At 45.2% G+C, this 54,948-nt stretch overlaps 16 protein-coding genes across 17 annotated transcripts; 9 read left to right on the top strand and 7 right to left on the bottom strand.

The window, feature by feature from the left end:
- The first annotated feature begins 5,293 nt into the window (after positions 1-5,293).
- LOC9630181 lies at positions 5,294-6,155 on the top strand. Its single transcript, XM_024666260.1, has 4 exons — positions 5,294-5,446; positions 5,508-5,625; positions 5,726-5,929; positions 5,985-6,155. Exons 1-4 carry the CDS (start codon positions 5,294-5,296, stop codon positions 6,062-6,064), a joined length of 555 nt encoding a protein of 184 aa, XP_024522028.1. The 3' UTR covers positions 6,065-6,155.
- Positions 6,156-6,509: 354 nt separating this feature from the next.
- LOC9630179 (5-formyltetrahydrofolate cyclo-ligase-like protein COG0212) lies at positions 6,510-8,321 on the top strand. The gene is made up of 9 exons (XM_002992593.2): positions 6,510-6,621; positions 6,669-7,056; positions 7,129-7,219; positions 7,277-7,387; positions 7,439-7,554; positions 7,615-7,690; positions 7,741-7,866; positions 7,922-8,241; positions 8,298-8,321. The coding sequence occupies exons 2-8, from the start codon at positions 6,685-6,687 to the stop codon at positions 8,086-8,088; spliced, it is 1,059 nt and encodes a 352-aa protein (XP_002992639.2). The 5' UTR covers positions 6,510-6,621; positions 6,669-6,684; the 3' UTR covers positions 8,089-8,241; positions 8,298-8,321.
- On the top strand, positions 8,125-9,193 carry LOC112343178 (momilactone A synthase-like). Its single transcript, XM_024666257.1, has 2 exons — positions 8,125-8,241; positions 8,298-9,193. Exons 1-2 carry the CDS (start codon positions 8,231-8,233, stop codon positions 9,130-9,132), a joined length of 846 nt encoding a protein of 281 aa, XP_024522025.1. The 5' UTR covers positions 8,125-8,230; the 3' UTR covers positions 9,133-9,193.
- A 55-nt stretch (positions 9,194-9,248) lies between these two features.
- Positions 9,249-11,325, top strand: LOC112343179 (momilactone A synthase-like). Its single transcript, XM_024666258.1, has 4 exons — positions 9,249-9,348; positions 9,842-9,986; positions 10,042-10,359; positions 10,416-11,325. Exons 3-4 carry the CDS (start codon positions 10,349-10,351, stop codon positions 11,245-11,247), a joined length of 843 nt encoding a protein of 280 aa, XP_024522026.1. The 5' UTR covers positions 9,249-9,348; positions 9,842-9,986; positions 10,042-10,348; the 3' UTR covers positions 11,248-11,325.
- Positions 11,326-11,402: 77 nt separating this feature from the next.
- Positions 11,403-13,676, top strand: LOC9630178 (pyrrolidone-carboxylate peptidase). 2 transcript variants are annotated; one of them, XM_024666259.1, is made up of 6 exons: positions 11,404-11,479; positions 11,994-12,479; positions 12,561-12,887; positions 12,993-13,097; positions 13,168-13,215; positions 13,296-13,676. In XM_024666259.1, exons 3-6 carry the CDS (start codon positions 12,585-12,587, stop codon positions 13,536-13,538), a joined length of 699 nt encoding a protein of 232 aa, XP_024522027.1. In that variant the 5' UTR covers positions 11,404-11,479; positions 11,994-12,479; positions 12,561-12,584; the 3' UTR covers positions 13,539-13,676. The 2 variants fall into 2 exon arrangements, with proteins under 2 accessions (XP_002992638.1, XP_024522027.1); XM_002992592.2 differs by having other exon boundaries at positions 11,403-11,479; positions 11,994-12,887.
- Positions 13,677-14,071: 395 nt separating this feature from the next.
- Positions 14,072-15,378, top strand: LOC9630152 (delta-like protein C). The gene is made up of 6 exons (XM_024666287.1): positions 14,072-14,451; positions 14,504-14,644; positions 14,719-14,802; positions 14,871-14,999; positions 15,061-15,168; positions 15,228-15,378. Exons 1-6 carry the CDS (start codon positions 14,382-14,384, stop codon positions 15,296-15,298), a joined length of 603 nt encoding a protein of 200 aa, XP_024522055.1. The 5' UTR covers positions 14,072-14,381; the 3' UTR covers positions 15,299-15,378.
- Positions 15,301-16,291, bottom strand: LOC112343195 (actin cytoskeleton-regulatory complex protein PAN1-like). The gene is made up of 2 exons (XM_024666288.1): positions 16,153-16,291; positions 15,301-15,704 (listed from the first exon to the last, which is right to left on the bottom strand). Exons 1-2 carry the CDS (start codon positions 16,225-16,227, stop codon positions 15,375-15,377), a joined length of 405 nt encoding a protein of 134 aa, XP_024522056.1. The 5' UTR covers positions 16,228-16,291; the 3' UTR covers positions 15,301-15,374.
- Positions 16,292-16,714: 423 nt separating this feature from the next.
- Positions 16,715-19,061, bottom strand: LOC9630151 (LEC14B protein). The gene is made up of 10 exons (XM_024666264.1): positions 18,941-19,061; positions 18,357-18,769; positions 18,144-18,263; positions 18,010-18,093; positions 17,779-17,952; positions 17,648-17,725; positions 17,428-17,600; positions 17,196-17,366; positions 17,084-17,144; positions 16,715-17,025 (listed from the first exon to the last, which is right to left on the bottom strand). Exons 2-10 carry the CDS (start codon positions 18,759-18,761, stop codon positions 16,876-16,878), a joined length of 1,416 nt encoding a protein of 471 aa, XP_024522032.1. The 5' UTR covers positions 18,762-18,769; positions 18,941-19,061; the 3' UTR covers positions 16,715-16,875.
- A 5-nt stretch (positions 19,062-19,066) lies between these two features.
- Positions 19,067-21,838, bottom strand: LOC9630150 (pentatricopeptide repeat-containing protein At4g39530). The gene has a single exon (XM_024666273.1). It carries the CDS (start codon positions 21,836-21,838, stop codon positions 19,067-19,069), a length of 2,772 nt encoding a protein of 923 aa, XP_024522041.1.
- Positions 21,839-23,790: 1,952 nt separating this feature from the next.
- LOC112343193 (beta-1,4-mannosyl-glycoprotein 4-beta-N-acetylglucosaminyltransferase-like) lies at positions 23,791-25,064 on the top strand. The gene has a single exon (XM_024666279.1). The coding sequence runs from the start codon at positions 23,947-23,949 to the stop codon at positions 25,042-25,044; it is 1,098 nt and encodes a 365-aa protein (XP_024522047.1). The 5' UTR covers positions 23,791-23,946; the 3' UTR covers positions 25,045-25,064.
- A 68-nt stretch (positions 25,065-25,132) lies between these two features.
- LOC9630149 (beta-glucosidase 6) lies at positions 25,133-27,423 on the bottom strand. Its single transcript, XM_024666280.1, has 12 exons — positions 27,231-27,423; positions 27,098-27,164; positions 26,984-27,042; positions 26,847-26,922; positions 26,706-26,777; positions 26,561-26,651; positions 26,276-26,525; positions 26,114-26,229; positions 25,807-26,060; positions 25,624-25,752; positions 25,460-25,568; positions 25,133-25,409 (listed from the first exon to the last, which is right to left on the bottom strand). Exons 1-12 carry the CDS (start codon positions 27,369-27,371, stop codon positions 25,235-25,237), a joined length of 1,539 nt encoding a protein of 512 aa, XP_024522048.1. The 5' UTR covers positions 27,372-27,423; the 3' UTR covers positions 25,133-25,234.
- A 2,012-nt stretch (positions 27,424-29,435) lies between these two features.
- On the bottom strand, positions 29,436-30,293 carry LOC112343188 (BURP domain-containing protein 16-like). Its single transcript, XM_024666272.1, has one exon. The coding sequence runs from the start codon at positions 30,291-30,293 to the stop codon at positions 29,436-29,438; it is 858 nt and encodes a 285-aa protein (XP_024522040.1).
- A 223-nt stretch (positions 30,294-30,516) lies between these two features.
- LOC9630177 (proteasome activator subunit 4) lies at positions 30,517-37,927 on the bottom strand. Its single transcript, XM_024666256.1, has 35 exons — positions 37,620-37,927; positions 37,460-37,562; positions 37,291-37,403; positions 37,093-37,215; positions 36,935-37,042; positions 36,707-36,881; positions 36,536-36,652; positions 36,413-36,480; positions 36,259-36,360; positions 36,000-36,204; positions 35,688-35,951; positions 35,507-35,634; positions 35,321-35,447; positions 35,043-35,255; positions 34,830-34,979; positions 34,709-34,785; positions 34,465-34,655; positions 34,222-34,414; positions 34,090-34,169; positions 33,915-34,032; positions 33,700-33,861; positions 33,479-33,647; positions 33,391-33,434; positions 33,294-33,336; positions 33,098-33,243; positions 32,937-33,037; positions 32,030-32,886; positions 31,746-31,973; positions 31,590-31,685; positions 31,363-31,541; positions 31,232-31,313; positions 31,057-31,181; positions 30,915-31,004; positions 30,704-30,857; positions 30,517-30,646 (listed from the first exon to the last, which is right to left on the bottom strand). Exons 1-35 carry the CDS (start codon positions 37,778-37,780, stop codon positions 30,605-30,607), a joined length of 5,334 nt encoding a protein of 1,777 aa, XP_024522024.1. The 5' UTR covers positions 37,781-37,927; the 3' UTR covers positions 30,517-30,604.
- Positions 37,928-48,225: 10,298 nt separating this feature from the next.
- On the bottom strand, positions 48,226-49,196 carry LOC112343187 (pentatricopeptide repeat-containing protein At4g02750-like). The gene is made up of 3 exons (XM_024666271.1): positions 49,138-49,196; positions 48,757-48,996; positions 48,226-48,607 (listed from the first exon to the last, which is right to left on the bottom strand). The coding sequence occupies exons 1-3, from the start codon at positions 49,194-49,196 to the stop codon at positions 48,226-48,228; spliced, it is 681 nt and encodes a 226-aa protein (XP_024522039.1).
- A 74-nt stretch (positions 49,197-49,270) lies between these two features.
- LOC112343186 (pentatricopeptide repeat-containing protein At1g14470-like) lies at positions 49,271-51,513 on the top strand. The gene is made up of 2 exons (XM_024666270.1): positions 49,271-49,589; positions 49,820-51,513. Exons 1-2 carry the CDS (start codon positions 49,271-49,273, stop codon positions 51,511-51,513), a joined length of 2,013 nt encoding a protein of 670 aa, XP_024522038.1.
- Positions 51,514-51,534: 21 nt separating this feature from the next.
- Positions 51,535-52,879, top strand: LOC9630147 (protein DMR6-LIKE OXYGENASE 1). Its single transcript, XM_024666276.1, has 3 exons — positions 51,535-52,171; positions 52,213-52,537; positions 52,595-52,879. Exons 1-3 carry the CDS (start codon positions 51,693-51,695, stop codon positions 52,835-52,837), a joined length of 1,047 nt encoding a protein of 348 aa, XP_024522044.1. The 5' UTR covers positions 51,535-51,692; the 3' UTR covers positions 52,838-52,879.
- The last annotated feature ends 2,069 nt before the right edge of the window (positions 52,880-54,948 follow it).

Below are 54,948 nucleotides of genomic sequence, written 5' to 3'. Positions count from 1 at the left end.
CCGGCATTTACATTCTCAATATCGCTTTGAAGATGGCCTTCTTTATTTTGTGGGGACGGATCCTGATGATCATTTACGGCTGGTGGTGCCTTCGGTGTTTATTCCGCGGTTTCTCCATGCCTACCATGATTCTCCTGTTCTAGGTGGGCATATAGGACACCGTCGTGTCACCGAGAAGCTGCGCAGGTCTTTCTATTGGCCGGAGATGCGACGTGATATTATCCGGTATGTGCGTAACTGCGTTTGGTGTGAAGCTCGTAATACTCCCCCTCGTGCTGCAGAAGGACGGTTGGAGTCAATTGCGGTTTGCCGTCCGTTTGAGTTAGTGGCGTTTGATCTTATGGGACCTTTTCCACGGTCGACTGCTGGCAATGAGTATGTTATTATTGCTTCTGACTACTTGACTCGTTGGGTGGAAGTTGGTGCTCTTGCTAGCGCCTCTGCAACTGCTGTTGGCTACTTCCTCCTCAATCGAGTGGTGTTCCAGCATTCTTGTCCAGAGTGGATTCTTTCAGATTATGGTCCCGCATTTATGGCTGAGGCATTTCATGTTTTGACGTCTCAGTTAAGGATATGCCACACTTTCATGAGTGCTTATCATCCACAATCAGACGGTCTGGTGGAACGGTTCGTCCGGACATTCAAAGGGATGATTGCGAAGTATGTGAACTTTCAACATTCGGATTGGGATGGTTATTTGCCGTCACTTCGGTATGCATATGTTACAGGGGTGCAGAGTTCTGTTGGTGCTTCACCATATAAACTCCTATATGGTCATGATCTAATATTACCAACGGAACTGGGTTTACCTTCGCGATTGCCACGAGCTGCTGATGCTAGATCATGGGATCAGTATTTGACGAGCATTCTTCCACTTGTCCGAGCAGAGTCTGCCGAACATTTAGGCCGCGTACAAGCGGGACAACAACGGTGCTACAACTCCTATCATCGTCCACCTGCAGAGTACAAAGTGGATGATTTGGTGTTAATCCGTTTTCCCCATCTTACGGTACGTGGTTTATCTAAGGGGCTTCTTGCGCAATGGAAAGGATTGTATAGGGTGTTGCGGCAAGTTGGACCACAAGTTTATGAGGTTCGATATGATGTTCAACAGGCCGAACCTCCAGATATTGTGCATGTGCAACGGCTGAAACGCTTCGTACAAAGGGATCAGGAGGAGTTAATACCACCTACAGATCCACTAATGCCTCCTCCTAACGTTCCTCCGGATCCTGGCCCATCTTTAAAAGAACCTTGATGGTCTTCCATTATCCCGAGAGGAAGGGATGATGTGAGTGCCAAGTGTACGGTTATGATGCTGTATACTAATATTAGCGTAGTGGGATTTTGGTAGCCGTCGGATTGGTTTCAATCTGGACCACTCGCTCCTGTATATAAGCTAGGGTTTTTGGGCTAATTAATATGCACATTTCTGTATTCCCTTTCCATATTCCATGCATTTATATATATATAAGTTTATATTTCTCATAAAGGGAGTCTTAAATACATTTTTTTATCATTATATTTAATTTAGGGTTTAGGGTTTCCATCCATTCAAAAAGATGATGTCACTAACTTGAGTGATAGGTAAGTAAATAATTAAAACTGAAATGCTTATAATCTTTTTTTTCTTCATCATAGATATGATCAAAAGTACACAAGCATGCACTTACAAAAAAAATGTGTTTAATTTCGGACTTGTTCTTTTCTATATTTTTTCTTGATCTTGTACTTTTGTATCCAATTGTTTATTGGGATTTGGGAGAAATCTAAACTAAAAGGGAGAGGGTTTCTAGTAGCACAATGACAAAGAGAAGAGGGAAAAGTTTAACCATTTTAATTATGCATAACTACACTCAACTTAAATCAAATTTATCAATTTATTTTTGTGTCCAACTTTGCTAATGATTAAAATGCTATTTATTAAATTTGGAGCAAAGCAAAGTGTAGATTTGTAAATATCATATTTATCTATAAGATGATTTTTCTTGGTTTTTATTCTTTTGGATGTAATATATAGTGCAACTTTAGGATGTATTGCTAGTCATAGGAAGTTTTGAGATCTTTGTTAATTTTCTTTGAGTTTTCCAAAAAAAAAAATTCTTTCCTTACAACATTCCCAGTTAGGTAGATTCCATTTACAAAATTCAAGAGTAATGCACAAAACCTCAAAATAATATTATTGTTTGTAGTGTCTTTTGATTTCTTGAGCTTTTACAAATATTTCTGTGAAATATAAAAGTGGAGATGATATTGCATATTGATCATCCAAAAGATCTTTTGTCTATCCAATATTCATACTCATGTCTCCATATAATATTTTATACTTCAGTAGGAATGTAATTCCTTTTCTTTGTAATATTTTCCTAATATATCACATTAACTTTAGTATTTTTGGACTTTCACTTCAATATATTTAACTCAAACTTAATCTTAAAGAAAATCTATGTTTTTAGTACTAGAAAATATAATTTATTTAGCTCCATGTTTTATTTATATACATATTTATCCACAATATTTACTTATCCAAGTTTTCTATAATTAATCATATATATAATATTTTCATAATTAAATTTTAATATGCTATAGATATGGAATAAATAATGTCACTACTGAATGTTTTTACTTCTTCTTGGTTTTGTGATGCATTTATTTCATCTAGAAGAACTATATAAAAATCATTTTCTATTAATGTAATGCATTAAAAATGTCATAATAATATATTTTAATTCTAAATTATATAACAATTGAATATAACATCAACTTGACATTATTTCCCCTTAACTTAATGGTTATCGTTTAAAGTATAAAAATAAGATTTTCTTGGAATTACCTAAGCTAAGTAATGACTAAGCAATTGTATTAAAAGATTTATTACATTCAGTTAAGTGCAATATAGATACTTCTTTTTTAACATATTTAGCTTTGATTTTTATTGAAATCACTACACTTAATTTTGAAGTATTGTAAAGTTAATATGTAGTAATAAATATATACCATATAAGATATTTTCAAAGTTAAATACTGTTTAAGATGTTTTTTACCACATCATAAATAATAATAATTAATATTAATTACATACTGAATATTAGGAAAAGTAAAATATTTTCTAAATATATCTTTATAAATATTTATTTGTATTTAGTGTTACCCTCATAAGTGACTGAATGATGACATTAGCATAATTGGTGTTGTTAATATTGTTTAGACTGATTTTTCTTGATTAAATGATAAAGACTTCTCAACAATATAGAAGTTATAAATAAGATTATCAAAATCGATAAAGATCACTTTAAGTTAGATAAAAATTTAGTAACTAAACAAATAAAAGTTTCTTTCAATTTTAATCTGTTAATGGTTTTTTCATTACTCTTTTATGAAGTTATTTTTCTTAAATGTTCTCAATTTTAATTATGAGTTAAAGTTACATTTTAAATTTTGTTCAAGAGAATTTTTGATTTTTCTTGTAAAAAATTAAAATATTTAAATTTCATACAATGGTATAAAATATTTAACTTGTTAAAATTTCTATTAAATTTTCTATAACTATAATTAATTGTTATATAGTAATTTCTAATTCCAGAAAAATTATTAAATTTTTATTTATTTTAAAATATTAAATAATTATATAGATATTATGTGATCTTTGATTGGCTGGAAGAAATCTTTTGCTCAAAATAAACAATAAGGCTTTTCAGTTATGGAACAGGAGATTAAAAAACTCTAAGTGGGTTGAAGATGTTTGGCATGGGCATCATTTTTTTTTTTCTTTTAGTGTTTGAGCAAATCTATCCATTTTACGATAAAAATGGGAATACCATGAAGTTTTTCTTTTACATATTTGATGTATATGATCATACCATAAGCGCTTTGCATTTTCTTAATTAATAACATCATTTGTTGAGCCATGAGAGGTATTTGGATTTGTTTAGAAAGTAAACGGAATTTTTGAAAGAGATAAACATATTATATAGAGCTCTTTTATTTTTGATATTCTCAAATGAAAAATTTAAATATAAAAATATTTTCAAAATATATTTTATATTTAAAGTTTTTTTTTCTCTCACTTAAATAAATAGTTTTTATATGGTTTTGTGCTTGTATAGAAATATATATCTTTTATTCTGTCAATGAAAACTCTAAAACCTTTTTATTAATTTTTTTAAGTTCTAGCATTTCCAATCAGTAGATTATGTAAGAAAAATATTATTAAGAAAAATAATAAGCTTAACTTAAATAATGTTTTTGCTAAGAATGAGCCAAAAATAATGTTGGAGAAAATTTAAATGATATTATACATAAAAAATCATAAAACTTTGGGTGCTAATAAATATATAAGAAAGGAAAAGCAAAGTATTAATGCTTTAATTTGGGAAAATATAATAACAAAAAAAATAGTAATCCAGTGAAATGATAAAATTATAAGCAACTCTAGTACATCTAAAAGGCAATAGCACCTAAATAACTTAATGAAAGTGTTGAAATAAATTATTAAAAAATATTAAAGTAAACTTTATTTATTAAAAAGTTAAATAATCAGTAGACGCAATCAATTTGGGAAAAACACGAACTAAATCCAAAAGAAAAAAACTCCTTTAAAAGTTATATTATATAATAAGTTGAATTTAATATTTAAGTTGGTATGGGATAAAAAAAAAATGATGGTATCCTCAAGCAAATAATTTTTTTGAATGTGAGAAATAAAATAATTATAATATATATATAATCAATATTGGTGGGATGGAAGATGCTCTAAACATTAATTTGACAATAGTGCGTTATTCGCAAACTAAATTTGACATTTTCTTAAAGGCAAAGTCACAACCCTTTTGGGTTTAGGGCTGACTAGGTCGGATAGGTCGTTCGAAATCCGAAAGATTTTGGCGCCGAGCAGGGTTTTCTCTCGAATGCCCATGAAGCAGCGGTGTGCGCGGCGGCGATCCTCGCCGGAGCAGTGGTGTTGTAGACGCGAGCGCGAATCCACGCAGTCGTGAGCGGCCGGGGGGAGATTTCGATGATGGATCCGCGATTCAAGAACGCATACGGTCAGCTAGATTACCAAGACGCGGGGCAGTCATCGGATCAAGATTTCTTCGCCGGCAGCTATGGCGGCGGGATGCAAATGGGGGGAATGCCGCCGCGAGGAGGAGGAGGTATGGGCGGCATGCCAGGCATGGGAGGGATGCAAAATATCCATGGAATGCAAGGAATGGGAGGAATGGGCGGCATGGGAGGAATGAGAGGGAGTCTTGGCAGCGGCCCTGGCGGCGGCGGTGTTATGGGAGGGCCGATGATGGCGCCTTCTTCGATTCCTTCTTCTTCCTCGGCGGCACCGGCGGCTTCGAGGCCTGGCGGCACTCATCCCCAAAATACTCACGAGCATTTGCACGTCCAGCATATGGTGGAGGGAGCGCTCAAGATGGTCTCCATGCTCAACTTCATGAAGGTAATGAATGGGTCTCTCCTCTTCTAGGGTCCTGTGATCGATGGGTGTGTGCGTGATTTAGGTGGAGCTTGGCGATCACAAGACACTGCGATCCAAGGAGCAATGGCGAGCAGCCGGTGCCGAGTTCCTTGGGACTTTACTCTTCGTCTACCTTGGCTGTGGCTCAGTCGTTGCTTCAGGTATCTAAATTCTTCCATATCTAGGAGCTCTGGCTCCATTCTAGACTCTTTTGTCTTTTGGTTTTCCTTGTTGAGGTGCTGATTTTTGCTTTACGTGGAGAAATACATTGCAGGAATGCTTGGTCCGGGAATGACCGCTGCACGGCTGGTAGCCATAGCTTTGGGACACGGTCTTGCGATTGCTTTTCTAGCCGGTGCCACGGGAGCTATATCAGGTGGTCACTTAAATCCAGCAGTGACTTTGGCGTTCGTGGTTGCTGGCAAAGAAACACTTCTTCGAGCCGGATTATATGTTGGTGCTCAGGTGTGCATGATCTATACGGCTTTGCTTCTCCATCTAAAGTGGTGTTTCTATACAGCTGTTTGGAGCGATAATGGGAGCAGCAATCCTGAGATGGTCCACGCCGGGGCCTTGGGTCGGCGCTCTCGGAGCTCATGATCTCTCCAACGGTGTTTATCCGGGCCAAGGATTTATCATGGAGTTCATGCTAACTTTTGTGCTTGTCTTTGTCATTTTTGGAGTGGCTGTGGATCGACGAGGACCTGGTATTCACTTGACATTGTGCATGTTTGATTATTCTTACCAAGGTTTAGTTTCACGCAGGTGTGATTGCTCCTTTGCCGATTGGTTTTGCTGTTCTAGTGGATCACCTGGTTGGAGTTCCATTCACGGGTGCATCAATGAACCCCGCCAGAAGTTTTGGACCAGCTGTGGTTTCGGGTGCATGGTCGGCTTCGTTTTGGATTTATTGGTTTGGACCTTGCTTTGGAGCAGCAGCTGCATCTGCTCTTTACAAGTAAGCTCTTCAATCATTTTCTTCTAAAGGTTGAAAGTTTTTTGTTCGCAGGGAAGTGTTTTTGGAACATGTACAAGTTTTGCCTGGTGGAGCACCAGCAGCATCTCCACCACCGAATCCGTTTGGTGTGTAGACTACACAAAGTATGTGAATATCCTAGTACTAGCGTTCAACCTTGTAAAGAGCACACGTAATCGAGGTAAGATTTCTGGGACCTGGAAACCATTCTTTTTACTTGCACGGTAGGGCTGTACAAAACGCAATGGATGCTACGTTGAGAGGGGCTCCGAGCAGCATTTTCTATCCTCGGGTAATGAATTTGGGTTCAAGGATTCATCAGGCGTGGGTAGTTTCCAAGCCAGCCTCAAGGAGTCGAGCTAGACTTCGTTCGGATTCAGCCCCCGATGTGGACGCTCAAGCCGAGGCCGAGCGCAAGAGACTGGATTCTGAGGCACGAGAGGCCATGAAAGTCGTGGCTGAACAGAGCCAGGCTGACGACAGGCCTGGCGCATGGAAATGGCAGATAAGGAAGCGGGTGTGGGATTTGCTGGAAGCCGAAGACATTGCAAAGATGCCAAGACCAGTTCATCACAGGATTCCAAATTTTCAAGGGGCTGAGCTTGCGGCAGACAAGGTAAAAGTCTTTATCTTTTCTTTTTTGTATTTCGGATTGCCGACTTTTTCTACTTTCCCATTTCTAAATCAGCTGCGGAAGATGCCAGTCTTTGAAGATGCGAAGTGTGTCAAGGTGAATCCGGACACACCGCAAAAACCAGTGCGATACATGACCCTGAGAGGTATGATTGATGACTTTCGCCTTATGTATACTCAAAATCGTAATCTATCTCTGACAGGCATGAAAAAGTTGCTCGTACCGCAACCACGCCTTAGAACTGGTTTCTTCTCCATGCTGGATCCAGCAAGTATGAACGATAGAGACATGAGGGAGGCTGTCACACAAACAGGTAGCCCGCTCAATATAAATATGCACTTGCGCGCTACTCAACTGTGTGTAGGCTTTCGGAAGTTTGGGAAGCCGTTGGGGCTTGATGCGAAGCTCAAAGTGGATCTCATTGTGATCGGCTCCGTTGCTGTGGATCCAAAAACTGGTGCTCGTCTTGGTAAAGGCGAGGTATGTCTCCAATGTTTTTTTGACTAACGCATATCAACGTTTCTTGTCTTGTCTTGTAAGGGATTCGCGGAGTTGGAATATGGGATGCTCCGGTTTATGGGAGCGATAGACGATTCAACTTTGATTGTTACCACAGGTAGATGCATCAATATCCTGCTGTCAATCTTTTCTCACTGTTTCTAGCAGTGCATGACAAGCAACTCGTTGACGAGATTCAATCGGACAAGCTGCTTATACACGACGTCCCAGTGGATGTAATTTGCACCCCTACGCAAGTTATATTTACAAACACAACCATTCCAAAGCCTACAGGTGAGAAAGTTTGGCGCATGTTAAAAGATCGATGCAGTTTGTCTGCTGTGTGTAGGAATCTACTGGGACAGACTATCCCCTGAGAAGCTTAATCAGATCAGAATCCTCCAGCAGCTTAAGAGACAGATCGAGAACGAAACGGGGGTGGCACTGACGCTGGGTCCTTCCGAAAGATTGCCGCCGACGGCCCAAAGAGTGAATCAACGGACCTCGGGCAGATAAGTGAATCAACTAGGAGCTCTGAGGATACCGACGCACGAGAGGTCAAGGCCTCGAGCGGGTCTGACGATGACTTTGTCTCGTTGCAATAGGCTTTAATACTTGAGCAGTGCTGCCTTGCTACTCGTGTTGCAAGATCCCAACAATGCTTTCCAGGTTAGATTTACTAATTTCTTCTCCTCTTATGCTTTCTAACATAATAGCATTTCCAGGATCCAAGGGAAAGTGGCACTCATCACCGGTGGTGCTTCCGGTATCGGCGCAGCCACGGTCAAGAAATTCAGAGCTCATGGAGCGGAAGTTATCATTGCCGACGTCCAAGACAGCCGCGGCAAGGCGCTGGCGGCCGAGACGGGCGCTCACTACACACACTGCGACGTCTCTCAAGAGTCTCAGGTGGCAGCAGCAGTGGACCTGGCCGTCTCAAAGTTTGGCTCGCTCGGCATCATGTTCAACAACGCCGGGATCATCTCGGGCCCCAAGCCGGCCGACTCCATCGCCCGTCTCGACATGTCCGACCTCGACGCCGTGCTCGCTGTCAACGTGAGAGGCGTCGCTCACGGAGTGAAGCACGCGGCCAGAGTCATGGTCCCTCGCAACTCGGGCTCGATCATCTCCACGGCCAGCGTCGCTCACATCATCTCCGGCAGCGCGCTCCACCCCTACACCATCAGCAAGCACGCCGTGGTTGGCATCACAAAGTCGGCGGCCTCGGAGCTGGCCTTTCACGGGGTCCGAGTGAACTGCATCTCTCCGGCCGGGGTGGTGACCGAAATCGTGACGAAGTTTTGGGAGAACTTGGTGCCGGTTGCGGAGGCCAAGCTTGGCACGCAAGCGGCGTTTGCAGGGAAGCCCGGGTTTGATCTCCGGCGGGCCTTGATGGAGCCGGAGGAGATCGCAGAGGCCGCGCTCTTCCTCGCCAGCGATGAGTCGAGGTTTGTGAGCGGCCATGACTTGGTGGTGGACGGCTCGCTCACAGGGACTGCCGCGTTTAACATCTTCAAGGATATCCAGCATGGGCAGCTGCGTCTGGTAACGAAGAACTAGAGTGAGCTCTAAAACAATTCGACTATTCCAAGAATAGAATATTCTAATGAATGTTCGAGAATATGCCTGCTTAAACAGAATATGCCCTGGGTCCAGCGAATATGCCTTGTGTTTTAGGGCAAGTGTGGATTTTTGCCGTTGCGAGGGCGCGCCCCGCGAATGCGAGGGTGATTCTCGAGCTTGGGTCGATGATTTGATCGCGCTACCGGTCTCGAGGTACGTAGGATTTGATTCTTAGCTTGATTGGGAGAGCATCATCGCGCATCGCGCATTCTTCTTCTTTTTTTCGCCCCCCTCTCGCCGAAAGGAGCTTTCGTTTTTGTATGCTCTCTCGTGGCAGCGCATGTGTGTGTCCAGTGACGTCCTCTTCGAGCAAAGCTTTTTTGTTTTCTTTTCTGGTTTTTTGTCGGAGCTGAGAGACTCCACTTCCTTTCTTCTCTATCGCGAAGCTAGCTTAGCGAGGAAAGTTCTCTCGCTCTTTCGATTCTTTTGTTTTTATGTTTTTTTTCGTTTTTGCTGCCCAAGTGCGGTCTCTACTAGATAGAGTCTGATTTGATCTAGATCGGTGTGGGTCACTTTCGTACGCCAAGGACGAAATTTAAGATTCTTGAGCTGCATGGAGCTGGACTTCTTTTTTGCTTTGTGGGATTTCACTTGAGCAGCGAATCAGAGTTTACGTGGTGAAACTCACCTCCCAATGTTCGTGCAGGAGCATTTCACACATTTAGCACTTGGTGGTGAAGGAATGAGTATGATTCAAGCGGACAAGCTGCTTATACACGACGTCCCAGTGGACGTAATTTGCACCCCTACGCAAGTTATATTTACAGACACAACCATTCCAAAGCCTACAGGTGAGAAAGTTTGGCGCATGTTGAAAGATCGATGCAGTTTGTCTGTTGTGTGTAGGAATCTACTGGGACAGACTATCCCCCGAGAAGCTTAATCAGATCAGAATCCTCCAGCAGCTTAAGAGACAGATCGAGAACGAAACGGGGGTGGCACTGACGCTGGGTCCTTCCGAAAGATTGCCGCCGACGGCCCAAAGAGTGAATCAACGGACCTCGGGCAGATAAGTGAATCAACTAAGAGCTCTGAGGATACCGACGCACGAGAGGTCCAGGCCTCGAGCGGTCTGACTTTGACTTTGTCTCGTTGCAACAGGCTTGAATACTTGAGCAGTGCTGCCTTGCTACTCGTGTTGCAAGATCCCACAATGCTTTCCAGGTTACATTTACTAGTTTCTTCTCCTCTTATGCTTTCTAACGTAATAGCATTTCCAGGATCCAAGGGAAAGTGGCACTCGTCACCGGTGGTGCTTCGGGTATCGGCGCAGCCACGGTCAAGAAATTCAGAGCTCATGGAGCGGAAGTTATCATTGCCGACGTCCAAGACAGCCGCGGCGAGGCGCTGGCCGCCGAGACGGGCGCTCACTACACACACTGCGACGTCTCTCAGGAGTCTCAGGTGGCAGCAGCAGTGGACCTGGCCGTCTCAAAGTTTGGCTCGCTCGGCATCATGTTCAACAACGCCGGGATCATCTCGGGCCCCAAGCCGGCCGACTCCATCGCCCGTCTCGACATGTCCGACCTCGACGCCGTGCTCGCTGTCAACGTGAGAGGCGTCGCTCACGGAGTGAAGCACGCGGCCAGAGTCATGGTCCCTCGCAACTCGGGCTCGATCATCACCACGGCCAGCATCGCTCACATCATCTCTGGCAGCGCGCTCCACCCCTACACCATCAGCAAGCACGCCGTGGTTGGCATCACAAAGTTGGCGGCCTCGGAGCTGGCCTTTCACGGGGTCCGAGTGAACTGCATCTCTCCGGCCGGGGTGGTGACCGAAATCTCGACGAAGTTTTGGGAGAACTTGGTCCCGGTTGCGGAGGCCAAGCTTGAGATGCAAGCGGCGTTTTCAGGGAAGCCCGGGTTTGATCTCCGGGCCTTGATGGAGCCGGAGGAGATCGCAGAGGCCGCGCTCTTCCTCGCCAGCGATGAGTCGAGGTTTGTGAGCGGCCATGACTTGGTGGTGGACGGCTCGCTCGCAGGGACTGCCGCGTTTAACATCTTCAAGGATATCCAGCATGGGCAGCTCCGTCTGGTAACGAAGAACTAAATAAGGTCAAAGTTTTGATAAACTTAATAGAATAATTCCTCAACCCAAGGATGAAATATTCTAATGAATGTTCGAGAATATGCCTGCTTAAACGGAATATGCCTGGGTCCAGCGAATATGCCTTGTGTTTTAGGGCAAGTGTGGATTTTTGCCGTTGCGAGGGCGCGCCCCGCGAATGCGAGGGTGATTCTCGAGCTTGGTTCGATGATTTGATCGCGCTACCGGTCTCGAGGTACGTAGGATTTTATTCTTAGCTTGATTGGGAGAGCATCATCGCGCATCGCGCATTCTTCTTCTTTTCTTCGCCCTCCTCTCGCCGAAAGGCGCATTATGGAGCTTTCGTTTTTGTATGCTCTCTCGTGGCAGCGCATGTGTGTGTCCAGTGACATCCTCTTTGAGCAAAGCTTTTTTGTTTTCTTTTCTGGTTTTTTGTCGGAGCTGAGAGACTCCACTTCCTTTCTTTTCTATCGCGAAGCTAGCTTAGCGAGGAAAGTTCTTTCCGTCCATGATAAGTTCTCTCGCTCTCTCGATTCTTTTGTTTTTATGTTTTTTTTCGTTTTTGCTGCCCAAGTGCGGTCTCTACTAGATAGAGTCTGATTTGATCTAGATCGGTGTGGGTCACTTTCGTACGCCAAGGACGAAATTTAAGATTCATGGAGCTGGACTTTTTTTTTGCTTTGTGGGATTTCACTTGAGCAGCGAATCATAGTTTACGTGGTGAAACTCACCTCCCAATGTTGGTGCAGGAGCATTTCACACATTTAGCACTTGGTGGTGAAGGAATGAGTATGTTCTAGGAGCAACTATGACGGGTCAGTGTTTTGCGGCTTCATTCATCACCATTGCGGGGTTGCAGGCTTTTGTTCAGGCTTTTGTTCGGGCTGCAGTTTTTATGCCTCAATCATTCTCAGTCGTGTAGAAGGAGAGAGCGAGACTTTTAAAAGGGCAGCCAACTCTTCTACAGTAGGTGCGGAACGAGGTGACATATTGCGAATCCTGTACTCGGGCGTGGCAGTGGGGGTCCCCCCTGCACAAAAAGAAGGCCGAAATAAAAAAGGAAAGGAAAGCAGGCTACAGTGCTTCGATCATGATCGACACGGCTATTACAGATTCCCTGTGATTGCTGCGGCTGGAGCTTATTCTCGGATTGGAAGCTTGCTCCAAAGAGGCAGAGCGGAAGAGAATCAGATTCGGAGATGGCTCGGTCATACTTGTGACAACCGTTAACTCTGGTACTTTTGGCCCCGAGGCTTGCCCTCTTTTGGAAGCGGTCAAGGCATGGAGCTCTGATCAAAGTGGAGCTACTGTTACAGGTCTTTTAGCGCTTGGAGGAAGTAATGGGGTCGGAGGGAGTTCCCGTCACCAGAATTCACGTCACTGGATTCAAGAAGTTCCATGGAGTGGCCAAGAATCCAACCGAAGTTATAGTCGGCAGGCTGTCGAGCTACTTCAAGGATGGCGGCCTCCCGCAGGGATTCACTCTGGAGAGCGCTACGGTCCTGGAGACGGCAGGAGAGGGTGCTCTCCCGACTCTTATGGATCTGCTGGATGCTGCGATATCGCCACCGTCGTCCTCGGCTCACAGAAAGCTCGGGAGTTTCATCGAGCAGCCAGATCCATCGTCTGGTCGAGTCCTCTGGGTACGTTCTCTCAGTTCTCTCTTTTCTTTGTTTTTACTATGTGTGGCCTTTGTATTTATCCAAGCGGTGTATGCTGATAGTTTTGTTCTTTTACCTTTCGTGAAGATACACTTTGGCGTGAACAGTGGAGCTTCGAGATTTGCGATTGAGCGCCGCGCCGTCAACGAAGCTACATTCCGTTGCCCGGATGAAATGGGATGGCAGCCGCAGGTTCTATTCTTTTCGCTTGTTCTTTCGTCCATACAAAACTTGAGCGCATACAAACTTTTGCTGGTTCCAGAGGGTCCAGATTGCGCCGGAGGACGGGCCTCTTTCGGCAACCCGCGAGGTACGAAGTTTAGATTGTTTCCGGTTTTTGCTCGCGTTTGCGTGACGATGTTTCCACTCCCGAAACTGTTCTTGGCACAGACGACGCTGCCAGCGGCCGAGATCGTCCGCTGCCTCGCGTCCAAAGGCTTCGAGGTGACGCTGTCGGACGACGCAGGGCGATTCGTGTGCAACTACGTTTACTACCAGTCGCTGCGGCACGCTCGCGCCAACGGGACTGTGTGTATATTTGTACATGTGCCATTGTTCTCTAGAATTGAAGAGGACGTCCAAATGCAGTTTGTGGCTTCGCTCATGGAGGTTTTGGCTCAAGAGCTCCAGTGATGACCATCTTCGATATATATCGTCTTATCTTCTACCAATCTCTCGATTATTTGTACTCTTTCCATCTTATCCTATCTCGGTGGCTCGATTTTATACGACTCCTAATGCTCTCAATAATATTGTTCCATTTCAATCGTGTTCCAAGAGCTAATCAATCTTGCTTCAATATTAATGATCTTAAGCATGTAATAATAACGATATTGTTCCAACATTTCAATTGTTCTTATGAAATTGGGACAATAGCAAAAAAAAATTCCTCACTGCTTAGCAAATAAGCACATCGCTGTCTCATGTGGGGACTGGACGGTGATGATGCTGCCATGTCAATCCACGGTGCTGACTTTGGACACGCATTCATGGCAGCGCACCAAACACCCTGTAGCGCGGTAGAATTCAAGCGAATGGTTGCGCGCCACGGTGGGGTTACGTAGCAGGATCTGGGCCGTGGGATTGTCCACGTCGGCGGCGGCCAAGTGACGTGGCGGAGCTGGGAGTTTGTCCTTGATCCGCGTCGCGTTGTTGTTAACATCAGCAGTGGGCGGATTTATGTCAGCGCGAGTGATGAATCAACACGCGAGCGAGTGCGTGTGCTCCTCTTTGCTAAATTCCGAGAGTTTGTTTCGGGGGCGCGTCTTTGATGATCCCGGCTGCTGCTTGATCGATAGGTTTCCACGAGAAAGAAGAAGCTGGGCTTGAAAAGAACCAAGTTTTTCTCCGGTGGGTCGCTCTCAAAGTTCTCCGCAGGGCCCGATTTGCGCTGGAGACTCCACTGTCCTTCGCATTTGTATAAAAAGTCACTCTTTTTCTACTGCGAGTGTAGTTTTTTCTTCGTTTAAAGCAGCTATGGCGCTCAAGTATGTGGGCTTCGTGGCGATCGTGGCTCTTGGATTTCTATGGGCACCACTTCTCGCTGGTATGATTTCGCTAGTCCTTTTTGTGTGCTCATGATCTTATGTGATTTGTAGATGGTGGAGCTTGTGACGATTACAATTGCATCCAAGGGGACTGTGTGGAAGTGAGTGGATTCCCACCTGTGAAGTGCGTGTGCAAGGATGGATGGTCCAATATCCTGGGAATGTCTGCGTTGAGCTGCGCCATCCCGAAGTGTAAGCAAGCGTTTTCACTCCCGGTTTTGGATTTCATCCAAGTTCTTCTCAGATTTGCTTCTTCTCTCTCGCAGGTGATTTCAATATGAGTTGTGCCAAGACTAACAAAGCAGATGATGCCTCACATGATAATTCACCGAGCTTCGACATCTTCAATCGTAAGAAAAAAAAAAACTCCTTTGTTCTTCGGTTTTGCTCACTTTTCATACTTTTTTCTTTTTTCCAGCTTGCTCGTACAAGGTATGCGGTGAAGGCGATTGCATCAAGCAAAACGGCAACAATAGTTATACATGCCGGTGCTACGAAGGCTACGGAAATCTCCTCAACTCACCGTCTGGAATTTGCGTTGCGGATTGTAAGTTTTCTATAGATGTCGTCCTTGAACAAAAAAAATTCGATTTTTCTTTTCGATTTAGGTAGCATTGGTGCTGATTGCAACCAGCTTGGAATAAACCTCGGCCCGAGTTCCTCACCTTCATCGCCAGGCAGCAACAGCTCCTCCACTTTGTCAGATACAAACGCTGGTGAGTTTTCTATTTCTCCAAACGGGAAAACAAAACCAATTTTTCCTCGTCATGCGCAGGATCACAACTGCAATTCCACGCCAAAAATCTCGTCTTTGGTGCACTGGCCCTGCTCCTGTGGAGCATATAGAGTATACCATTTTTTCCTCTTTGTATATTCTAGGTGCTATGTTATTAGAACACTTCGAGAAAAATATAGAGAATTCTCAAGGTGGTGGAGTGATAATCGTCGAGCCTCCAGAAGGTGACGGAGGAAACGATGAAGAAGAGCCAGTGGAGATTGGAACAGTGGGATTGTCGGGCTTGGACGGTGGCGATGGTGGCGGAGCGGCGGTGGTGGGAGGTGGCGGCGATCGAGGTGGTGGAGATGGAGGAGCTGCATGCGGGGACGAGCCGAATGGTGGAAGAGGCTTGAGATGCTCCACCGGGCCTGGCTGGACTGGAGACTGGAGCTTTGGCTTTGGATCGACTTGCTGATAGTCTTGCCTCTCGCTGCTATCGAATTCATCGTCCAGGAGCTCCTTGTCCTCCACAATCTGCGAATTTTCAAAAGCAAAATGAGGTCGAGTGAAAGATAATCAAGCAAAGCAGCAAATGGTTCTTCGCTACGCTCCTCTCGTCAACCGGGCATTTTCGTTGGATTTTCTCGTGAGAGTTTTTACTCTTTTCTTTATGTCAATGAGAATCAATGCTGGCACAAAAACACATGATCCAGGGAGTGGTTTCTCTCAAAGAGCAGTCGTCGTCAATGTTTTCAATCACTCTCTCTCTCTCTCGCTCGTGAAAATAAATGCACGCTGCGAGCAGCGAAATCAAGGCATGATCTTAACTAGGCATGGATCTTACAATCCTTGACAGCGAGACTCTTGATCGTTGTTTGCAAAAGGAGATCTTCTTGAGCTAGAACTCGAAGAATGATTGATGATCTAAGTCGAGAAACTCCGCGAGGAAAAGGAGAGGATCAAAGAGGATAGAGAACCTTACCTCTCCGGGTTTCTTCATCGATGCTACATTGCCGATGAGGAGACAAAGAAGAAGCAATGGAATCAATCGCTCCATCTGTTTGAGAATCCGGGCAAACAGTCCAAAAACGTGACAAACGAAATGGATGTCGAGCTTACCAGTCGAGGGGATCGCCCCTTTCTTTCTCTCCACGCAGAGATATCGCAAAAACCTATCAGCGTGCGAGCAATGCGTGTCTTCTTGGTTAACGGGGAGAGAACATTTGGTCGCCAAACTTAAAGCGAGGAGCCCTAAATTTTAAAAACGAAGATGCTCTGTTTTGGGACTCGATTCCAAAGACAAATTCGCGTGAAATGGATGGAATTGCTTCGACCGGGAGGAGAAAACGTTTGATTTTTCGCGAAACAACGCCAAATCAAAGCAATGATTGTCGGGAGGAAGAGCTGGAAACAGGGGAATCATCGTCTATGCTAGACCATCGCTTGCTCAAGCACTTCAAACAATCAATCAATCACAATAGCAAGAAGAGCACCTAAACCCCAAGAAACCGAGGAATTTTAGGATCTTGCTTGAGAGTTTGAAGTGGCAAGAATGTTTATCTGGCTGTTTATTCAATACGCTCCAAAATTCTATGGTCGCGGCTTCCAGGCCAATTTTACTTATTAGTCCTTCCAGCCGAGACTCGGAACAAAGGTCCTTGCCAGTAATTTACACGCTTTCGTTTTTCCTTCCTGTTTTTCTTTTCTAGAAATCCATCGATCTGGGGTCGTGATCCCACTTTACCAGGTTTCCACCCCAGCAGGAGCTTACCAATACTGGTTGCCATGGATGCCAGCTACAATCTCTCACGGGATGGTTGTGGAACGAGAGAGTCGCCGCTGTGTGCCCGGTCACCTAGAAAGAAAGAAAAATCAAACCTTTAGAGACGAAAAGAAGAAGAGCTTCTGCTCACCACATCGTAGATATGGACGGTGCCGTCGTAAGAGCCGGTGTAGATATACTTCTGGCCCGTGCTGGAAGAACAAGTCCAGGCATTGAGAAAGAACTTCTCACACTTTGTTTACCTGATGCGAGGAGAGAAGTAGCACCGGATCAATGTCTGGAGAACCTCGTGTCCCTTGTATGTCATGAGCGACTCATCGCCCGGATGCGCAACAGTGCGCAGGCGAGGAGGGACTCTCATGCATCTGTAATCCCACCGGATTCTCGGGACCTGCGCGCGTTCGAAACTTTTCCTGGCATCCAGCGAAAGCCGAGCTGCAAATACAGGAATGGAAAAAACTGTGTTTCACGTACTTGGATCCACCGGACATTGTGCGTATGTCCCAAAGCTTTATCGACTGGTCCTTGCTGTTGGAAATGAAATGCCGCCCGTCTCCTCGGCTGTCTATGGAAGTCACTCCCCCGAGATGGCCAACGAGCTCTCCGGCGGGTTTGTTGTTTGCTGAGAAGCATCTTCTATCCCATACCTGGAAACACAGAGTAAGTGGCTTCGAGTTTGAAGGAAAAAAATCACCTTGCAAAGGTAGTCATCACTTCCCGAATAGATAAGGTGGCTACTCTCATCCGCAAACGCAACCGTATTCACTTCGTCCTGTAGAAGCCGATCACTAATACTCGTTGCTTTCCAACTTTTCTTTCACTTACGTTGTGCGCCGAAACCCGATACGTTGTAGTCGCGGAGTTCAAGTCGTAGACGTAGATACAGTTGTCGTTACTGCCGGCCACGATCTCATTCCCATCCTGCGAGAATTTCAGTGACCAAATTCCAAAATCCCCGTCGTCATCGTATGAGCTGAGCGAAAGCCCTTCGTGGATATCCTGGTTAAGCAAACACCATGGTCACATATTGAAAACAAAGAAAGAATAAAAACTTACAGTCACGTTCGCCAGAGAATCTATTCCACCAGTTTCGTTTCCAAGATTCACAAGGAACACAACAGGAGTTATAGACGCATAGACCTGTAAGAGGACAGTGATAGAGTTCTAGTGAAGGAGTGAACAACACAGACCAGGAATCGTTGGTCCGGGGAGAGAGCCGTGTCAGTGATTGTCCAATTCATGTTACGAGCTTTCACTCTCTTGTGGATAGTCCAGTTGTTATCAGCATCATAGACCACAATTGTCCGGTCCTGGAAACAAGAAAACAATCACTGGCAGAAATCAAAACCGAGCTGCAATCCAAAAGAAACAAAAAAAAAGAACGAAAAAAGAGCCTCGCTTACCTGAAAGCCAGCAATGAAAAGCGATCCATCGTTGGAGAACTGGCTGATGTAAAGCCGACTGCTCTTTCGCTCCAGTATCTCGGGTCCCTTGTCCGGCAAAATCCTCGAAGAGACGTGACACGCCTCGGCACGAGAGAACTTCCCATTCTTCGAAGAGTTGATCTCTCTCCCCGCGAGCATGGACACCGTGTTGACTGTTCTACCATTTTTTGCTCGAGCTCGCTTCAAAGTCTCATCGCTGGCGGATGTGGCCATGTTTATCTCCTGGGAGAGCACGTTTTGCAAAGGCCCTTGACTTCTTGCCTGGGCCTCGGTCTCCTCCTCGTCATCGTTGCTCTCGTCCAGGAACCACCTCCGGCTCGCTCGAAGAAAGGCTCGAAATGCTCCAGGCCTTTCGTTCGCCATCACTCAATCTAAAAACGATATAATAGATCAATGGAAGCAGTAACGCGAAATCTATTCTACTATCTCTCAAACCAAGCAATCCGGATCATCTAGACGAAGCGCTCCAGCTGAGAATGTCTCAAAATCTACCTCAATCCTCGAGCAGAACCACGAAATCCTCGATCGACGCAAGAGATTACCTTCTTCTCCAGGCGCTGCATCAAATCCAATGCCGCTGCGGGAGAATGAACGAGCTTGCGCTCAAGAGCCCTAAATTGCGAAACAAAGACCTCCCTTTTACACCCTTAGCAGTAAAAACACTAATCTTACTTTACACCCTTGGAGGGAATTATCCCACGATACTCCATTGTGGCCAGCACCTCCACCTCCTTGTCTCTATTCCCAGCCTCGCCGTACATCCTCGCTAGAAGCACGTACGGACTGGGATTCCCGGGCTCTATCCTCATCAGCGCTTCCGCGGCTTGAGCTCCCAGCTCCAAGTTTTTGTGGATCCGGCAAGCTCCCAAAAAATTCGTCCAGATCTTCGCGTCGGCCTTGCAAGGCATGTTGTTGAGAAGAACTCGAGCTTGATCCATCTCTCCGGCTCGTCCCAGGACGTCGATCATAGAGCCATACTGCTCGGAAGTTAGCGTCACTCCACAGTCCTTTTCGACAAAGATGAAACACTCCCACGCTTCGTTTGCGAGGCCCGAGTGTCCGCAAGCCGAGAGGAGCGTCGAGAGCGTCATCCTGTTTGGTTTGACGCCCTCCATTCCCATGTATCTCAGCATCTTCACGGCCTCTTTGCCGCGGCCGGACTTGGAGTAAGCCGCGATCATCGACGTCCATGCCGCTACTCCTCGCTCGCGGAGAGTGTTAAAGACGCTTCTCGCCTCGTCCAGGCTCCCGCACTGGCCATACATGTTGACGAGCTCGTTGCCAGCGACGGGGTTGTGCTCGCCTCCGGCTGCCAGGAGCTGGGCTTGGATCTTCCTGCCTTCGCGGAGGGAGTTCTCCAGCGAGCAAGCGGCGAGCATGCTGACGAGAGTGATCTGGCTCGGTTTCACGCCTTCCAGCTCCATCTGCCGGAACAAAGACAGAGCTTTGCTCCCCTGTTCCTGCTCGATGTAGCCTCGTATCATCGATGTCCATGAGACGACGTCTTTGCTCTCCATTTCGTCAAAGAGGCCTCTTGCTCTCTCCAGCTGGTTGTGCTTCCCGTAGACTTTTACCAGAGCAGTGCAAAGTAGAGCGCTGGAATGCGTGTGGCCTTCGGCTACGACGCGTTCGTGGAGAGCTTCCAAAGTGGCGCTGGAGCAGGCGTCGAGGAGGCTCATGAACGTGACAGACGTCGGCTTCACTCCCTCGAGTTCCATCCGGCGGAACAGCGAGAATGCTTCCCTGCTACGACCGTCTTCCGAGGCTGCGGCTATCATAGTTGTCCAAGTAACAACATCCTTGTTCTTCGCGCTCTCGAAGATGCCTCTTGCCTCGTCGATGCAGTGGAACTTCAGGCACATCCTCAGGACAGCGTTGTAGAGGAAGTCGTCCACCTCAACCTCCCCAGACGTAAAAATCCGGTTTTGCATAGCTCGCGCGCTTACCTCGTCGTCGATGGCGTCCACCAAGCTCGTGAAAGTGATGTTGTTCGGCTTGACGCCTTCCAGATCCATCTCTTGCAGAGCCACCAGAGCTTCGTCAGAGTAGCCGTTTTGTACATACGCTGCGATCATGGCGCTCCACGAAACAACGTTCCTCTCGGGCATTTTTCCCAGCAGCTTTCGTGCGTAGGCAACAGCTCCCAGCCTGCCAAGCCTGCTGATAAGTGAGTTCTCAAAGCGTAGTGTATCTTTGAGCCCGCTCTCTCGCAGCTTCTTGTACACCTCCTTGGCCTTGGCAACGCTATCACACGTCCCAAGCAGGCTGATAAAAGTATTCACATCGGTTGCTTGCGAGAAACCATGGAAGCGATTAAATACCTCCACTGCGAGCTTGTGCTGGTCTTTGAGTGCATACGCTGCGATCATCTTGTTTACCGAAGTCGGCCCAATGCTCTGGAAGCTGTCGAAGATCTTCTTCGCTTCCTCAAGCTCCCCGCACCTTGAATACATATCAAACAGTGAGACCTTAAGATTGTGAACGTTGCAAAGTCCTACCTCTGCGATCATGCCGTGAACGTCACGACCGTACTCGAGCTCTCCAAGCTCCGCACAAACCCCGAGGATAGTCGTGAAGATAATCAAGCTCGGCTCCCAGCCCGCTCTCCACATACTGTCGAAACAACGCATCGCGTCACGCAGCTTCCCACACTTCGCAAAGGCCGTCACCATAGCCGAGTAGCTCGTCAGGTTCTTGCAAGGAATGGTCTCGAAGACACCAACAGCGGTGTCCAGCAGCCGAAACTTTCCATACATCTTGACGAGCGAGTTCGCCACCTCCACCAAGGAACCATAGCCCACCTCTTCGATCTGCGAGTGTATCATCCTTCCCTGCGGAACAGCGTCAAAGCTCCCACACACCGCCACCAGCGTCGTGAAAGTCCTCTCCTGGGGCCTCACACCGTGCTGGAGCATCCGGTAGTAGATCTCCAGCGCCTTCTTGCAATGCCCATTCACGGCATTTGCCGCGATGAGAAAGCTCCAAGTGTGGCCATTCTTCTCCTTCATCCGCCGGAAGACCCTGTTCGCCTCCCTCACGCTCTTGCACAGCCCATACATCTGGATGAGGAGATTGCCGAGGTAGACATCGTCCCCGCGGCCATGGCTGACGATGTGCTCGTGGATTCTCCTCCCATCTTCCAGCGCCGCGGGGCCGCAGCAGCGCTTGAGGAGGCACGCATAGGCGCCGGAGTCGACCATGTAATCCAGCTGCTTCACCGCGGCACCTAGATTCACGAAGTGATCGCTCTCGGGCGTCGCGCGGCGCTTGTAGAGGGGAAATTTCCTCTCGGGAAAGACTACATTCTGTGCTAGCTCCAGGGATTCGTCGCCGCCAGGAGGAGAGGATCGAGGGAGCCTGACCTGTTGCGCGGCAGTGGAGATCATCCGATGCCCTGCCGCTCCATGGCGACGGAATACCAGGACCGATCGAGAGCACATCCGTTTAAACCCTAGCAAAGAGCTAACGAACTTGACCGTTTACTATGACTTTTACTTGACAACGTTGACTATCATTGACTTCGAATTACTAGCGGCGAGGAGAGCTTCCTCCACAAAGCCGGGACCGGGCCCAGGTCGATCGATCGAAATAGAGATCGATTTCAAAACTCAAGGCCCGGAGACTTCGAGCTCCATCTGTAGCGACTTTGCGCTCTGAAAAAAAGATTTTAGGTGGGTCTCTGGCTGTGGATTCGAACCTGGAACCTTACCAACAATTTTCTTTATTCTAGCCAGATATCCAACAAGTTCCCAAAGCTTCTTAACGTATCTCTAATTTTGACATGAATCGCAGTCTCTCTCATTGGGCGGGCATGGCGCAGAACTGCCAATCCTTTTCACCTCGTTGTCCGTGAGAGGCTTCGTGATCCCCGTGCACGACCCTCCCGTGTTCCACGACCCCCCGATGTAGTGATCCGGCGAGAACGTCCGAAAAACCGTGAGTCCCTTGTAGCTCCGGCTGGCGGCGATGGCGCTCACGGACAGAGTAATTTCTGTAGAGAAGTTGCTCATCAAGGCACCTAATCTCTTGCGAAGTGTTCTTTGGAAGAGCTCCAAGTTTCCTAGCAATAACAAGGAAAAAGATTATGAGCATTTATTCACTTGCAAAACTCCACAGCACAGATCAGTACCCGAGATTCAGGCATTGGTGAGAAGTATCACATGAGAGTTTAGGAGTGTTTGTTAGCAAAGATGTTGCAGATTGGGGATCTTAAACAGCTGCTAGTGCCCAGTGATTGAGTACTTAACTTCAAAGCTGTGACGAAGATTAACCTTGACAAATGCAAAGAGTTTTTGTTAGAATGGATCAAAGATCATCTTGCTGAGAAATCCAGGCAAAATGCATGAAATCTCTAGATAATGCTTGTAGTCTGACAGGACAGTTGAAGAGCAATACTCAATTCCATGCAAAAGTTCTGCTAGCAAACACTCTCATGTCACCAGTGACAAAGTCAATCCCTCTCATTCTCTTTCCCATTCCAGAAACTCTCAAAAACTAAAAGTTTTAGTTGGGTCTCTGCCAATAATTTTTTTTATCTACTGAGGTAACTCAGATTTGAATCTAAGATCTTTCGTTTGTTTTTACTGTTATTATGATTTATGTATGGACGCACTCCGGATGATTTCTTGCTGCGTTTGGTCCGATCTTACAGCGATTCCAAGAATTTGGCAGAGGCACGCTCACATCGCTACAACAAGGCATCGAGACAACGATCAACTCATCCGCATGTATGGCAAATGCGGCAGCCCGGAGAATGGCCCGGAGAGCCCTCGCCAAGCCCAGGCATTGCGCGTGGAATGTGACCATCGCGGCGCTTGCCGAGAATGGGCGCCTCGAGGATGCGAGAAACCTGTTTGATCGACTCAAGGCCCAGATTCCATATCGTGGAGGAAAATGATAGACCACGACGCCCGCGCCGGCTATCTCGACCGTTTGCACGACATGTTTGAGAGAATGGGCGACCGGGATGCCGTGTGCTGGAACTGCATGCTTACATCTAATGCCCAGAACGGGCATCTGGAGTTGGCAAAAGAACTCTTCAAGATAATGCCACAAAGAACCACCGCGACGTGGAGCACGATTATAGGCTCCTCCGCGAGGTCAGGAAGGTGGATGATGCTTACACCTGGATTCTTTCATCCCAGCGCGAGATGCAGTGTCGTGGATTCTGGAAATCACAGTGCTTGCCCAAATGGGGCATATAAACGAAACTGAGGACTTCTTATCGAACTGGCCACGTCCTGCGCTAAAAATGGTCAGTTTGACCGTTGGAACGTTATGCTCGTAGCACATTCCCTTAAAGGGCTGGACTACTTGATCAATCCCATATTGGAGCATTGCTGCAAACTGGGCGGTTAATGGATCCCGGGGAGCTCATTGCCAACATGGCCTGAAGTTCATGCATCGTGTGCATCCGTTTACGTCTCGATCTCAAATGCTAGAAACGTGTCATCATATTGTATTTCACGAAAGTCTTTTCGCAAATGAACAGAGTTTTTTGCAATTTGTGTACATGTTAAAAGAGTAGAAGACTTTTGGACAAAAGCGAATGACCTTAGCGGGGAATCAGCCAGAGCACTCGAGCTTGCTGGAGACCATGTTGATCATGGTGAGATCAAAAGTTTTGCTACTGGCAGGTTTGATAGTTGCATCGAGCACTTTGGTTTCTCTAGTTGTTGTCTCCAACTGGCACTCTGTCACGTACTTTCTCCGGCCGTTATGGGACACTCCTCCCAAGCCTTTCAACATGATCACTCACTACTACGCCCAAAACCTGTCAATGCAAGAGCTCTGTGGCTTGCATGGATGGACTCTCAAGCAAACTCCCCGGCGCGTCTTCGATGCCGTGATCTTCAACAACGAGATCGATCTCCTGGAGATCAGGTGGAGAGAGCTGGATCCGTACGTGACCAAGTTCTTGCTGATCGAGTCCGACGGCTCTTTCACTGGCAATTCAAAGCCTCTGTTCTTCAGAGACGCTCGCAACAAGAGCGACCGATTCGCCTTCGCCCAGCACAAGCTCGGCTATTCCGCCGTCCCAAAAGGCCGGAGTCCCCACCCCTTCGACAACGAGTCGCGGCAGCGGGGCTTCATGAACCTCTTGATCCAACAATCCGGGATCCAACCGGGAGACCTCTTGATCATGTCCGACACTGACAGTGGCCACACCATAGATCTCCTCCGGAGCTGCGACGGACCCCCACCGATCCTTCACTTGCAGCTCCAAAACTTCCTCTACTCGTTCGACTTCCTCGTGGACACCGGGAGCTGGCGGGCATCCGTGCACGTCTACGGCTGGAACAAGCAGTATGGGCACCACCGATGGACAGACGCGATGCTGGCCACGTCGGGGTGGCACTGTAGCTTTTGCCTCCGCACGGCCCGGGACATCGCCTTCAAGATGATGTCCTACAGCCACGCCGACCGGGTCAGGCGGGCGGAGTTTCTGGAGGAGAGAAGGATCCAGGGGATTGTGTGCCGGGGTGGGGACCTGTATGGAATGCTGCCCGAGGAGTATTCATACAGGGAGCTCATCCACAAGATGGGCGATGTACCCCGGAGCTTCTCTGCTATCCATCTGCCGGCATTCCTGCTTAGGAATGCCCACCGTTTCAAGTTCTTGCTCCCAGGGAATTGTATCCGGTGAAGGGAAGCTCAAGAGCTCAAAATGCCAAATCAGTCCAAAGACTGTATTGACTTCTAATTGACTACCATTCTGTCTAAAACGTCTCTGGTGCCCTCTAGACCTCCTTTATTTCCTCCATGAAAGCTTTGGATCTTAGTAATAATACACGTTTTTGGAGGTACTGGCGTGGGTACTTGTGATAGCCTTGTGATTAGTGCTTCTTATTAAGGAACTTAGCATACCAGTGGGCTGATTTTTTGGGAATGCGCTTTAGATTGTTGTCATACTGAATGTGAATAATTCCCATGCGCACAGTAAATCCCGATATCCATTCCCAATTGTCAAGGAAACTCCACACGAAGTATGCTTGGACACGGCATCCATCCCTGCGATAATCACTCTGGAAACTGGATATCAAATTATCAATTAGTCTTACCGTATTGCTCCTACAAGGTTTGTTAAGTACGCTTTTAAATAGTCGATCCTGGTCTGATCATCCAGCTGCTGTGCTAAAGTATTTGAACTATTTGTAATATCACTGATCCCTGCGATGCAAATTATGCTCTTTTGAGAAGAATAAAAATCTTTGCTAGTACGTACCATTTTCAGTGATATATATAACAGGATTACGGTAATTATCCTTGATGTAGCTCATCAGCTTCCTGATCCCAAAAGGAACAACAAAGAAACTATTGACGTTCCTCCCTATCAGCTTGCCATTCTTTCTATCTGAAAAGGGATATCAATTGTTGATACTAACCGATCAATCATACTAATACTCACCTAGAAATGCATAGTCAACATCTTTGTAGTAAGCATTTTGGTAGATTGTTTGGGGCGAGCTGAGGAGGTCTCCTTTAACACGAATGTTATTTGGCTTGTCTTTTACGTAGACGCTGAAGTAGTGATTGATGCCAATGAAATCACACGAGCCCTTCAGCCATTTCTTCTGCTCGGCTGTGAACTTTGGCAGCCTGCTTCCTGCTTTGGAGGTCATTGCTGGTGGGTACTCTCCATACGTGACAGGATGCAGCATACTAAAAGGTAAAAATGTTAAAAGATAATACCTTGATATAGCTGTTGATTTTACCATCCAAGTTCGAATTCCATGGCTCTTTCTGCTGCAGCTTTGTCTTTCTTGGAGTTAGACACGGGTTCCAGCCATTTTGAATCGAGTGTGATACCAATTGTGCCTTTCTGGCTAGCCTGCAAATTCACTTGTGAACCTCTGTATTAGAATTCCTTATCAGACCTTGTAACGTTTGGTGTAGATCTCTGTTGCTTTTGCATGGGCGAGGAGCAAATGGTGAGTGACAACGTACGGCTCCGTCGACGAGTCACCGCCCGTACAGTTTCCAATCTCCGGGGAGCATCTTCCGGGAGCAAGCAGACCGACACCATAGCCATAGAAAGCGAAAGCGTGGGGCTCGTTGAGTGTGATCCAGTCCTTGACTCGGTCGCCAAATGCTTTGAAACATGCCTCCGCGTAAACTCCAAAGTCAATTCCACGTCGTTGCTGTACATGGCTCATAGAACTTACACAATTTGGGGGCTCAAGAATCCTCCATAAGATTTTTCCAGCGCGTAGGGAACGTCCCAGTGGAAGAGTGTCACATATGGTTTCAAGCCTACAGTCTCATGAATCCAATCAAAAGGTGCCTGCCTTCTAAAACACGAGTAACCTTTGGTAAGGAGTGCATCGATAACGTCGTTGTAGTGCGCGATTGCCTTTGGATTGACGTGCTGAGTGCCATCTATGAAGCAAGATTAATTCAAAGCTTACATGTATACCAGTTTTTGGCATCGGTGTGAACACAAATTACCAGGAAACATGCGAGACCAAGCAATGGAGAGCCTGTATGCATCTGCATTCAAGCTATGAAGCAAGGAAATGTCTTCCTGCAAGGTTGAACTGATTGCTCGCACTAGGCTTTGGAAATTGAATTTAAAGCAATCACACCTTGTAGCGATGGTACTGATCGCTGGCAACATCTGCTGTGCTTTTATCCACTATCTTGCCTGCATAAATCACACAGACTTGAGTGCTATGGCTATGGGATCATCGAGATTTTACCAGGGATATGCGCGTAAACATCCCAAATGCTGGGTTGTCTTCCATCTTCTCTAGCTGCACCTTCATACTGCCAGAGGAATACAATGCAATAGCTTTGAAATAATCGCACTCGCTGGGATAGTTTCTTTATCACCTGATAAGCAGAGGATGCAGCGCCAAACACAAATCCTTTTGGGAAGCTGTCCCTGCTCAGAACATCCTGCATGTTATGAGATGCATTGCTGCAAATGCAAAGAAGCAACAAGATCACAGATGGGAGCTGTAGACCCATCATGGATGAATTCCAAGCAACCAAGACGATGAAGATCGTATGTGGTTGTTTTTTAACCAAGAACATGTAATAATAAAATAACGCTGCACATGGCCTCAAAAATCATGGACAGTAGGTTACTTCTCCATCTCTTTCACTGTAAATGGAGGGACATCAGGATGACGTTATTACACGCTCACTTTCTCGCTGAAATGAGACATGGGGGATGAAAAACGTGGGATGAAGGGAATAGAAATTGGCATCGACAGTATAATACTAATGTAAAGCTTTTCAGCGTTGGCATATACGATTTGATGAGCAAAGGTATGTTGCAAGACTACTATCCAAAATGGTAAGTTATAAATTTTCTAATAGTATAAAAGTAAACTCATTCGTTGCAGTTAGAGGTTCTCTTCCTGAGCTTTGAATCCTAGCAGCTATTTCTCCAGAGAAGTGTTCACTTACACATTACACCGTGGCGCTGGCTGATAAATTAATGGTGGTTGGAAGGTCTTCCTCCATTGGATATGTTTGAAATCCAGTTCGGATTATAAAGGACTCTTAGAGACTTTTTGGCTATGGTAGAGTATGTGAATTGGAGTGTGGGCACTACATGATCTCAGTAGAATACATCCACACACTAACAGGAATCAGGCTTTTTTCTTCTTTTCATTTTTGCTTCTTTCGCAAGACGCATCAATAACACCCCTTGTAGTGTATAATGTCCACTTGTGGAGAAGGGGTCCTCAATCTTGGACTTTTTTTACTTTTATTCTCCAGCCTACACAATGTCACGTCCTCCAATCCAGTAGCAGACTGCACCCTTTCCGGGCTTCATCCAATGCTGGAAGTTTGCATTCCAGGTCGGCATGCCCATAGTCAACTAGGGCTGACTTACCGTCAACGTGGTCAACAGCGGTGAAGATCTGCGTGTTTGGGAGCCAGTGGCACGAGTAGAGCTGGAAGAGAAGCATAATTGAATGGCATGGGACGTTGAGCTCCTCGTCGCCGGCTGGCGTTTTCTTGCAGATCTTGTCGACTCGACCGCTGGTGGCGTTGAAGATGAAGGCGAGTCCTTGTGGGAGGATGGTCTGGATCACTCTCACGGAGCTCGTCCCCAGCTTGGAGACGATCAATTCGTGCATGGATTGATCGAGGAGACGCAGATGTGGTGCGGGGCGAGGTTGATGGACATGTTGGAGCTATTGAGCTCGTTTGCGCGTAGGACTTCTCACTACTGGGCCAACAAGATCAAGGACGGGAGCTTTGAATCTAGCGACGCCGCTAGCTTCTGCTCGAAGGACGACGCTTCGATAGCCGACCTCACCTACGAGCTCTCGACATCTCCGCGTAAACAGAAAACAAAGAAAACTTGAAGGAATATCAAAGAGAAACAACGAATTTTGCCCGTCCAAGGACGAAGAATGTGCACATGGAGCATTTGGTATATATGCGAGCATTTTCCTTCCAATGGTTGGATCTAGCTAAGTTGATAGTTTAAAAAACTTAAGCACACAGTGTAATACTTGTTACCAACGATACCTTTGTATCTGTTCGAGCTGACTTCATGCGCAGTAAGACGCGGAGGATGATAAATCGGCAAGAACCTGAGGACAAGCTTTGAATGTAAGATAAATTAGGCAAAGAAAATCCTATGTCTATCTATCTATCTATCTATCTATATTCTGTTTGTGGTGCCCAACAAGAAGCATGAGACTGTGCAAACAAGTATCTATAACAAGTTGTTGTAATTGTAACAGGGAGGGAGTGCTTTTAAAGAGCTGACAGTACCGTTTCACACGATCAGCGTAACGACAACACAGAGCTTGGGGGCCTCTGCAGAACCTCCATTACGTTAGCATTGGGAGTTCTGGAGAGATGAGAGTTTGGCCTAAGAGTTGAGAGCTTCGCCTATGTTTCAGTCCCTAAGGGACATTGTTTGTGAATATATGCCCCCATTAAGCTGTTCCACACCTTCTGAGAATACTAATTATCTTGTGGGATCTTAGAATACATACATTATATGAATACTTATTTCTTTTTCTTTCAAAAAGAAAAGAAGAAAAAGTATTAAGGCTGGATATCCATTTATTCTCTAACCCAAGCGATGTCCAGCCCTCCAATCCAGTGACAAACCGCGCCCTTGCCCGGCTGCATGCCCAACTCCTTGAACGCTGGAAAGTTTGCATTCCAGGTGCTGGTATCGGCATGGCACGCCGCCACATAGTCAACGAGGGCTGACTTCCCGTCAATGTGGTCAATGGTATCAAACCCGACAGTGAAGATCTGCGTGTTCGGGAGCGAGTGGCACGAGTAGAGCTGGAAGGGAAACATGGTGGAATGGCACGAGACGTTGGGCTCCTCGTCGCCGGTTTCGGGCCTTGTTTTGCTGATCTTGTCGACTCGAGCGATGGTGGCGTTGAAGGTGGACGCGAGTCCTTGCGGGAGGATGGTCTGGAGCATTCTCACGGAGCCCGTCCCCAGCTTGGAGACGATCAATTCGTGCATGGATATGATCGAGGAGACGCAGGTGTGGTCGGGGGCGGAGCACGTTGTCGCGGCTTTTTGGAGGTTGATTGCCATGTTGGAGCCGTCTCGGATTCCAAACATCTTCTTGAGCTCGGGCAGGCTTTGCGTGTTGATCTTGAGCTGCTGAGACACCGAGTATGGGAGGAATGGCCTCGCCGGAGCGGGGGCGTAGCTGGGGTTGGCCATGGCGAGCGTGGTGCCTTCGACGAGGAGAGTGGCGGGGAAGAAGCGCCCCTTGCTGGAGATGTCGAGAACGTATGGAGGCTCGTATAAGTCGAAGGAGGAGTCGGCTATCGGGACGTCGTCCTTGCACAAGAGTCGCAGATCCGAGCAGAAGCTAGCGGCATCGGTAGATTCAAAGCTCCCGTCTTTGATCTTGTTGGCCCAGTAGTGAGAACTCATCACAGTGGCCTGCATCAATAGAAAAGAAAAGAAAACTTCGTTATTTCTCTTTGATATCCCTTCAGGATTTAACCCGTCCAAGGACGAAGAATGTGCACAGGGACAGAAGAAGCAGCTGTAAGACTCCCATCGCTTCCTTACAATGTCTTGATTACAGACAAATATATACGAACCGAGGAGCACTTGGATATGCGAAGCATTTCACTGCTTCCAAAGCTGTGAAGTGGCGTCTAGCTCGTGGGTGGAATTCACCAAGTTGATAGTTAAAAGACAAAAGACTTATGTACACATAGTGTTTGTTATCAACCGTCTGTCGGAGCATTTTTTCATGCGAAGTAAGATGTGGAGGATGATAAATCGGCAAGAACCTGAGGACAAGCTTTGAGTGTGAGATAAATTAAGACGCAGCAAAAAATTCCAAGTACCTCTAGTTGCTCTTCTGAAAAATAGTTCTTCTGATACGCCCAGGTGTCAGCGTGAGTCCGTCGAAACTCCGCAATTGTCTTTCTGACAGTGTTTGATATAGGCGATGGCTCATGCGTGAATTTGGCCAGAGCAAAAATTATATCCGGAAGCCACCTGTAATGTAGAAAATTCGAAACACGGACTTTTAAAATAAGTCAGTTTTTCAAGTACCGGGGAATGTCGTATGGTGCTGATAGTACGCATGCTCTCAAGCCCATCACTATTCCGTGCTTGACAATCTTGTCATCGCTTGCTTTGCCCCTGGAAGAGGACGCATGAACATAAGAGAACATTTGGCATAGCTCCACAGTACCTGTTGCTTTTCAACTTCATATTCTTTTGAGAGGAACTCAAAATGCCCTCACGGAAGGCCACAGGAAGATCACTAACGGGCCCCTTCAACATGCCTGAAAGGGTGGTCGATGCCGTTTCCCTCACCTTTATCAGAACGTAAGTTAAAAAAAACAGATCCGGCAGGTCATGCATACCTCTAGTTGTGAATCCGACAAAAGGTTCTGCACGCAGTTCCACAACCGAGTGACCTCTTCTTTTTCCAGAGTAAAGGCATGTCTAGAGAAGAAAAATTGTGAGGACAAGTGATACAAGAAAGGAGTTCAACCTGTATGCAAAGGACTGAGAGAACGTTAATGCTGACAGGCGTGTGCGCCAATTGCTATCGTTTGCAGCCGAGGCGATAGCTCCAACGGCTTTGGTTCTGTATTCGTTGCCAAATGGCTGCCATTTATACAGGAACACCGCGAGTTTTGCAAGGAAAGACATGTCTTTGTGCGACGTTTCCTGTGATAAGAAACATTAGAACATGAAGTTAAAGCTCAAATCACTTACTTGTAAAGCCAAGACAGATGGCAAAGCTCCAACGAGTACAGGCATAAGGTAAGAAGCTCGTCCCGATGCCATGGCCGCTATCAAAAATTGGAAAACCTGGAAAAGAAGAACACACCGACTTTTTATCCGAGAATGACCGGCACAAGAAGCACCTACCGTTTCCATGTATTTTACAGCTTCCTGGACGTCGGTGTTGCTGCTCAAATCACCTGCGGCTTCTGTATTCTCTAATGACTTCTGTATCTTCGCAGTGGCTGTTACCGTGCCATTCAACAAGCTTGTTTTCCAATCTGGCACATCTTTTTCATTCAGCAACGGCGAGCTGCGAGCGTCTTGGAGATTTGTGCACAGCACGCACATAATCTTTCCAACGTTTTGCCGTACCTGGTAAGAAAAAACCGACCGCTAGGAAAGATAGAAGAAAGAAGATATCATATTACCTGCGACGAAGGATTCGCCATGTACTCCATAACCTCTACGAGAAGGTTCAGTTGCACGTTAATTTCCTGCTCCGTTGCTGCTTCCGGTCTCAGCTCCATCACTACGGAAAGTAGATACTGCAGGCGCTTTGAAACAAGGTTCGATGACGCAGTGGATGGCAACTGTCTCGTCATCAGACCTTCAAACATAGCTTGACGCAAAAGAGGTGCCCTCAGACCTTTCCTCCCTTTGCCAGTGGACGAAAAGCGTACACAAGCAGCCCATTCTGCAAGAGATTCCGGATTTGCCTGCATGAGGGCCTTGTGAAGCAGATCCGAGAGCCATATTCCCCATGCTTCCACAACAGCTCTGACGTCTGAATGTAGAAGCCCGGCCAGTATCTCAGCCGCCATGCACTGCATAGTCTTCTCTTCGCTAGCATTTACTGCATCTTCCAAGGGACCACGAAGAGCTTCCAGAGCACCAGAACCGCACTCCTGAACCAGTCGTTTAAAAAGCTTGGCAAGTTTTGGAGAAAATGCTTCGCCTTTGCTGATGACTACCCAGTTTCGAGTGGTTGGCCATTGACGGACAAAAGCTGGCATCATGCCAATGACGCTCAAATCTGCGGCCTGGACTCTAGCACCACGAGAGCGCCCCTGGCCTTCACTGTAGTGATGGTCTAGAGATAAGTTCTTCACCATCCGAGAGGCAAATGATGGCTGTTGGAAAACTGGAGTTAAAGCGTCTTCCAGAGAAAAGTTGGTAGCATTTCTGTCTATCTTGTAGTGGCCCGAACGCAATAAGAGCAAGAGAGCAATAACGGACAAAGGCCTGAGTGATGGTAAATCACTTCCAAGAGCATTGATGAACTCTCCTGTAATATAAAGAATGAGTATCGCTCGTTGCTTTGTAGCTACTACTTACCAGCTAAAAACTTCCTGGTTTCCAGGATTTCTGCCGCATGATCGGTGTCATCCAACGGCAGCACCAAGCATAGCATCCCCACATGAGCCATAAGCTTGTAGCTGTAGAAATAAGATGATATTAACTCGATGATAGAGTATATTATAACTTCCTGAAATTACCGCCAATGAACGGCTCCAATGTCCCCATCTGACGAATCCTTAACGAGTGACAAAAGCTGGCTATAATTTGGTAAGGCGTCATTAGCCTCCGTATCAAGCCCGCTCAATGGAACTCCACCGAAACGAACACTAAAAGCAATAGCAAGCTGAAAAGGGGTCTCAGTATGATATGGCAGATGGATCGAAGCAGCTCTACCTCACTAATAGCTGTCTGAGCTTTGACGGAACTGTGACGAGAACTGGAAATGTCAAATAACGTCAGAAACAAATACTGAAAGTAATTGGAACGTCACCTTCCAAGGACAGCTTGTATGAACATCGCCAAGGATTTCCAGTCCTAAACATCAAATAGTTAAATATACCAGATCTTTAATCACAAACCTGTGCAATATGTCTCAATACTGGTCTAGAAGCAAGAATGGAGCAAGAACCCAGCGCAGAGTGCTCCATGGCATCGGCATCTTGCAAACTTGAGGCCAAGGTTGGCATGCAGGACTTCACAAGCGGTGGATACCGTTTTAGCATCTTCTTCAGCGACGCGCCCGCAAAACTAAACAAATCACACAAGTAAATATGGTCGTACGAAAGTGTAGTTCTCTTACTCGCGAACTTCATCGTAGCTGTGAAGAGAGAGCTTCAAGAGTTCGGTTGCAACCTTTACCACGTAAGGACACACCTCATTGCGCTCAAAGTGACGATAGCCAGCCTGTGATGCACGCCAAGTATTGTGAAGATAGACCATCTCAGTCATCATCCAGTATGGCCTGAACAGAAAAAAGAAATTAGTGATGGCAAATAGTTGCCAATGGAGACCAACCTGCGCTTTCCCGCAGAATGAATTCCAGTGATAAAATTGACTCTCGGCTCAACCAGGTTTTTAGAGTCAAGCTTCCAAGTATGCTTCCCGTGAGACCATTCGTTATATTCTGGTGAGCCTGTACAAAATTATACATGAGTAAATAAGAAAAAAAAAACAGGAAAAACTACAGTACCGTAGTTTCCAACGAGATCTAATGATTGAACTAGCAAAATAAGCAGTGCTGTGTCGTCAGCTTTCGCTTTCAGCAAGTACCTAAAGCAGATTCGTGCATAAGTATACAATTAGACGAAAGTTTGAATCTTACTCGCAAGCCTTGATTAAGGTGTCGGCAGCTTCTTCCCTTAACTTCGAGTTGCCAACAGATGCTCCAGTTTTTCCAGCAATGCGGAGTGAACCCTTGGAGCTTTCATTTGTAAAATCGGGCAAGGCCGATCTGGCACCCTTTAGACTCCCATTAATTTGCAACAATAGTATCCGTAGCTTTTCCTTGTTTGGAACTGTCAACATAAAATCAGTAAAACTTATAAAAAAACGTAAAACAACGTACCGGAGTTCATTTCACAGAGACTTCGAAGATCCAATAATGCATTTCGAAGGTGCAATTGGATTACTTCTTCAGCAAAAGCTACTTCTTCTTCACTAGGAAGATGCCACATAGGTGATACAAGTGATAAAGAGGGTTCTTTAGTGCTTATCCATGACTCTATGCCATCGTGACCAGGATATCCCGAGCAAGATCTGCAAAAGAAAACGAGGCGTCCAATTCAATTTGTCGATCTAAGCCAAGTCACCTGTATTGTTGAAGTGGATAATAGAGCAGCAAGCTTTCCACTACAGAACTAAGAAATCGTTCTCCAGCCTCATTGACCTGTATACACCATCAATAAATGTGCAAACTCTAAAAACTTTTACCTTAGCGGATGTAAGTTTAAAGCAAGAAGCAATAATGCGCTTCAGAACGTCCTGGCATTGAAGAAGAGCAGGTCCGGCATTCATCATGCCAAAACACAGCAGCGTTAGCTGAGCTGAAACGGAAGTTTCCGTCGCTGGAGAAAGATTCACCTGCAAAAAATACAACAGTCACAATAAAATTAGCGAGATAGTGAAATCCATTAAGTTTCTTACTTTTGTATCCGCCTGTGTTGAGCTGCTTGAAGCAGAGCCCGTGGCTTCAACGTCGGTTAAAGTGTTCAACACGTTTTTCATGATAGGTAAAAGAACCTGTGATACTGTTTCCACAGGATTTGCGTACACAAGTGCTGAGCAAAGCAAGCCCATTTCCGTGACTGCACCTGGTAAAATGTTGCTGTATGCGAATTTCGCAACTTTTTTCATAGCCTGAGGAATCCGAAAAGAAAGTTATAAAAAAATAAATAAATAAACAACCAAAAGAAAAGAGGCACCTGTTGAAACAAAGGCCTTGTCAGCCTTCCAAAGAGAAGCTCAATCAACGTTGAGTATAAAGAATGTTCTTGCATGAGAAATGTACTGGAAGATTTATGTGAACCTTCACCCAGATTTATATCCCCGCTAATATGAAATTAAAATACGTAAGACAAATTGTTCTCCTTTTCAACGAGACTACTTACGTGTGCGTGCCAGACTCAACATGTCGCAAAAGGACGAACAGGCGGGACAAAAACTCGTCCAGCCATTGAGACCAATCCATAGACAAAACAGAAGACCCACCGTCTGTGATCTCTCCAATACTTCCAACCTGAGAGCACAACCACATTAGCAGATTTTCACCTATCTTTCAGAGGTACTCACATTCGCCACAACGGATGCGTAGAACTGCACGGTTGCAAGTGTTTTAGGGGGATCGTTAGCATCAATGCCCAATAAAGTGGTGAACATTGCCTCAACCAGCGTGGTTTTGCAGTCCACAAAAGATAAGTTAAAAGAAAAGTCCAGTCGATTGGATGTGTCTGCTTCCATCTGAAGGTCAGTATCAATATTCTCCGAAAGTAATACTGCACGAGATGCAAGGGCCAATGTGGTCAATGCAGACTCAAGCTGATGCGTAGCAGTGACCTGAAACATTCCATATTAGCGTTTGTCGGAGCAAAATGAGCAACTCACAGTGATCATAGCCGCTTCAAAACGAGACACAATGAAAGGCAGGATAACCGAAGGGGCGACGAAGGCAAGTCCTGAAGCCACATTAGAAGACGTTACAGCCAATCGTCCACTCTTGCTGTATTGTCCTCTTTCTATCAGCCTTACAATTGTCTTGACGAACGCCTCTCTTTCGTCGGGCCCCAGGAAGTTCTTTTGACAATTGTGCCTACAAAAGTAAAAATATATGAAAACCATTAGAAAACTACAGTACGAAGCTTACTGTTGCTCGTAAGAGAGTCGTTTAATAAAGAAATAAGATAGATGGCGCAGAAATTGTTCAAGTGATGATGTCCATGAACCTCCATTGGAAGGATGATAGTATCTGTGCAAACATTTTTGTTACTTAGCAGTCGTAAAGCTTAACTTCACTCAACTGTTCGAGAAGATCCACAAGTTGCTCAAAGAGATCTTGTGCACTACCCTCAGGCTGAATCAAGTAAACCTGTAAAGTAAACGAGTATAGGCGTAAGCAGCTGTGCGGTAACAAAGTCTCTTACAATTGCTTTAGCCACATTCTTTGGTGCCGGCTTCCAGTTGCCATTAAACGCAAGCCTCAAATCGTAAGGAACTTCTCTTTCAATCGGAGGTGTCGCATCTGATTTTGCAACAGGAACCTGAGGATATTGTAGAACAGGCACACATAAGTTTATCAGAGAATTTGATCCCACCTCAAACATGTTCAAGAAGTGTCCAAATAGACTCGGGAGGAACGGAGCCCAGTCAATCGGTGAGGCATAGGCTCTATGTTTGATGAAGCGCCCGAGCAAACAAGCCCATTGACGGTCCCAGTACGGACAATCGGTGATTCCATCCCAAAGTCTTAAGCATTCGCCAAACCAATCACTGCCACAAGTAAGGTGATCAGCACGTAACTAGGACATACCAAGCTATATTACCATGTAAATACGTTGGTGTCCGGTTCAACAGGCTTTGTTGGAAGAAAAAGTGAGAGAAAACCCACAGCTTCCAGAGATGAATTGTGAATGCCAGTGTCCAAGTACGGTCTGATGAAATGTTGCCTCTAAATACTCGAAACAACACAATTGAGACACACCTGAATTCTGCCCATATTTCTGACGCAGATCCCGGACGGAAGAAGCGGCGAGAGTTGGATATAAGAAGAACTAGTGATTCCAGATGAATTTGCCGTAGAGCTATCCCTTCAAAGAAAAACCTCCTACAACAATGAACGGAAGGGATGATGAAAAAGAGGACTTCTGATTCGGGATGAAAAAGAATGGAACGAACAAACCTTTTGAAGTGAATCAATAGCATCATCTCGTAGAATTTCCTCCAGTCGAGCTCCAAAGTTATATCCTTGTGGTACTTGCTAAGAAGTTTAGACAAGCACGAGGCCCATCGAACCTGTGACAAAATTATATAAGACTATCGAGGCGATCTCCACGTAATTTTCTTCATACCTGGACAAATAAATTGTCTGAAGAATGGAAGAAGACGTCGAATCCAAGCCTCGCTACAGCGTCTAGAGCAGGCTTTGCCGGCCTGATTTTCGCCCTGACCAAGCTGAGGCCACATTTTCCAAAATTTTTAGAGAAGGAAAGAGGACAAAGAAAATCCTACTTGTTGATGAGAGAAATCCACTTGAGCGTCGCGAATTTGCTCTTGGGATCGTTCGGCTTCCATGCCCGCTGGAGCTTATCGGCAATCTCCCCCATCACCTCCTCCTCGCCGTGGATGGCCTCCACGACGGGCGGCGGCAGCCACGCATTGTAGAGATGCATCGCCGCTCGCGCTACCTGGATGAATCTAGAATCCTACGAGAAATTCAGCTCTAGAGATAGATCATAGCACCGCCTCTGGTGCCTTGAGCGCCAAGAGATCGCCGCGCCATCGCAGCTTCTTCCCAAAAAACCCTACAATAAAACTACGTGTTGAAAATATTTGCTAGGCTTCCAACAATCCAAACCTTTTGACAAAATCATCATCATGAACCTGGATTCGAACCAGGGTTCTCCACTAGGTAGAATCTGGCGACCAACGTGATGATGGTTCTTCGATCCAATTTTAACTTCTGCCTCACTCCTGGGGTTCTTCTGATATCATTGTGAAGGCAATGCCACTCAAATGTGGGTAACATCCATTGTGGTGCTTGTATAGAAAATGAAAGATTTGTTCAGGTGGGTAATCACTAAAATAGTTGGATCTTGAATTATTAAATCAAGTAAATCTGAAATAATTTTAGAATAATACTAGCATTTTTTAAAAAAAGTCTGTTGAAAGAAAATTATTTTAAAAAAAATTAAACAGAAATTTTTAATTTTTAATATCACAAATTATCTAAGTTATTTCTTCATTATAATTTTGCCTAATATTTGTAATTTTAATATTAAGCACTGTGAGGGCCAAGTGTACGGTTACGATGCCGTATACTAATATTAACGTAGTGGATTTTGGTAGCTGTCGGATTGGTTTCAATCTGGACCACTCGCTCCTGTATATAAGCTAGGGTTTTTGGGCTAATTAATATGCACATTTCTGTATTCCCTTTCCATATTCCATGCACTCACATTGGTGGAGATGAGGGGCACCTTTGATTGTCCCTGGGGAGTGCTTGGATTTGGGATTTCGATTTAGATCTAGCTTTTGCATTGTCTAGATCTAGCTTTTTCCATTTCCTTTCTTTTGTTCTTTCCTTTCAGGATTTTGGTTTCGATCTAGCTTTTTGCATTGTCTAGATCTACCATTTCTTTCCAGCTTTTTTGTCATTTCTCTTCTTTTGCTCTTTCTTTTTTCGTTCATCTTCATGGCCGATTCGCAATCTCCTCCTTTGACTCTAGAGCAGCAATTGGTTCAATTGCTTGATGCTATGCGCTTGCAATTGAACAACCAAACTCAATTGATGGCGGCGTTCACGGCACGTGGTACAACTCCTCCTGCTCTTGGTGCCAATCCTCGCGTTCGGGCAGAGTTCTTTCGCGGGAATCCTGGGGATGATGTGTACCATTGGTTCGATCACTTTACAGTGATTGCCACATATCATTCTTGGGATGATGCTCGACGGTTGCGTGAGTTTCCCACGTGTCTCCAAGGGACGGCATTGCAGTGGTACAATGGTTTGAGCGCAGCTACTCGTGGGGATTGGAGTGTTCTCCCGGACGTCTTCAAACGCGCCTTCGGACATGCCGATGATTGTGATGATGCTTTCCAACAATTGCATCGTCTTCGCCAAGGGCCATCAGAGTCGGTGATGCAATTTGGCGTTCGTTTCCGAAGTCTTTTGCTTCGTGCGGAGCAAAATATGTCGGAGCGGATCAAGCTAGGAATGTTGTGGCCAGCACTTCGTCAAAATCTTGTCGGACTTGTGCATGCACTTGCTCCTGCCACCCTTGACGATGCTCTTCGCTTGGCACAACGTTATGAGACGTCGCCTCTTCCACTTCTCGCTGCACGTCCTTCCGCTCCACTTCCTATGGGTGATGGTCCTGTTCCAATGGAGGTTGATGCTGCTGCTGCTTGAGTCCAAGGACAAGCGCGAGGACGTGGTCGTGGCCGTGATGTTCGCTGCTGGGCGTGTGATGAAGTTGGTCATACTTATCGGCGTTGCCGTCGTTTTCCGGATTGGCGACCTCCATTTCCTGGGTGGAGACCTTGGCATCAGCAACGTCCCCTGGGTGCTGCTGCAGTGGAAGGTCTGGACACCGAGATGCATCAGGGAAACGAGGAGTCGCGCGAGTAACGGAGGGACCTTGCGCGAATAAATCAGTGACCCCTCCATCTTTCTTTCGGGAGTATCATCAAGGGGTTCACTCGGCACCAGTTCATCCAGTGTTTACTTTCCAAGCTCGTTTTTATAACAAGAAGTCTCCTATTATTCTCTCCGTGTTGGTTGATACAGGTTCGAGTTTATCTTCTATTGCTCGACCTGTTGCCACACGTTGTCGTCTACACTTGCGTCGTGTGGCAGAACCAGTTTTCATTCTTTATGGCAACGGCCGTACACATGCATGTGCATGGGATGAGGTGGACCTGGTTGTGCGTGTGGGCGATCTTGAGCTTGAGTTGCAGTCATTGCGGGTGGTGCCGAGTCAAACTTTTGACCTCATTCTTGGTATGGATTGGTTACAGCGCAATCATGCCAAGTGTGACTTTGAGGCTTCTCCCCCTTATCTCATACTTCCTTATGTTTCATCTATTCCTCTCACTTCCATACCTCTTCGTCCCTCTACTTCTACCTCTGCTTCCATTACTTTTGTTTCCCCACTCTTTCCTTCTGTGTTTCCATCTTGTTCTGCTTTTCCCTTTTCCGATCCCTCCGAAGATCTTTGTGTTGCAGCAGTTGACCGGCTCATGAAAGAGTATTCTGATCTCTTTGAATTTGACCTATCGTCTGGGGCCAAGATTGCCACACGTCATCCAATTCCCACTGGGGATGCTCGTCCAATCAAGGTTCCTGTTCGTCGTCGGTCACCTAAGGAGATCAAAATTTTACGAGCAAACGTCAAGGAAATGCTGGAAAAGGGTGTTATTCGGAAGTCGCGGAGTCCTTGGGCATGTGAACCTCATCTTGTGACGAAGCCTGATGGGAGTATTCGTTTTTGCATCGACTATCGTCCGTTAAACGAAGTGACGATTCCAGATGTGTATCCTCTTCCTCACACTGCTGATCTCTTGGATCGTCTGGGGCGAAGTCGTTGGTTCACCAAGCTAGATCTTGCTTTTGGGTATTGGCAAGTACCAATGGCCGAAGAAGATATTCCTAAGACTGCTTTTCGTACACCATTTGGTTTGTACGAGTTCTTGGTGATGCCGTTTGGTTTGAACAATGCTCCAGCAACCATTTGGTTTGTACGAGTTCTTGGTGATGCCGTTTGGTTTGAACAATGCTCCAGCAACTTTCCAGCGGATGATGGACGAGGTTCTTTGCGATATGCCGAAGGTGACTACTGACTTCATTGATGATGTCTTGATCCACTCGGAGGGGACGTGGGAGGAGCACGTTCGTGATGTTTGTAAAGTGTTGGATCGGCTACGCGACGTTGGTTTAAAGCTGAAGCGGTCGAAGTGTGTGTTTGGGTCCAAGGACACAACTTATCTTGGGTACCGTATTTCTCGTGAGGGTTTGCAAGTTGATCATGTCAAACTTGTGGCTGTTCTAAAGTTCCCTACTCCAAAGTGTGTGAATGATGTGCAGCGCTTTTTGGGTAAGGTGCAGTATCTTGGTCGTTTTGTGGATCATCTTTCCGATCGCACTACACCATTGCGAGCATTGCTGAAGTCATCAACGTCATCTTTCATCTGGTCTCCGGATTGTGAGTGGGCGTTCGTGGATTTCAAAGAGCTATTGACAACTCCTCCGGTTTTGGCATATCCTGACTACACTCGACCTTTTATTTTGCGCGTGGATGCTTCTGACATTAGTCTTGGAAGTGTGTTGATGCAAGAGAGCTCGAGTGTGCCTGGTTAGTGCCATCCCATTGCATACATAAGCCGTACATTACAACCAGCGGAGATGAACTACTCCACGACGGAGAAGGAGTGTTTAGTAGCAGTCTGGGGTTTCGAGAAACTTCATGCATATCTACATGGTTCTCGGATGTTACTTGAAGGTGACCATGCTGCTGTTACTTCATTATTGAAGCGGAAGAACCTGGTTGGTCGTACGGCTCGATGGGTTTTGAAGCTTCAGATATATGATTTCGATGTTGTTCATCGCCCAAGGAGTTCTATGGCTGATGCTGATGCCCTTTCTCGAGCTCCTCTTCCTTCTTCACTCACTTCTCATCATTCTGACGAACCTGTTGTTCCAGCATCTGTGGATTTTCTAGATGAGGATTCTGTGCCGTCGGCGGTTGCTATCCTTGACGTTCAATGTCCACAGGGTGCAGAGCAAGATCTGCCTTCTCTTGAGGAGGTTCGCGAGGCTCAAAAGATTGAGCCGTGGATTCGAAGGCTTCGAGATGGGTTTGAGAATCCTGCATCACTTGCTGATGACTTGCCTTTCCGGCATTTACATTCTCAATATCGCCTTGAAGATGGCCTTCTTTATTTTGTGGGGACGGATCCTGATGATCATTTACGATTGGTGGTACCTTCGGTGTTTATTCCGCGGTTTTTCTATGCCTACCATGATTCTCCTGTTCTAGGTGGGCATATGGGACACCGTCGTGTCACCGAGAAGCTGCGCAGGTCTTTCTATTGGCTGGAGATGCGACGTGATATTATCCGGTATGTGCGTAGCTGCGTTTGGTGCCAAGCTTGTAATACTCCCCCTTGTGCTGCAGAAGGACGGTTGGAGTCAATTGCAGTTTCCCGTCCGTTTGAGTTAGTGGCGTTTGATCTTATAGGACCTTTTCCACGATCAACTGCTGGCAATGAGTATGTTATTATTGCTTCTGACTACTTGACTCGTTGGGTGGAAGTTGGTGCTCTTGCTAGTGCCTCTGCAACTGCTGTTGGATACTTCCTCCTCAATCGAGTGGTGTTCCAGCATTCTTGTCCAGAGCGGATTCTTTCGGATAATGGTCCTGCATTTATGGCTGAGGTATTTCATGTTTTGACATCTCGGTTGGGGATACGCCACACTTTTACGAGTGCTTATCATCCACAATCAGACGGTCTGGTGGAACGGCTCGTTCGGACATTCAAAGGGATGATTTCGAAGTATGTGAACTTTCAGCATTCGGATTGGGATGGTTATTTGCCGTCTCTTCGGTATGCCTATGTCACAAGGGTGCAGAGTTCTGTTGGTGCTTCACTATATAAACTTCTATGATCCAATATTACCAACAGAGTTGGGTTTACCTTCGCAATTGCCACGAGCTCCTGATGCTAGGTCATGGGATCAGTATTTGACAAGCATTCTTCCACTTGTCCGAGCAGAGTCTGCCGAACACTTAGGCCACGTACAAGTGGGACAACAACGGCGCTACAACTCCCGTCATCGTCCACCTACGGAGTACAAAGTGGATGATTTGGTGTTAGTCCGTTTTCCCCATCTTACGGTATGTGGTTTATCTAAGGGGCTCCTTGCGCAGTGGAAAGGACCGTATCGGGTGTTGCGGCAAGTTGGACCGCAAGTTTATGAGGTTCGGCATGACGTTCAGCAGGCCGATCCTCCGGAGATTGTGCATGTGCAGCGGTTAAAACGCTTCATACAAAGGGATCAGGAGCAGTTAATACCGTCTACATATCCGCCGATGCCTCCTCCTGACGTTCCTCCAGATCCCGGCCCATCTACAAGAGAACCCTGACGGCCTTCCATTATTCCGAGAGGAGGGGATGATGTGAGGGCCAAGTGTACGGTTATGATGCCGTATACTAATATTAGTGTAGTGGATTTTGGTAGCCGTCGGATTGGTTTCAATCCGGACCACTCGCTCCTGTATATAAGCTAGGGCTTTTGGGCTAATTGATATGCACATTTCTGTATTCCCTTTCCATATTCCATGCACTCACAGCACATATAGAGAAACTATTATATAAACCATATATTAAACAAGTAATTCAAACTATTATAGAAATTATTATGTAAACCACGTACTAAACTACTTAATAAACTATAAAGTATAGCTGTTATATAAAACATATATTAGTTTCACTTTTTCTTTAACCAAAACTGATATTAGTTTTAAACATAAGGTAAAAAATATAAATTATGTAAAAATTAAATTATATACCTTATAGTGATATAGATAGTAATGTGTAACAATAAGCTGAGCAATAAAAGATAAATTTAAACTTATATTGACCAACATAAAAAGGATAATAAATGACCTTCTACTATAAATTGAGTTTAGAAAGTATGAACTAGTGTAAATGATGATATTTCTATAAAAAAAATTAAAAGGTCATTCATTTATTCACTTAAAATCCCTTCATTATTTGTGTGACTCCCTATTTCCTAGAAAAAAATTTAGTGTCAAGATCTTTTACTATAAATTGAGTTTAGAAAGTATAAATTAATGTTAAATGATCCTTTTGATGATATTTCTAAAACAAGGATTGAGAGGTCATTGACTTATTCACTTAAGATCCCTTCACTATTTGTGTGACTCTCTATTTCCTAGAAAAAATTTTAATGTCAAGACTTTCTACTATAAATTGAGTTTGGAAAATATAAACTGATGCTAAATAAACCTTTTGATGATATTCCTAAAACAAAAATTGAGAGGTCATTGACTTATTCACTTAAGATCCCTTCACTACTTGTGTGACTCCCTATTTCCTAGAAAAAAATTTGGTGTCAAAACCTTCTATTATAAATTGAGTTTGGAAAATATGAAATTGGTGCTAAATGAACCTTTTAATGATATTCCTAAAATAAAGATTGTGAGGTCACTAACTTATTCACTTAAAATCCCTTCATTTGTGATTCCCTATTTCCTAGAAAAAAATTTAATTTCAAGACCTTCCATGAAAATAGCACTAATATAGCATTATTAATGTCAAGGCCTCCACTTAAAAAATTGAGGATGTTAATCCAGGAAACATCAACAATGTTGATATGTGTGGTCAACTTTATCACATGCAGCAAGAAACATTATACCCATAACCACATCGTTGTTTTTATCCTTTAACACAAATAATAATATCATCAACTTCCATTGGAATAGAATTATCTCCTATAGAAAGTGGAAATGAAGCATATGCAACTACAAGTAGGAGAAGTGATATTTTATAGCATTATGCTAATCAAAGATCTTTATCAAAGGTGGCTAGGGCAAATGTGTAAATAACTCTCACAAAATGTTGATGAAATACTAGCTATAGTATATCTAACTTAATCCACTTTAACATATTTAGCTTTGTATGAAGCAAGAGACTCCGAAAATGAATACTAATTTGTATAACTAACTTAGATGGCCCATAATATAAACAACAAAATTGCTGAAATGCATTATCATAGTTGTCAACATATCCAAATATGTGCTTAAAGACACTCCCGAGTAAACTACAATCCATATAAGTGGTTATACTTAAACCATTCAATGTTATTTCTTGGAAACATGTGGGAAACTTGCATAAATGCTAAGGATCATTCTAAGAATGATAAGTGGCAATTATTGTGAAGTGATAAAATCAATTATATACATCGTCCCTAAAATTTCCATAGAAGAATTTGGCTAGACATGAGGATTGACAGCAAGAATAGAAGAAATTGCACCACATGCTATAAATGTTATCATCAACTGAGTTTGATTGATGAATTGCAATTGTATAGTATTAAACAACTGCTCTAGCATCAAAGGAGGAGGAGGCTGTTGCAAAGAAGTATGCTACTTTGCCATGAAAATGAACAAAAAGAAGAGGATAAACAAAAAAAAATTACTTAAAAAACTATAGAAACAAAAAAGATATAGACAATGCAAGAGTAAACAAAAAGCTCTTTAGGAACAATTAGAATTACCTTTCACCTCCACTAATGTGAATGTATGAAATATAGAAATAGATTATAGAAATATGCATATTTAATTAGCCTTAGCTTATATAACAATAAAAGGTCTAGATTGAAACCAATCCAATAGATATCAAAATCCCAATATATTAATAATAGTATATAGCATCATAATTATACACTTGGACTTCACACCTATGTAATGTATATATATATATATATATATATATTAATAGTGTAATATATGCACTGTCAAGTTGATATTGAATCGAGGCCATCTATTTTTATATACAAATAAAGTGGTGGATATGAAAACTTTTAGTAATGTTTTTCTTTAGTGTTCAAAATTGTGCTTTTATTTTGTGATTCCCTCATTTTTTAATCTAGATTTATTGTAGATTTTTGCCAAATATTGTAGTTATCAAATCTACTCTTCTTTTTTTATATATATCTTTATTGATTCCTTATTTCTACTATGTTACACTTTTTTCAATTGAGGAATGTATTGTTCAAGGTTATCAATATTACTCTATTGTCTTTATTAAACAACTTTGTTTATGTGATCGTGCCATATATAGATCAAATTTCTGGTGTTGTGACTTGAATCTTTGATGTATTATCTTCAACTTTCATTACATGATTTTTCTTATTCTTGGTGTCCAACCATCTCTTGCTAATGTGGAGTGTGATTATATACAATGAATGATATAATCTGATTCTTAGAGGATGTTAAGAAGATTGAGTTTATGCACAGATGAAATTTATGAATTTGAGTGAATTTTTAATTGTGATGAGGATTTTAATTGTTTTAAGGCTAGCTTTCAAGATAAGTTGAAAATTTTATAAGATAGGTGTCAATTCCTAAATTTATCATATAAGCTTTTCTTTTTATCTTCTATTATTTCTCAGTTTGAGCCACTTTCTCATATTTTAATGTTTATTCCTCACCTACTTCTCTTAAAACATTATTCACTTTTGACTTTTATAGTTTTTATTCTTTATATTCCTTATACTGATTTAAATGTTGAGAATATATGTGGAATTGAGAGTCTTACTTTTGTCTTGTAAACAAAAATTTTGATCTATTTCAGTATTGAGTATTTTTCTTTTAAAGTTCTTTTTGTAAAAGTTTTAAATTGAGTGTGTTTCCTCTATTGTAAGTACTACTAAAAGTCTTTGTTAAAAATGTGAGTTTAACTCCTAATGTGCAGTGTTGGACAAAGATAAAAGTAGTAAGTCTAAATTAACAATGATTTTAGAGATTGGTTGAATGAAATATGTAGAAATTTGTCATTTGCTACAATAATGTTTTATATGTTATAGTCACCCTCAAAATCCCTTGCTTTAGTTTACAATTATTTCTCTGAGGTTGGTCTAAGCGTAATTTGGCACATGGGATTATAACTAGTTCATTGGGATTCTATAATTAATTAATGTTTTTTGGGATTAACAATTAACTTTCTGGTTGTGTTTGGCAGTCAATAATCATCAATAATATGTTCCACTTAACTTATCATCATCATCTAAGATCATCTTGAATTATGGCAACCAAATGATCACTCAACAAAAGCTCCAAATATTTCACAAGACTTATCATCATCATTTATTGCATAATAATTATTATATCTCAAGTTTATCAATTCTAGCTTTTAGTTTTTCAATTACTAGACAATAGATAATGATGATGATGTTTGTATTTGCATAGCAAAAACTCTATTAAGACCATCAACTTGCCTTTAGTCACCATGTTTTATCACCATTCGGTTTGTCATGATAACAATTGGACAATTATTAATAATAGCTAAGAGGCAAATGGGCAACAAAATGACAAAGGAATCACAAACTAAAGGAACAAAGAATAATCAAATCTATAAGTAGCTAGAGGAGTAATTGTATGTCTAGTTAATATCATCCCTACCTTTTATGTCTTCATATCTACCAAGATCTGTGTGTAGTGGCCATAGTCGTCATTGAAGAGGCACGAGTTGGAGTAGTAGTCATACCAGTGGCACTCATAAGGAGAAGTTGTAGTTATGAATCAACTACAATTACTCCTCTAGCTACTTATAGATTTGATTCTTTTTTTGTTCCTTCAATTTGTAGTTGCTTGGTCATTCTCTTCTTCATTTGCCTCCTACAGCTGCTACTAGTGATTGTCCAGTTGTTATTGTGATAAACCAGCAAAGCTTATGGTGGTAGAACATGATGACTAAAGGCAACCACAAAGCTTGTGCTGTGCAAATATAAATAGCTAAGGAAGCTCTGTTCTTGAAGGAGGCATTGATTGTCTGTGAAAATCAATCAGCAAGTACTTGATTTCAAAGAGATCAAGCTTCTTTATTGAAGATGGGAGTAACAAGAGGAAAGGAGAAAATTGAGCATACTGGGATGCAATATGGGGACAAGGTGGCAATAGGATCCAAGCATAACATTGAGTCCTGAGGGTTCACCAATGCATGTCACATGCATTGACATATTTTGTGAGCGATCATCTTGAAAGGATTAGAGAAATTAGAGTAAAGGATCAATCAAGTAGTCCTTCCAAGCATCACTTAATCTCCCGCCATGGCTACAACCGCTAAGAAGCCTGAGTAGGACAAACGCATCAGGCAGGAATCCTTCAAGAATCATCTTACTCATTATCTCAAACGCATGAACAAAGCAGCCATTGAGAGCATAAGCTGTGAGAAAGACGACATTGGCAGTGGCGTTGTGAAAGGGCATCGTATAGAAAAGCATCCCCAATTTGAGCATTTGCAAGACGTCCAGGATACCACGTTGTGCGCAGCCATCTCTTCAAAACTTGTGCAAGCATCTTTCATGTTATGCAAATCAATATAGCGCAGCATCCACGCCACCAGGACGCGGCCAGTTTGGGCCATGGCGGCGATCATGGACGTAAACCTCCCATTCAGGCATCCGTACAAAGAAGTCGTCTGTTTCATTGATATGCCCCATTTGGGCAAGCACTGTGACTGCCAGAATCCACGACATTGTGTCTCCCGCTGGCATGGATAGAATCAAGGAGTAGGCTTCCTGCCCTAGGAAAGAGCCTATCATCGTGTTCCACGTCGCGGTGGTTCTTAGCGGCATACTGTCGAAGAGTTCTTTTGCCAACTCCAAATGCCAGTTCCCACGACATCCCGGCCGCTCATTTTCTCGAACATGTCGCACAAACGGTCGAGATCGCCGGCGCGGGCGTAGTGGCGTCTGACTGATGCTCCGCTAAGGTCATTCGCTTTTGTTCAGCTAGTGCCAAAGGTCTTCCACTCTTTTAACATGTACACAAATTACAAGAAACTCTGTTCATGTGGAGTCTAGCGAAAAGACTTTCGTGAGATACCATATGATCCCTGGACGTACACGTTTCCAGCATTGAGACTGGATTCCAATCTCCGCGATGCATGAACTTCAGGCCATGTTGGTCGGGATCCATTAACCGCCCAGTTTGCAGCAATCCAGATGCCCTTTAAGGGAATGTGCCAGAGCATAACGTTCCAACACACTTCGTCGTGCACTGCAATCTGGTCAAACTGACCATTCTTAGCGCAGTACGTGGCCAGTCCGAGCCATAGCGGCAACCATGGGTGTACTTTACCAAACCTCCCATTGAGGCATCAGTATCAAGAAGTCCTCAGCTTCCGTTATATGCCCCATTTGGGCACGATTTCCAGAATCCACGACACTGCACCTCGCGCTGGCCTTTGTGGTATTATCTTAAGTTCTTTTTCCAACTCCAAATACCTGTTCTGGGCATTCACCGTAATCATCCAGTTCCAGCACACGACATCCCGGCCGCCCATTGTCTCAAAACATGTCGCACGGACGGTCGAGATCGCCGGCGCGGGCGTAGTGGTCTATCATTGTCGTCCACGTTATGGCATCTGGGGCCTTGAGTCGATCAAACAGGTTTCTCGGAGGCGCCCATTCTCGGCAAGCGCTGCGACGGTCACATTCCACGCGCAATGCCTGGGCTTGGCGAGGTCGTGGAAGATCTCCAGGGCGTGCTCCGGGGACTGCCGCATTTCCCATACATGCGGATGAGCTGCGAGACGAGGCGATCGGCCTTGTTCTAGCGATGTGGGCGTGTTCTAGGATCGCAGTGGCCAGATTCTTGGAATCGCTGCAAGACCGAATCGCAGCAGGAAATCCAGATCATCGGCATCTGGAGTGGAAGCGGCCGTGGCATGGACCGAGTAATCTATAGAAATTTCAAGAATATGCGCGAATAATCTTCCTAATTTCACGTATAAAAATAATCTCAATAAAAACATTTCCAAACACAAGCCTAAACCTTAAACCAATGCGAATCCTAGGAATATGCTCGAATAATCTTCCTCCCGAATAATCTTTTTTTTCAGGATATGCCCGAATAATCTTCCTACTCTAAGACCAGTTTCATGGAGTCTCTGTATGGGTGATCCAGCACCACTAGAGGCAAGATTTGCATCCCATCGCAACATCAAACCACGGAGTGGAAGATGGAAAGAGGCCATTTTTAACAAGAGTGTCAAGGATGCGGTGGAAGAGGAGCAGCAAGAGAAAAGCCCGGCAAATGTGAGCAAGTACGCAAGCCTCATTAGAAGCTGCACGGCCACGAAAAATCTAAGCGACGGGCGACGCCTCCACCATCACATAGCATCGCACCCCAACTCCAAGTACAGAAAGGACCGATTCCTGGGGAATTTGCTCGTGAACATGTACGGCAAGTGTGGCTGCGTCGACGAGGCTCGCGCGGTGTTTGACGCTATTGCCCATCCGAATGTGTTCTCGTGGAACATGATTCTTGCAGCATACGCCTTGAACGGGCATTTGGACAAAGCAAAATCCACGTTTGAAAAAATGCCTGAGAAAGATGCAGCCTCGTGGACGTGCATGATAGCTGCATATGGTCAGGTGCGCAAACTTTTTGAGGCTAGAGAATTGTTTGATTCTATGCAAAATCCCAGCGTGGTTCCTTGGAACGCTATCATCTCTGCATATGCCCATGCAGGGCATCAACACGAGGCAGTGGCACTCTTCAGAAAAATGGACCTCGCTGGCACCACGCCAAACGAGATCACCTTTGTCACGGTTCTGGATGCTTGCGCGGCATGCAACGCTCTTTCGGCAGGCAAAACAATCCATACCCACATCGAATCCACGCTCGGGAGCGGCCAAGTGATGGACGTGGTGCTTGCGACGGCGCTGGTGAGCATGTATGGAAAGTGTGGCGGGCTGGTGGAAGCTCGGAAGGTGTTTGATCGCATGGAGCCCTCGCGACGAAACGTCGTGTGTTGGACGTCCATGCTTGCAGCACACGCAGGGAGCGGGGATCTGGACGAGGCGACGAGGCTCTTCGAAGCAATGCCGGTGAGGAACACCGTCTCCTGGAATGCGATGATCTCGGCGTGCGTCCAGAACAAGGAGCTTGCTTGTGGTTTGATTGTTTTCAATCGGATGGACATGGAAGGGATCCAGGCCGACGAGATCAGCTTTCTTTCGGCTCTCGACGCCTGCGCTGGATTGCCGGCTGTCTCGCAAGGCCAGATGCTCCACGCGGAGCTTCTCGCGATGGCGATCGATGGTCGCACCATGCTGGACGACGTCCGGATCTCCACTGCTTTGGTCCACTTCTACGCGAAGATTGGGCTTCTTGGCGAGGCGAGACGCGTCTTCGACAAGGGACCCAGGAATGCCGTGTCCTGGAACGCCATGGTCTCAGCGTACGCGGGCGGCGGCCATGGCGCTCGAGCTGTGGAAACGCTGCGAGGCATGGAGCTCGAGGGGTTCTCACCGGACCAGGCAACCTTTGTAGCGCTACTCTCGGCTTGTAGCCACGCGGGGCTGCTGGGCGATGGATTGAGCTACTTTGCTCGTGCCAGGCACGACTTTGGGCTGGTGGCAAATCGGGATCACTATGTTTGTCTGGTGGATCTCTTGGGACGAGCTTCGTGGGTGGAGGAGGCAGAAGAACTGCTCGGATCCATGCCTTTCGAGGCCCATTCCGTGGCCTGGATGACGCTGCTCGGCTGTAGCAAACTCCAGCGTGATTTTGGACGTGCCTCTCGAGCTGCTGCAAATGCGTGGAATATGGAGCCTGGGAATGCCGCTCCCTACGTGCTGCTCAACACTACGTAATCTAAGCAAAAGGTGGCGTAGTCCCACTTTATGAGCAAAAGGTGGTGTACGTTTTAGAAGATGCCGTGTTGGAATGCTACAATTTTGTCGTGTTGTTCCTCATGCAACAAAATGCCAGCAGAAAAGAGGGTCTTCTGTAGAAAATACTAGAGAGGAAGAAAAAGAGAGAGAGAGAGATCATGGGGACCGCTGCAAATCTAGACGCAATTCTTGGGGAGTCTCTCACGATCGAGGACTACTACGTCACTGATCCAGGCGATCGTCCCACCGTTCCGCACAACGCATACGATGACGCCTCCGACACAATCCCTTGCCTCCACCTCGCGAGAATTCGTGCCTCATCGGGCGAAGATCGCAAGCGGATGCTCGAGGAGGTGAGAGATGCCGTTTGCGAGTGGGGTTTTTTTCGAGTGGTGGCTCACGGCGTGGATGAGAAGCTCGTCGATGATACGGTTGCATGGGCTCGCGGTATCTTCGACATGGATCTCGAGACCAAGCTTAAATCCCTGGTGGATGACTCGTCCGGAAGTCTTGCCGGATACCATTGCGGCGTCGTCAAACAGAACAAATCCTGGCAGGAATCGTTCCACTCCTGGGCCGACCCCAGCGATTTCAAGATCGCTGCCGAGAAGTTGTGGCCTTCCAGCGAGGAAATCAAGTATGTTCTTTGTTTCTAAGTTGATCTAAAACTTTGTGCAGGGAGATGCATTACAAGTTCTCGATGGCTATGGAGGAGCTCGCTCTGGAGATCCTCCAGCTGCTGGAGGAGACTCTGGGAGTCACTAGCGGGGATTTCACACGCCACTGGGAGCGACTGAAGAGAACTCTCGTTCGCTTCAATTGGTATCCTCCTTGCGAAGAGCCTGGCCTTGTTCTTGGCGCTGGCTCCCACACAGACCCCGATATCATCACCATCCTCCTTCAGGACGAAGTTGGAGGGCTCCAGCTCCTCAAAGACTCCAAATGGATCGCTTGTAAGCCACTGCATGGGTCTTTTGTCGTCAACGTTGGGGATTGCTTGCAGGTATAGTCTTGTTTCTTTATAAATTATTAGAGACTATTGTTTTGTTATTTCTTCCAGGTATTAAGCAACGATTTTCTTCCTAGCCTCCAGCATCGAGCCGTGCTAAACAAGGAGAAAGCTCGATTGTCCGTTGTTACTTTTGTGCTTCCAAAGGTCAATGCAACAATTGAGCCATCGTCGCATCTGGTCGATGAAGATCACCCTGCAGCATTCAGACGTTTAATGTTTGAAGAAATTATCAATGCTGCGAAAGAAATGAAGTTCAAAGGAAAAGAGGTTCTATCTCTTTTTCGTGTTTGAGGTGCGAAAGAAATTAAGTTCAATAAAAGAGGTTCTATCTCTTTTCCGTGTTTGAGAAAAAAGTGTGCCTAGAATATGCTTTATTCCTTGCTTAACAGAAAATAATTTATTGCCTGGAATATGCTTTATTCCGCGACCAAACACATTTATTTGTTCGTCTTGTAATCTTTGTCAAAGAAGAAGGAAAGCTGGGTTTGGACTTTTTAGTGTTTTTTTCTTTGTTATACTGCCGTCTCTCCGATGTTGATGCCCCAACCAGATCCCTCTAGATCTCTGGTCGACCAAGAGACTGATGGATTCATCCCACATTTTATCAAACAAGTTTGGGGAACATAATAAAAACTAGATCTCCCCGACACGCTTGACAGCTCCACAAGCAAACTCTGGAGGGAGAGAGACTTTAAAAATCAGACACAGTTGCTTTAGGCGTTGATTTTGGATTCAGTCCACTGGATTCCGATGGATCCACGCCAACAGATGTTTGGAGGAAGAAAAAAGAAACATTTGAGCTTGGATTTGGATCGCGATGCTGATACCGAGGGTCACGAGATTTCTGCACCGCAAAGTCCATGATATCATCCAGATCTTTGAACTTTTCTACGTGCCTGGCCGACCTAAACTTGCATCGACTTGTCTATTTTGCGGCACAATGTGGAAGAGAAACTGTTGCGCACTCTTACGTTTGTCTCAAAGGAGGATCCATCCGAATCTCTGCTTGTTTCTTGCGTTTGTCCCAATGTTGGACCTCTGTCACCTTTTGCCAACTTCTAACAAATAAATACTCAAAATACATCATGTTCTCAACCTCCATCCATACCATCTTTAAATCTTTCCTCTTTCATTCCTCATCCACACATATACAGAATTGTTCCTAATTATTATTGCGCTGGTAATAATACAATGGTGATTATTATTTCGCATTTGCCTGCAAGTATTGACTGACCGGGATCGATCAATATCACAGGAAATTTGATGAGAAATATATATAAAAATAAGTAGAAAAGCTGCAAAGGTTCCTCCACACCAGAAGATCAGAATATTAGTCGACTCTGGGGTCACACACAGAACTTATTCTTTTTCATCTTCTTCTTCTTCTTCCTCATTTGCGCGCTAGCCAAGGAGCAGCGATGGACTGACCTGACCCTTGAAATTGAGAGGTCCTTGCTTCTTCAGCAGAGGACACGACCACTGCATCTACAACACACACTACCTTGTCTTGTCATTCTGCTGAAAGATTTCAGGATATGTGGATTAAAAAACTATATGGAATTTATGCTCTTCTAGATAAGAATCACATTTACACGGCCCATTTATTCGACCGTCCACAAAATTCCTCCTCGAGGAAGAACAATAGTTATATAACTATATCCGCTCCTGGAAAAGTAAGAAAATCACCCATTTTGAGAAATTTCTCTACCCAAGGATAAAGAAAATCATTGATTTTATTCTCATTCCCGCGCGAAAAGAATGGAAAAATCATTCCGCGATTCCTTTCCACCGCTTTGGAGTAGCTTCCAAGTGTGAAAATCAATGATTCTGCACGTCCGTACGCTGGGCGTTTGCATCAAGTTATCAACCTTTGCAAAACGGAGTCCCTTATTATAGTAAGAGAAAAGATTCCATGTTCGAAGAGTTTGTACCGCGGGGAGTACAAAGAAACAGGCCAAAGACGCCTATATCACCGATTTAAAAACAATGGTCCTCTTGCTTCTCCTTTCTCCTACCTCTGATTTATTGGAGCATATATCGTCTCCCCACTTGGGATTGAAAGCTAGCAGGCGAGCAAATGCAAAGCGCAAGCACCACCATCTCCACCACCAAAAATCTCAAATCCCAAATCCCAAATCCAAGCTTGGCTTTTGTTGTTGCTCCACATCTCATCTCACGTACGGAACACGAGGTTTAAGGTCCCACTTGTGAGCACAAAGAGGCAAACCAACATAAACATTGTGGTCCTTTGCGCTGCTGGTTGCTGTCTGCAGTAGTGTTGGGTGATAGTGGTCCTACGATCGATTGCAACCAAGGAAAAAGAAAGAACGAAAGGAAAACGCCCACACTCGTTTGTAGCATAGTTGATTGAGCGCTTGTCTGGCTTGGTTGAATGCCCCCTT

This window comes from Selaginella moellendorffii, unplaced genomic scaffold (assembly GCF_000143415.4).
Source record: "Selaginella moellendorffii unplaced genomic scaffold, v1.0 SELMOscaffold_138, whole genome shotgun sequence".
NCBI classification, from domain to species: Eukaryota; Viridiplantae; Streptophyta; class Lycopodiopsida; order Selaginellales; family Selaginellaceae; genus Selaginella; species Selaginella moellendorffii.
This window is presented reverse-complemented; position numbering and strand designations above follow the sequence as displayed.

What these genes read in the sequence shown, in the direction of transcription:
- LOC112343193 (XM_024666279.1), top strand. Translation starts at nt 23,947, where the DNA reads ATGACCTTAGCGGGGAATCAGCCAGAGCACTCGAGCTTGCTGGAGACC.
- LOC9630177 (XM_024666256.1), bottom strand. Translation starts at nt 37,780, where the DNA reads ATGCATCTCTACAATGCGTGGCTGCCGCCGCCCGTCGTGGAGGCCATC. An exon ending in CAGACAATTTATTTGTCCAG is followed by an intron (nt 37,404 to 37,459) that starts GTATGAAGAAAA and finishes ATTTTGTCACAG; the next exon opens with GTTCGATGGGCCTCGTGCTT. An exon ending in CAAGGCCTTTGTTTCAACAG is followed by an intron (nt 35,256 to 35,320) that starts GTGCCTCTTTTC and finishes CGGATTCCTCAG; the next exon opens with GCTATGAAAAAAGTTGCGAA.
- LOC9630151 (XM_024666264.1), bottom strand. Translation starts at nt 18,761, where the DNA reads ATGGCGAACGAAAGGCCTGGAGCATTTCGAGCCTTTCTTCGAGCGAGC. An exon ending in CCCCGGACCAACGATTCCTG is followed by an intron (nt 18,094 to 18,143) that starts GTCTGTGTTGTT and finishes GTCCTCTTACAG; the next exon opens with GTCTATGCGTCTATAACTCC. An exon ending in CCGTCCATATCTACGATGTG is followed by an intron (nt 17,026 to 17,083) that starts GTGAGCAGAAGC and finishes CTTTCTTTCTAG; the next exon opens with GTGACCGGGCACACAGCGGC.
- LOC9630178 (XM_002992592.2), top strand. Translation starts at nt 12,585, where the DNA reads ATGGGGTCGGAGGGAGTTCCCGTCACCAGAATTCACGTCACTGGATTC. An exon ending in CGTCTGGTCGAGTCCTCTGG is followed by an intron (nt 12,888 to 12,992) that starts GTACGTTCTCTC and finishes CCTTTCGTGAAG; the next exon opens with ATACACTTTGGCGTGAACAG. An exon ending in CTCTTTCGGCAACCCGCGAG is followed by an intron (nt 13,216 to 13,295) that starts GTACGAAGTTTA and finishes TTCTTGGCACAG; the next exon opens with ACGACGCTGCCAGCGGCCGA.
- LOC112343188 (XM_024666272.1), bottom strand. Translation starts at nt 30,293, where the DNA reads ATGCAGGCCACTGTGATGAGTTCTCACTACTGGGCCAACAAGATCAAA.
- LOC9630152 (XM_024666287.1), top strand. Translation starts at nt 14,382, where the DNA reads ATGGCGCTCAAGTATGTGGGCTTCGTGGCGATCGTGGCTCTTGGATTT. An exon ending in ATGGGCACCACTTCTCGCTG is followed by an intron (nt 14,452 to 14,503) that starts GTATGATTTCGC and finishes TGTGATTTGTAG; the next exon opens with ATGGTGGAGCTTGTGACGAT. An exon ending in TGGAATTTGCGTTGCGGATT is followed by an intron (nt 15,000 to 15,060) that starts GTAAGTTTTCTA and finishes TTTTCGATTTAG; the next exon opens with GTAGCATTGGTGCTGATTGC.
- LOC112343195 (XM_024666288.1), bottom strand. Translation starts at nt 16,227, where the DNA reads ATGGAGCGATTGATTCCATTGCTTCTTCTTTGTCTCCTCATCGGCAAT. An exon ending in CGATGAAGAAACCCGGAGAG is followed by an intron (nt 15,705 to 16,152) that starts GTAAGGTTCTCT and finishes GAAAATTCGCAG; the next exon opens with ATTGTGGAGGACAAGGAGCT.
- LOC112343186 (XM_024666270.1), top strand. Translation starts at nt 49,271, where the DNA reads ATGGCATCTGGGGCCTTGAGTCGATCAAACAGGTTTCTCGGAGGCGCC. An exon ending in GCGGCCGTGGCATGGACCGA is followed by an intron (nt 49,590 to 49,819) that starts GTAATCTATAGA and finishes TGGGTGATCCAG; the next exon opens with CACCACTAGAGGCAAGATTT.
- LOC112343187 (XM_024666271.1), bottom strand. Translation starts at nt 49,196, where the DNA reads ATGGGCGGCCGGGATGTCGTGTGCTGGAACTGGATGATTACGGTGAAT. An exon ending in ACGGTGAATGCCCAGAACAG is followed by an intron (nt 48,997 to 49,137) that starts GTATTTGGAGTT and finishes CCTCAATGGGAG; the next exon opens with GTTTGGTAAAGTACACCCAT. An exon ending in AGTCTCAATGCTGGAAACGT is followed by an intron (nt 48,608 to 48,756) that starts GTACGTCCAGGG and finishes GCGGAGCATCAG; the next exon opens with TCAGACGCCACTACGCCCGC.
- LOC9630150 (XM_024666273.1), bottom strand. Translation starts at nt 21,838, where the DNA reads ATGTGCTCTCGATCGGTCCTGGTATTCCGTCGCCATGGAGCGGCAGGG.
- LOC9630181 (XM_024666260.1), top strand. Translation starts at nt 5,294, where the DNA reads ATGGCGCCTTCTTCGATTCCTTCTTCTTCCTCGGCGGCACCGGCGGCT. An exon ending in CCATGCTCAACTTCATGAAG is followed by an intron (nt 5,447 to 5,507) that starts GTAATGAATGGG and finishes TGCGTGATTTAG; the next exon opens with GTGGAGCTTGGCGATCACAA. An exon ending in TGGCTCAGTCGTTGCTTCAG is followed by an intron (nt 5,626 to 5,725) that starts GTATCTAAATTC and finishes CTTTACGTGGAG; the next exon opens with AAATACATTGCAGGAATGCT.
- LOC9630149 (XM_024666280.1), bottom strand. Translation starts at nt 27,371, where the DNA reads ATGATGGGTCTACAGCTCCCATCTGTGATCTTGTTGCTTCTTTGCATT. An exon ending in CTGCATCCTCTGCTTATCAG is followed by an intron (nt 27,165 to 27,230) that starts GTGATAAAGAAA and finishes TTCCTCTGGCAG; the next exon opens with TATGAAGGTGCAGCTAGAGA. An exon ending in TGTTTACGCGCATATCCCTG is followed by an intron (nt 27,043 to 27,097) that starts GTAAAATCTCGA and finishes TGATTTATGCAG; the next exon opens with GCAAGATAGTGGATAAAAGC.
- LOC9630179 (XM_002992593.2), top strand. Translation starts at nt 6,685, where the DNA reads ATGGATGCTACGTTGAGAGGGGCTCCGAGCAGCATTTTCTATCCTCGG. An exon ending in GCGATACATGACCCTGAGAG is followed by an intron (nt 7,220 to 7,276) that starts GTATGATTGATG and finishes TATCTCTGACAG; the next exon opens with GCATGAAAAAGTTGCTCGTA. An exon ending in CTCGTCTTGGTAAAGGCGAG is followed by an intron (nt 7,555 to 7,614) that starts GTATGTCTCCAA and finishes TTGTCTTGTAAG; the next exon opens with GGATTCGCGGAGTTGGAATA.
- LOC9630147 (XM_024666276.1), top strand. Translation starts at nt 51,693, where the DNA reads ATGGGGACCGCTGCAAATCTAGACGCAATTCTTGGGGAGTCTCTCACG. An exon ending in CCTTCCAGCGAGGAAATCAA is followed by an intron (nt 52,172 to 52,212) that starts GTATGTTCTTTG and finishes AACTTTGTGCAG; the next exon opens with GGAGATGCATTACAAGTTCT. An exon ending in ACGTTGGGGATTGCTTGCAG is followed by an intron (nt 52,538 to 52,594) that starts GTATAGTCTTGT and finishes TATTTCTTCCAG; the next exon opens with GTATTAAGCAACGATTTTCT.